Genomic DNA, 72089 nt, shown 5'->3' on the forward strand with positions numbered 1-72089 from the left:
AATCCTGCTGTCATCTTAACATGCACAGACGTAACGAAATCCTTCAAGGCAGTCAACCGCCTCTCGAAACGATGCTCCAAGGGTGATGGGTGGCGGGAAGAATTGAGTCCAAAGTGGACTCTAGGACCCGTACGCATAGGAGAAATGGTGCTAGAGCTGGATCTATTGAGATCACCAGAACGGGTGTCGGAAACATCCGAAGATGAATGTGCAGAAGGATTGTGCTGGACTGATATACTGATATCACCATAAACGGTGCCGGAAACATCCGGAGTTGAATGTGCAGAAGGTGTGTGCTGGACTGAGGGAGACTCCAGAGGGTGCTCGCTACATATGATTGTTTGACCTTGCCTCCAGAGCTCGAGTACCCGAGTGATAACCACATCGGGCGCATAATCAACAAAAAGCCCGGTCGTACTATACTATGAAACTAGCTCCTCAGGAGTAGGAGTCAAAAACCCAAGACAATCCTGCATATAATTAATAACATATCATATTAATTAAAATTAATGTCCGCAGTTATTATATCAAATCAATTCATATTACTTACATCTATATCACAATCACCAAAGGCTGCAGTGATATCAACAGCAGTTGGGGCACGGTTTGACGGCCACGTGTTAGTCACCCACTGAAACATCATGGGCAACATCAAACCGTCCACATCTCTTCTCATTGCAAACTTTTGTGCCACGCTCGGATAACATTCATAAATGAGGATCTGTAACATAAATTTCAAACAATGTTACTAGTAGAAATAAAGATAACAAATCCACTTTAACATTCAAAAAATAATATACCCGCAGAGACAGCACAAACTGTAAGGCCCGAGAATTTGATTACCGTAATCGGAAATGATTTGTGGTATATTTACCGTAATCTGAGATTATTCTGGGATGATTTCTTGATTAATTGAAGTAATTATAGACGGAACGGAGTGGACCGGGAAAGACGAGAACAGACGCGAAACACATGTGCGAGGGTGTGCCTTCGCGCACATGCGCGGCGTGTAAGCGCGAACATGCGCGGAATGTCCAGAACCTTGGGCGCATATGCGCCGAGATGGGTGCGCATATGCGCAAGTATTGAAACGCTGAGACAGTAGTTCTCGCGCATATGCGCGACTTGGGTGCGCGCATATGCGCGAGCAGTCCAGAAGCCAACGTTTTGGAACAGAAGCTTTGGCGCACTATGTGCCGGATTGAGGCGCGCATATGCGCCAGTAGTTGCGAAGCCTATGCGAGTAACTCCAGAGAGTCTCGCGCATATGCGCGAAGATGAGTCGCGCATATGCGCGAGGCGATGTGCAGGATATATGCGGAGACAGTAGGTCTCGCGCATATGCACGAGGTCAGTGCGCGCATATGCGCGAGTAGTCCAGGAGCCGGACAGTGCTTCCGGCGCATATGCGCGGATTTTTGGCGCGCATATGCGCGAGTCATGCAGAACCAGAACAAGCCATTTGGCCTCACCGAGCGACGTGTGTATATATATATATACATACAAACGTTAATTTCAGAAGGAATCGAGGGAGAAGCTCGAGGAAAGGGAAAAGGGTTCCAAATCGTAGAATTTCGAGTTTTACGAGATCCGCCCGTTTGATTTTGAATCCGACTTCAGTATTAAGTTCCTATCAACGCAGGCTACAACTGGACGTAAGTTTTGTTACGTTTTGACATGTTCTGAAATTATGATGTTGTTGGAATTGAATACACGTCATATATGATGTTCTTGACATGTTAGACATCATAGAATCGAAGTCAGATTAAGAAACGGACTGATTATGGAATTGTTATGATTTTTGGAATTGATTAACTGAGATTCGATATCAGATTTGAGTTGTTATTGAAATTATGGATTGCACCGATATTGATTATGAGTTCTGGTATTATATCTGTGGTGTTGGAATTGACGGGGTTATCGAGACTGTATTGTTATGCCGTCGAAACATCAATTGATTGATATTGATCAGATTCGGTATTGATTGAGATGGTATTGTGATATCATATGTCGATGGGCATTGATCAGATTATGTTTTGATTCGAGTATTAATCAGAACAGATTTTGAACTGAGTTATATACTGATATTGTATCTATTCGATTGTCATTATCAGATTTGGGTATGGACAGAGTTGACTTCAATACTTCGTCTTCGTCGGACCGAGAAGATAAAGGTATAAATTAATGTTGAGTTGGGATTGCACAACTCGAGTGAGGTTTGACTCGAGTTTCCCTAAATCACATACTTTACCTTATTGTATTGATTTGATTGATATACTTGTTCTCTTGATTGATAGATAGCAGGTATTAGACGAGTATCTTGGGACAGAAGTGCCTGATAGTAGTGGGATCGCCACGGACACATTGCACGATGTCACAAGATAGTGTATTGGCGATAGTGCCAAAGTTTGTCACCGGATGGTTGGCTATCGATGTGGATAGAAATGTGGCTTCTTCTATTACTGGTGATCGGTACTGTATCGATGTGGATAGAATGTAACTCTTCTATTACTGATGATCGATATTATATCGATGTGGATAGAATTGGAGTTTCTTCTATTACTGGTGATCGATACTATATCGATGTGGATAGAATCAGAGCTTCTTCTATTACTGGTGATCGATACCCTATCGACGTGGATAGAACTGGAGTCTTTTCTATTACTGTTGGTCGATATGAGAATGCTAACTTCTGGAAACCGGATCCCTAGACTAGGATTGAGTCTAGTCTTAAATGTGACGTCATGAGTCTAATTGACAGTTATATTGATTCATGTTGATTATGTTCCTGAATATGGTACATATTGATTTATGTTCCTGATGATGGTACATGTTTAGAATAGGATTTATTCTTGATATGGATTTATATTCTGATTTGCATACATGTTAGACATATCTGTTATATGCTTTTATATTGTTTTTATGATTGCATGTATACATGATTTATACTGAGAATGTAATTCTCACCGGAGTTATCCGGCTGTTGTCTTGTCTGTACGTGTGCATGGCAACAGGTGGGATAGGATCAGGGTCAAGAAGAGAAAGAGGCTGGACTAGATAGCGTGGAGATCCGGGCTTCGAAGCAACTTAGGATTCAGCACTGAGATATAGTTGAACCTAGTTGAATTCTTGTAGATAATACAAGATTTGTATATTTATGTTTAATATGTAATTTGAATTGAATTACATTACGTTTCCTCTTTGTATTTAAAAAAAAAAAATTAGACCCTGTTTATTATAATTGTTTGAATTATTCCTAAAGACGATTAAGGAATGAATTAGCGTCCGGGTCCCCACAACAGGTGGTATCAGAGCATTAGGTTCCAGAACCGTAGGTTCCAGAACTGTAGTTCTTGAGATTGAGATAGAAGAGAATGAGCGGGGTAGATTGAGTTTTCTTTCCTGCATGTGATGGCTAGCATGTGATTTACTTATAATGTGGAATTACATTGTGTATGCTAGCATGATATTATGATTACTGCTTTTAAATACATGTTACCTGAATAGCTGAGTTGATTTGGTAATGTGTTTGATTTGAAAATGAATCAGAACCAATTCTTGATCAGAGGTAAGCTGATCAGGATTGGGATTGAGACGGATTTGTCTCCTGTTACCTACTAACATCTGTGATTATCAGATATTCCTCCTAGAAGAGTGCGAGAACGAGGTAGTACTTCGACTGATCTGATGGATGTATCAGAAACTTTGATGGAAACACAGTTGATGAGATTTCAGTCATTTCAACCGCCGATTCTGAGGGGTATTGAGGCGCCAGGCGATTGTGAGAATTGGCTGGAGGATATAGAAATGTTATTTGAATTTCTGGGGTTCATAGATGATTGTAGAGTTAAACTGGATTGGGAATCAACTACGGGAAGCCGCTAGGAGTTGGTGGCTGGTAACTAGGGAAGCCATAGCACAGCGTGGTTCTATGATTACGTTGAAAATTTTCAGAGTCGAATTTTATCAAAGATTTGTACCTCTATCATACAGAGAGGATAAAGGTGCAGAGTTTACAAATTTAAGACAGGGTCAGTTGAATGTCGATAAGTATTTGGCCCAGTTTTTCACCTTATTACATTTTGCTCCTCAAGTGGCTAGAAATGATACAGCTGTATCTAATCAGTTTATCTAGGGATTGAATCCGGAGATACGCACATTGGTGAATGTGAAACTACCGAGTAATTTTGCTGATACTCTGAATCGAGCCAGAAGAGCAGAAACTGTTCTGATAAGACAAAAAGAAGTTTCATATGTTCTTCCCACATCGTACCACAACTACTGCCGTCCAGACTCGAGATTGGCAGCAGCAGTGGTGGAAAGCAGGAACAATTGAAAGCTCGAAAGAAACAGTTTAAGAAGTTAGGAAGCGGACCGAGTGGTTCATCTAGCTCCAATGGTTCTAGCCCGAGTTATACTGGAGTTTATTGCAGGACTTGCGGAGGGAGACATCCCATGGAGCAGTGCCAGAGAGTGACTGGTCGGTGCAATATCTGTAAACAGCAAGGACACTTTGCTAGAGTCTGTCCACAGAAAGGTTCCCGAAGATTTCAGGGAGCAGAATCATCTGGTGGTAGTGATCGAGGAACAGACCCAGGACACATGTGATGATATAGTGACAGGTAATAATCTGTTATGATTATATTGCATATGTATTGATATATACTAATGCATTCCCTACGATTATCTTTGACTGAGTTGTATTGATATATGTTGTACCTGCTGGGTCTGTATTACTGTAGTATTGATCCTTGTACCTTTTGGGGAAAGGAATTGATATCGGTGAATTCTGTGATATATTGTGTACTGCAGTAAAAAGAGAATGAGCTTGAATTAGATTGTATTGTACTTGTGTTATCTGATTCTGATTACATTATTGATATTGATATGCTAACAAGTACAGAACTATTATAGATTCTTGCCAGGAGATGGTAAGATTCGGACCTGAAATGGCCGATGAACGAATGATATACAGTAAGGATTCTCGATTTTGAATTCCTTGATATCCGTATTATGTATGATTCGATGATTATCGAAAAGAATGGAGTAATTCTTTATGTATTCAGTTGATTACTGAAGTTGAGCCTGTCTGGGAATGATTTGTCAGTAGCAGTAGAGTTGCTATAGTCGTTCCATATGAAATTCCGGATTTGTCTTATATCAGTGAGAGTGACTTCAGCCTTGATTTGATATCAGGTATGGATTTCATTTTAGACTTCTGTACAGAATGATATTGATTGAATTGAAAGAACTGAAATGTCAGTTAGAAGATTTACTGCCTGAGAGTTAGAGTTACATCTGATTATGTGTTTCTCTGGGAAATACTTCAGTTCTGTGTATAGGTTGATAAATCATGTGTTCTGAAGTGTCCTGATGATTTTATACTCGTTTTATCTCTGATATTGTGATATATTCGCAGCGTAGGATTGATTGAATCGAACAGTTGAAATTTGTATTGAATATTCTGGGAACTGAGATTGTTGTATACAGAATTATTCGGATATGAATCCAGATTGCAACAGATTGTATTCAGAGTCTGTGATATCTGAAGATAGTATACTGATTGATTGTAGCACAGTTGAGACAGTGATCAGATTGTTCAGAACTTGATTTCGATAGTCAGAACAGTGTGTTAATCAGAATACCAGGTAGGTAATGCTTTATTTTATATAATTAGCTGATTTGTTTGTGCCAGATATTTCGAATTTGAAATGACAGGTATTGTCAGAGGCACATAGTAGTAGATTCCGTATTATTCTAGTAACAAGAAATGCGTGATAATACGAACGGATAGTTTTGATGTAAATAACCGAGATCGGTTATGTCAGAGTTTGTATTGAAATGTCTAGTTTGATGACAGATGAAGACAAGAAGATAGAAACCAGAAGATTGGTTATACAGATTATCGATTCTTGAATAGAAATGGGGGTACATTTCTATGAATTTCGTGATGAAAATATCGAAAATCTTGTTATGACGGTGATATGATGTGATTACTATTGAACGATTGTTCAAATCTGCGATGTTATATTGTACCGGATGACGTACAGATATGACAAGACAACTGAGAGGTAAGTCAGAAAAGGGGTCAGATGGTATTGAATGCCAGAGTTAATTATATTATACCGTGATTTTTGGTTGATTTTAAACTTTTGGCAGAATGTATAGCGTGATGTTTTATCTATGGATTATAGATTGACGGATAGTTGGAGTGAACTATCTAAATACTGGAGGATATCCAGGAACTGTAGTGCTGGATTTTAGCACTAGTGACCTGAGATCTTGTCACTTTATGAATTATTGTACAATAATAGCTATTAGATGAGTATCGAGATAGCTCTAGTCGAGGTATTGTACAGTGAGTACTGTGGATTTTTTCTGAATGGGAATGATATTATGATGATATCTGAGATTGTATTTGATAACAGCTGATGATATTGATTTGGTATGAGCTGTTGATTGGTATATACGAGTGTTGTATAGCCAGTATTTGCAAGTAATTTTATCAGAATGGTTTGATAGAATGAACTTTCTGAAGTAACCTCTAGTATACATTTCTTCTTTATTTGATTTGATTGCCTGTGATTTCGAGGACGAAATCATATCTTAGAGGGGGAGAAATGTAAGGCCCGAGAATTTGATTACCGTAATCGAAAATGATTTGGGGTATATTTATCCGTAATCTGAGATTATTCTGGGATGATTTCTTGATTAATTGAAGTAATTATAGACAGAACGGAGTGGACCGGGAAAGACGAGAACAGACGCGAAACACATGTGCGAGGGTGTGCCTTCGCGCACATGCGCGGCGTGTAAGCGCGAACATGCGCTGGAATGTCCAGAACCTTGGGCGCATATGCGCCGAGATGGGTGCGCATATGCGCAAGTATTGAAACGCCGAGACAGTAGGTCTCGCGCATATGCGCGACTTGGGTGCGCGCATATGCGCGAGCAGTCCAGAAGCCAACGTTTTGGAACAGAAGCTTTGGCGCATATGCGCTGGATTGAGGCGCGCATATGCGCCAGTAGTTGCGAAGCCTATGCGAGTAACTCCAGAGAGTCTCGCGCATATGCGCGGAGATGAGTCGCGCATATGCGCGAGGCAATGTGCAGGATATATGCGGAGACAGTAGGTCTCGCGCATATGCGCGAGGTCAGTGCGCGCATATGCGCGAGTAGTCCAGGAGCCGGACAGTGCTTCCGGCGCATATGCGCGGATTTTTGGCTCGCATATGCGCGAGTCATGCAGAACCAGAACAAGCCATTTGGCCTCACCGAGCGACGTGTGTATATATATATATATACATACAAACGTTAATTTCAGAAGGAATCGAGGGAGAAGCTCGAGGAAAGGGAAAAAGGGTTCCAAATCGTAGAATTTCGATTTTTACGAGATCCGCCCGTCTGATTTTGAATCCGACTTCAGTATTAAGTTCCTATCAACGCAGGCTACAACTGGACGTAAGTTTTGTTACGTTTTGACATGTTCTGAAATTATGATGTTGTTGGAATTGAATACACGTCATATATGATGTTCTTGACATGTTAGACATCATAGAATCGAAGTCAGATTAAGAAACTGGACTGATTATGGAATTGTTATGATTTTTGGAATTGATTAACTGAGATTCGATATCAGATTGGTGTTGTATTGAAATTATGGATTGCACCGATATTGATTATGAGTTCTGGTATTATATCTGTGGTGTTGGAATTGACGGGGTTATCGAGACTGTATTGTTATGCCGTCGAAACATCAGTTGATTGATATTGATCAGATTCGGTATTGATTGAGATGGTATTGTGATATCATATGTCGATGGGCATTGATCAGATTATGTTTTGATTCGAGTATTAATCAGAACAGGTTTTGAACTGAGTTATATACTGATATTGTATCTATTCGATTGTCATTATCAGATTTGGGTATGGACAGAGTTGACTTCAATACTTCGTCTTCGTCGGACCGAGAAGATAAAGGTATAAATTAATGTTGAGTTGGGATTGCACAACTCGAGTGAGGTTTGACTCGAGTTTCCCTAAATCACATACTTTACCTTATTGTATTGATTTGATTAATATACTAGTTCTCTTGATTGATAGATAGCAGGTATTAGACGAGTATCTTGGGACAGAAGTGCCTGATAGTGGTGGGATCGCCACGGGCACATTGCACGATGTCACAAGATAGTGTATTGGCGATAGTGCCAAAGTTTGTCATCGGATGGTTGGCTATCGATGTGGATAGAAATGTGGCTTCTTCTATTACTGGGGTGATCCGTACTGTATCGATGTGGATAGAATGTAACTCTTCTATTACTGATGATCGATATTATATCGATGTGGATAGAATTGGAGTTTCTTCTATTACTGGTGATCGATACTATATCGATGTGGATAGAATCAGAGCTTCTTCTATTACTGGTGATCGATACCCTATCGACGTGGATAGAACTGGAGTCTTTTCTATTACTGTTGGTCGATATGGGAATGCTAACTTCTGGAAACCGGGATCCCTAGACTAGGATTGAGTCTAGTCTTAAATGTGACGTCATGAGTCTAATTGACAGTTATATTGATTCATGTTGATTATGTTCCTGAATATGGTACATATTGATTTATGTTCCTGATGATGGTACATGTTTAGAATATGATTTATTCTTGATATGGATTTATATTCTGATTTGCATACATGTTAGACATATCTGTTATATGCTTTTATATTGTTTTTATGCTTGCATGTATACATGATTTATACTGAGAATGTAATTCTCACCGGAGTTATCCGGCTGTTGTCTTGTCTGTATGTGTGCATGGCAACAGGTGGGATAGGATCAGGGTCAAGAAGAGAAAGAGGCTGGACTAGATAGCGTGGAGATCCGGGCTTCGAAGCAACTTAGAATTCAGCACTGAGATATAGTTGAACCTAGTTGAATTCTTGTAGATAATACAAGATTTGTATATTTATGTTTAATATGTAATTTGAATTGAAATACATTACGTTTCCGCTTTGTATTTTTTTAAAAAAAATTTAGACCCTGTTTATTATAATTGTTTGAATTATTCCTAAAGACGATTAAGGAATGAATTAGCGTCCGGGTCCCCACAACACCACCGACAAGGAAGCTGCCATCAACTTCTTTCCGACCATGTGCCTCGGTGAGGTAATTATATCGTCCTAAAAGGTCTTTCTTCAAACATCGGACCGCATCCCGATAGGTTACTCTACCCCATGGATAATTGTTGAACCTATCCAAATCATCTACAAGCCTCAAGTATTTAGGGTCGATCTTCATCGTCTTTTTCCTAATCGCCTCACCGGATACGGCACAACAGAAGTATAGACTAGTCATCTTTATCTTCTCAACGTCTATACCAGTCTCATTCTGCTCTTGGATATCTTTCCCTCAAACTCACTCAAAACAAACTCAGACTTACCGGCAAAGTGTGTGGTGCCAAATACACCTATATCTGGTAAATCTTCGTGCTCTATAGCGCAATCGAGACCGGTTATTAAACAATACTCTAACAAAGAAAATCTAACTGGCCTTTTGCGCATCACCATCCACAAATCATCACTACTAGTATCAAGTATCTGGTTACTCATTAAATACCACATAATTTGGCTGGAAATGTTAAAATCTCTATAATACCTAACTAAATTACCAAAAGGCGACTGCTCGAAAAAATGTGTTCTCTCCTCGTTGTTCAAATAACGATGAATCTTCTCAGCAATCTCTTTATATCTCGATTGAATTGGCAATTTGCATCGAAAAATTGCATCCCTGCCTAGTTTTCTCGGCAAATAGAACTGTGATAAAAAATAAATACGTTAGTAAAGTTAGGAAAATCAATGGAGAATTTCGAAGCTTGAGTTCATTAGACCAAAAAAGGTTGTCGACCAAAAAGATTGGTCGACGTCGACCAATCTTTTTGGTCGACCATAGCGACCATGCATGTGTCCACTAGGTCGACCATAACGTTGGTCGATCAAGCTTCTGTCGAATAGGTCGACAGAAGCTTCTTCCACATGACGCACACGACACAGCAAACATACATCGACAACACGCAGAGGCAACAAATCGAAATAAACGTGAAAATTACCACATTTTGCTTAGCTATTCCTTCGATTGAGTTTGCGTCGCCTCGAGGTGAAGGATATTTCCGAGAACGGAGGGTCTAGGGTGGGAGGGTTCTCTGTTGAAAATTTTGCAAAAGATTTAAGTTCTCTGTTGATTTAGTCGTGTGTTTAAAGAATTTAAACTTAAAACATAAGTACATTAAAATAAATTTACTTATGGATCATATTTTTTAAAAAAATCACATTATAGTCCTTGTTCCCTAGATTTCCCTAATTTTTCTGGTAAAATAAAATTAGTACAGCAAATCTTCAAGAATTATTCCATCCACAATTAGGCTTTCGGATCCGGATCCCCTACTATATACTTTCTTCACATTCCACAAATTGCTCAGAATCAACCCAAATGGGGGTTTCATCTTCTCAAACGAAACCCTTTGGTTGCTTTGTGTTCTTGTTCTCTCTATTTCTCTTCTTCTTGCAGGTAATTTGATTTTGTTGTTATTTACTCTTATTTCGCCTCGGTAATCATTTGGATTTTGATCTTTCAACCGACTGTTTGTGCCCGCGCAATGCGTAGGTGAATGGCAGGGATGAGGTATCTGCAGGGATCAAGGATCTGGGCCGACGTAGTAAAGTCGGTATTCCACTTCTTTCTAGTTTTACCCGCTAAATCAGATTTTGTAAAAATGTCTAAAAACTTTTGATTTTTAATTGATTTAATCATGTTATAGTGTGGCTGCAATTGTAGTAGTTTCTGAGGAGCTTAATTTCTCAGTACCTTGCTGCTTTTTATCGATATATTTGGTGCCATTGAACTTTTATTGGATGAACGTATTCTCGAACTTTTCAAAAATGTAGCTGGAAATGGAAGCTGTGCATTGGTGGTCATGTCCATACTTGCGTTATGTTTGCTTGGTGTATGTGCTGTAACCACTCATGAGCTTTGGTGGACAGATATTTGTGGACAAAATCAAGACCGGTATCGTAAGGGATGTCAAAGACCCCGATTTTGTTAGTCTTGGTGTTGCATTGGACTCTGGTCTTGGCCTATCCGATGCTTTCTTTGCTAGTTTATCTATGATCATTGTCAGCGAGGTCAGTATTCTGGGTATTCAGCTTTATATTTGTTCTCCGCTGCTCGAGCTTGAACTTGCCAGTATCATGCCATGTATAACTACTTTGATTTCTCATCCCATCAAAATTATTTGTTTTTTACCAACCTTTTGCCTAATGTTTGAGTTGTCATATGGATAAGCATCAAACTTTAATATTTGTTTTCAGGTATAATCCCAATAAAAATGTCACCTATTTACAATAATGGACATGGCGTCATCTTGTGCGACTGTTATTGTTGATTTACTTTTGTTGACCATGATTTTGACTTGTATTTTCAAATATTTGTTCTTTAATATAAAAGAGAAAAGGGACAGCTAAAATCTTACTTTTGTCATTGTTTTTCATGAATGATAGGTTTTTATTCATTCATTTTTTTGTTAAGATTGAATTTGTTAACCACTCACTTAGAACCAAAGAGAATACTACTAGATCTGTGAAAATTTTTTGGGATCTTTTCCTTACTTCCATCTAGTAAACCATGAAAAATAGTTTGTCTCTGTCTTCACGGTTAAGATAATATTGAAATGAAAATACCCAAGGGAAAAGCAAGAGAATGTCAACAGTTTTTGAAGCAGTGTTGTGTTGAAAATTTGATCTGTGTTTTATGGTTTTGACGCTCCAAGGTGTGTAGCCTTAGGTCTTTATCATAATTTTACAAGATTGTATTGTTTCAAGTTACACCACTAAAAAAATGACATTACAATTTTGAAAAGTTATGTTTGTTTTATACTTGTGAAATCAACGTTTTTAGGGGGTTGTTTTTAATTTTGATTAGACCCTTCATTTGGCGTCTATTATATTTATTGAACATCTTTACTGATGGCTTGCTACTAGATTGGAGATGAAACTTTTATAATAGCAGCTCTTATGGCAATGCGTCATCCCAAGTCAATTGTTCTATCAGGCGCCCTCAGTGCTCTATTTGTGATGACAGTAAGATGAATACTGTTTCTTTTGCTGAAATAGTCCTGTTTTGTTTGCTGAAAGAATGTTTTACGTTTTGCTGAAATAGTGCTCTATTTTTCTTCTTTTTAGGTTTCCCTCTCCATTAATGCCAAATATTTACATATTGTGGATCATATTGATGGTTTATTTCCCACAAATGCTACCAGGTACTATCAACTGGTCTTGGTAGGATTGTGCCTAATTTGATATCAAGGAAACATACTAACAGTGCAGCTACAGGTTATTGTTTCACTCTTCTTGCCATATCTATCAATAAAATGAATGACTTGAAGCTCGGTAATGTTTGTAGTGTTGTTAATGGATAATGTGCCAGTATCTTAAATGGTACCTATACCACTAAGCATACAAACAAAAATATAAGCTACATTCTCCTCGTGGAACATATTGGATATGCTCCAAGCTTGTTATAAAACTAATTAAACCTCTTCTCAGTGCGCAGCACATTTATGCAAACCAAGCAACCAACTTCTAATACGACTCACATATATGTACCACTTACGTCCATCCACACTAAACTCAATTATGATCAGTCTATCTAATGAACAGAACGTACTATCACCAGGATAGTTTCCTATGGACTTTGCTTAGTGCCATCCCTATTTTGATTGAGCTTGGTTCAGATTTGATTCATCGAATGATGGTTCAAACAAGCAAAATCTTGAATATTTTTGTTTAGGCTTTTCATGACACCAAGGTGAGCTTGAGAAAAACTTCAAGTCTGCTGGAGTTGGCTCGTTTACCACCAAGCTGAAAGCCATGTTGTGGGCGAACTACACCTGCATCCTTAGCGAGGATAAACTTGCTTCTATAATCTCAAGTTTCTACCTGTGCTAACTGGACTTTCAACTTGTTTAGATATCTGATATAATTTTCGATGGCAGTTCTTTATGCTTTTTTTGGACTTCGGCTACTTTACATTGCTTGGAGATCAGATTCAAAAGCTTCTCAGAAAAAGGATATGGAGGAAGTATGTTCCTATTTGGAAATTTGGTTTAATTGTGATTTTTATTTCTGAATTGATACTGTTTTCCTGTTTTTGTGTATTCTTTTCATTTTTTGAATTTGACTCTATAATTGACGCTCTGGATGCTAACCTGCGGTCTGTTTTATGCATCAACCTTTTCTGCAAGCTGATTATCATGTTGGTGCTATATTATGTTCATGATGCTGTTGTTTGGTGTTTTGTTATAGTAAAATATCGTTGTTAATACGTATTAGTCATTGATTTTTTGGTTGTTGCATGATTAGTTTGTTAACTTTTAGTTTATCCTTTTTTAACACGTTCTCTGTTCAAATCCTCACTTTCTCAATAAATTTAACACTAGAAAAGGGGGATTATATACCAAGTACCAGGACCATAATGCATTTACTCACCTTTCTGGTTTTAATGGGAAATATTTCTAGTTCCATAGAGCTGGGGTTGAAATTAAAGTTACTTCTAATCCTGACTTTATCCTAGCTTATATACCTTACTAAAGCATATACACTGCACTTGCTGTACCTATTCTTATCTTACCCCAGATTCACATATGTGTAACAGATTGTGGCATTTGGTTTTTCACCGTGAATATTTTCAGGTAGAAGAGAAACTTGAGGGTGGGCAAGGGAAAACACAATTCCGACGTTTCTTTTCTAGATTTTGTACACCAATCTATTTGGAGGTATTTTTTTACTTCTTGTCAAGCTTTATGTTCTACCTGTTTTACTCTTATCAAGTTTTATAATTCTAATAAAGTTCTCCCTATTCATTTAGTCAACTTTTTATGTGTGTTTTTTCCTCTGCTTTAACTCAAATGGATTGGAGATTTTAAAGTAACTGACTGCAATGTTCTTTTCGCAGTCATTTATATTGACATTTTTAGCCGAGTGGGGGGACCGTAGCCAGATTGCAACAATAGCTGTAAGATTTTCTTATTTACCTTCAACGTTCAAAATGGTCAACTTTCAAATTTGGTCTTAGTAAATATGAGAATGTATTTCGTCCAGTGAAGTCAAATACATTTCAGATATTGTATTTTGTAGAACTTGAGAATTGGTGGTTCACCACGAGACTAGGGCTAAGCATTTCAGCCATTTCTTCTAAGATATGTGGAAATGCTTTAAGATTCAGTCTCATTTAAGATAGAAACATCCGATTGTCTTGGTGTTTGAACAATTCCTAACACGGTTAATCACTAAACAAGGGATATTAAGAACTGTATTATAGTTTGTAGAGATTTACACACTTAGGGCATAGAAAACATGACCAAAGCTTTCCTCATGCTGTAGTCAATTTTGATGAAATTCATTATAGTCCAACATTTGTAATAGGATATTGCACATAGTATCTACTTGCTATCAACTTAACATATTCAATATGGTATGCGTCATGGCTAATGTAGTTTTATGAGGGAAATATATACGTGGAAGGAGGTGATAACTGATAATCTTTATTCCACTCATTCTCAATGAATACTGCCATACATATATATACTATACAAATGAAAGCTAGCAACCTAATCTATCCAAAGATTTGAATTACAAACTAAAGAATAAAAGTTTAAATATGAAAAACAGTTTAATAGAGTTGATCTTATCGGATCTTCAATACTTTCCCTCAAGTTGGGTTGTATATGTTGATCATGCCCAACATATAAAACCCCATTTGGATACCAAGTTTTCAAGCGTCGGTCAGAATAAGGCCTTAGTTAGGATGTCTGCAACTTGTGCGTGACTAGGGCCGTAACGGAGTTTCAAAGTCCCTTTCTCGAGTTTTTCACTGGAGAAATGACGATTGACTTCAACATGCTTAGTTCGATCATGATGGATTGAGTTCTTGGCTGTACTTATCGCACCTTGATTGTCACACATTAGTTCCGCTACGTGATACCCTTTTAATTTCAGTTCTGCCAACAACCTTTTTATCCATATAAGCCCAACTAGAATACGAAGTTTTCAAATGTCGGTCAGAATAGGGCCTTAGTTAGGATGCCTGCAACTTGTGCGTGACTAGGGCCGTAACGTTGTTTCAAATTCCCATTCTCGAGTTTTTCACTGGAGAAATGACAATCGACTTTTCGATCATGATGGATTGAGTTCTTGGCAATTATTATCGCACCTTGATTGTCACACTTTAGTTCCACTACCTTATACCCCTTTAATTTCAGTTCTGCCAACAACCTTTGTATCATTATAACTTCGAAAGTTCCATTGGCCAAGGATCGAAACTCGGCTTTTGCACTGCTTCTTGCTACCACATGTCGTTTCTTGTTTCGCCATGTTACAAGGTTACCCCATACAAATGAGCAATACCAGATCTGGATCATCTGTCAGTGGAACATTCTGCCCGATCAGCATCACTGTATAACTGTATGTTTCTTAGGACGGTCTTGTGGAACTATAGTCTGTTTTCAGTGGATACTTTGAGGTACTTCAATACACGAAAAACATCCATACGTTCTTCAGTTGGATTGTTCATAAACTTCTTTACAACACTTACAACAAATCCAATACCAGGTCTTGTGTGAGATAGGTATATCAGTTTGCTTAACCTCTGATATCTTTCTTTGTTGACTATTGTACTTTCCTCATTATTTCCAAGATTTATATTTGGATCCGTAGGAGTATCAATAGTCTTGCATCCTAACATCTCTCTATTTCAAAAGGTCCCGGAAATATTTTCTCTAAGAAATAAAAATTATATGCTTTGATATGGCCCATAATTGTCAATCGCGCGTAACGCCCCGTAGCGTTGAGGTTGCCTGTGGCTATAGCGCATAGCGAATCGCGTAGCGAGGGTTATTTAAAAGTAAAGCGTCACAAGCATATAAATATATAATATATAGCATATACTAACATCAATTCAATAGGTTTAATATACAACCTGGATAGTGAGAGAAATTTTTGAAAATGCTCTCTCCTTTTTTCAAAAATCAAGCTATCGGCGGCTTCTTCAACTGTTCTATCACCATCATCTTTTCCTGACTTATTTCGATCGCCCTTCCCTCGGCTACTGGCGCCGGCCGCCGGCCGTCGGCCGACATCACCTTCTCACCTTTTCTCGTATACCTAGCTGAAATTACAACAAAATGCCCTTTCCTTTGTGTATTCTCGATTCAACGGCCAACTTTCATCTTTCCAGCCTATTCCGTTCTAGTCGATATTAATCTTATTTGGTACCGACGTCGTCCACTGGTGGTTGGAAATTTTTGTCAGAGCTCTCGTCTTCACTTTTTCTTCTGGATTGCAATCGCCGGGGATTTTCTGGTGGGTGCTTATATTATCTGGCTACGTTGCTTCTTATTCTGGTGGTTTTTGTTTCAGAGAAGCGCTGGGTTGGTCGTTATGAACATCTCAAGCAGACGGAGCGTGGAGTCTGGGTTGCCAAGTAGGGATGAAGTAATTATATTGAACACAAAGTTTTTACATTGAGGTTGGGAAATGGGGGTAGCTCAGTTTGGTGGGCTGAAAGAACTAGGAGAACGAGCTACATGATGGATTTCGATAGGGAGGAGGCACAGTGGTTAGGTTTGAGATTCAGGGATTTCACAGATAACTCCGGGTCAGGCGCTGAGTTTTATCGTTATAGAGGAAGGAATGCGGTTTTCACGGTACAAAGATTCACTAACAAATGTGGAAGTTTTGTTGAGGTTAACAAATTCGGTTCGAGAGGCAGAAAACAGATCACAATTGTGCCGAGTGGATTCAAATCAGGGGGATGGAAACTATGGGTAAGCTACTGTCAGGGAACTACCGAAGAAGGGATATTCAGCATGACCCTCGTCATGATTACAATACGTTGAGAAGATCCACAGAGAATTACGAAGATAGATCAATGCAAAGGAACCATGTTCGAGGGTCAATGGCAGTTAAAGAGGACACTGACAGGGCTAGAAAGGATTTGAAGTGGAATGAAGCACTTATTGTTACAAAAAATAGGGTGAATATTTCGTGGGATTGCATTCGAACAGTCCTCCGGAATTCACCAAACAAAGTAGTCGAATTGTTTCCGTTTCAAGCTAATAAAGCGGTATGGTGGCCATCGAATTCAGAGGAATTTTCATATTTCTTTACTGCATAGAGGATTCTTCGACGGTGGGGTTTCCTTGATTTTTGAGGCATGGAGACAGGATATCAACTCAGCAGATGCGGTAGACAGATGTTGCAACAGCTGGCTTAGCATATCGGGGCTACCTTGGAACTTGTGGTCGAGAGATATCTTTACAATTATTGGGGATCAATGCGGAGGGTTGCTGGATATTAGCAAGGATACAGAGCAATTCCGTGATCTGGAGGCAGCCAAGATTAAGGTGAAGGGTACGGCTGAAGGATTTATTAATAACAAGATAATTATTCCAGTTGAGGAAGGGATTATAGAGGGCAGAATTCGGGTAGATTCGTTCGACTCCAAAGCTTACGAACACTACGAACGTCAAACTTATGCACAAGTACTAGTAAATGGCAAGAAAACATTGGCGGGCTGGGGCAACACAAATATGGAAAGAAATATGTCGCGGAAGGAGGTGCCCATGTGTTGGTCTACTGGAGGACAAGAAGATGCGAAGACACCTCTAATGCAAACTGTGGCCACGAAGGATAATAAGGCTACAATTGGGAATGATCACCATGGAATACCAATGCTTGGTGCGCAGGTGAATTTCTCTATGCAGGGGACAAATTCGGTGAGGAATCAGAAACAACGTGATGTTACAGAGAATCATCCAGCAGCTTCTAAGTTGGGGGGAAAAGTTTTCAAGATATTGCGGAATGTTGTTCCAAAAGAAGTCGAAAATTTCAGACATTTACCAATCCACTCTATGAGTAAAGATGTTGCCGTGGACCAAAATAACTCGGATGCCGCGAATAGCAGATACCATGGGTGCCTTCCTATGGGAAAGTGTACACCAGAAAAATTAAAGGAAAGGTGGGATTTGTCGAGGATGGGAACTGCGCTGAAGGAATCTTTATCAACAAAGATTGCTGGGAGCAGGGGGGTCACGAGTGCGATGATAGAGTAGACCCAGAATTCGATGATTCGCAAGATGATTCTTTCGAGAATGAGCTTGGTATTTCTAGGTTTTGATAGCCAGCACTCTTACAGATCAGAGGAGTCTTTTAAATCAGTTGAGGAAGATGCGGTAATGAAGGGGCTGTTCTCACCGTTGAAGGATTCTTCGCCTATTGTTGAACCAATTCCAACGGTTCCACCAGTTAATGACCAACCTAATGCGGGCAGGTACTAATAGGCATTCATTCATCATTTCTTAATCATTCTTTTACCCTCAATTGTCTTTTACCTTCGTCCTTCATAGTTGTGGGGATGTCTAGTGGTATATTAGGAGGGGGGGCAGTCAGGGGGGTTGAATCGCCGGGTTCCGAGGGAGAGATTTCCAACCGGGTTACCATGGAAAAAAACATGTGTGTTGATGTCAAGATTGGGGGAGGGAGTACAGAAAACGGATGTTGGGATGGGGTGAAGAAATCAACTGGGATCTTAAAAAGAGAACTAAACAGATTGAAGTGTGAAATTAACTATGAACGAGGTTCGACCTCGAAGGGATCAACCTTTGTGTTATGAAGATTTGTGCTTGGAATATAAGGGGAGAAGGCGCGGCACAAAGGAGAGAACTAGTTCGTACGGTGGTTCGCAAGGAGGCTCCGGATATAGTATTGGTTTTGGAAACTAAGCAACAATAGGTGGACAAACGTTTCGTTGCCAGTTTGTGGAAATCGAGATTTGTTGATTGGGTTTTTCTACCGTCGGTTGGAAGTGGGGGGGATACTAGTCATGTGGGATCCGAGAGTGGTGGTTGTGAGCAATAACTTGATAGGGGATTTCTCGGTGTCCATTGAGATAAGTGGGAGTGAAGATACAAAGTGGTGGTTTTCTGCCATATACGGTCCAGTGAAACCAAGAGAAAGAGAGCTTTTTTGGGACGAATTAGCAGGATTGAGCTCTATTTGTGGGGATAATTGGTGTATGGGTGGGGATTTTAATGTGGTTAGAAATACGGGAGAGAAATTGAATAGCACATCCAACACATCGAGCATGTTGTGCTTTGATAGATTGATAAAGGAGCTGGGATGACATGATCCTCCGCTTTTGAATGCTAAGTATACATGGTCAAACTTAAGGGCACATCCGATTTGTTGCCGTTTAGACAGATTTCTTTTCTCCGGGGGATGGAGGGCTTTATTTCCAAATTTCAGGCAAATGGTCTTACCACGAATTACCTCAGACCACTGCCCCGTGATACTTGATACTTCTAAGTTGTGGTGGGGACCTGCTCCGTTTAGATTTGAAAATGTTTGGCTGTCCCAACACAATTTCAAAGATTTGGTTAGAGCGTGGTGGAACAACCCCGTTTGCCGGGGATGGGAAGGGTATAAATTTATGAACCAACTTAAAGGAATCAAAGTGGAAGTTTTGAAATGGAGCAGAGAGGTTTTTGGGGCTGTTGGTGTTAGATACAAAGAGTTGGCAGGTAGGATTAAGTTAATGGATGAGCTCGAGGCCGAGGGAGGATGGTCGGAATCCTTGAATGAGGAGAGAAGGGAAGCAAAGTGTGGATTGGAAAGTTTGTCTTTTAAGAAAATTTCAAATAGAAAACCAAATAGCAAAAATTAATTGGCTAAAGGAAGGGGATCAGAATTCGAAATTCTTTCATTCCTTACTGACAAATAGAAGGAACAAGACAACAATAGATTAAATGGAATTGGATGACGGGGCATTGATTACGAACGAAAGACAAATCGAGGATCACATCATCAATTTTTACAGTAACTTGTACAGAAAATCGGAAGTGTTGTGTTGGGGATTAACCACCCGGAAGAGGCAGTTGATGCTTTGGCTCAGGCTATTGGATGTAAAAGAGATATCTGGCCGATCAGGTACTTAGGGGCTCCTTTGGGTGGTCAACCTACGAAATTGATCTTCTGGGAACCAGTTTTATCGAAAATGGCAAGGAAATTAGCCTCATGTAAAAAGGCATTTCTATCCAGGGGTGGTCGCTTGACATTGATACAGTCAGTGTTGAGCGCGATGCCATCATACTACATGTCATTATTTAGAGTTCCAAGACAAGTGGAGAAAAATATGAAAAAATAATAAGGGATTTTTTGTGGGATGGTGCAGATGGAGAGAATCATTGTCATGTTGTTGGGTGGGCACAGGTAAGCAGACCAAAGGACAGAGGAGGACTAGGACTGGGGAATATTTGTTTGAGAAATAGAGCATTATTGGGGAAATGGTGGTGGAGAGGGTCAGTGGAAAGGGAGTCGTTGTGGAAAAAGTTAATAACAAGCATATATGAGGTCCAAGATAATAGGTGGGATGCGGGGTTAGCAAGGAATTCGACTTTTAGAAGCCCCTGGAAATTCATCTCTCGGTCTTACCCGGCGTTTCAACAACTGGTGGGAGGGGTGCTAAAAGAGGGAAATATCATTCGATTTTGGGAAGATGTGTGGGGGAGGGGGGGTCTCAGTCGTTCCAAGAGCATTTTCCATCTATTTTTCAGATTTGTACCTCAACTAACAAACCAATCAATACCTTCTTGGAAGCGGAGTCTAGTGTTCCTTCACTTCAGTGGGATGTGCGATTTAGAAGAGATTTAAATGAGGTCGAATTGAGTGAGTTTGCTGATCTTTTAGGAATTCTAGGATCAGTTAGATTAGAAATGGGAGTGGGAGATTACAGAGTTTGGTTGGGGGATTCTACAGGTTTTTCTCTGTCAAATCTTTTTACAATTCTCTCTTTCCACCTTCATTTTTTCCATCTTTCGCCTACCGTGCAAACATCTGGAAAGTACCTGTCCCTAAAAAGGTTCAAATTTTCTCGTGGATTGTGGCATTGGAAAAATTACCAACTTGTGATTCAGTGCAGCGAAGGTGGCCGAGTTGTGTGTTTGAGTCTGCATTGGTGCACGTTGTGTCGAAATGAAGAAGAAAATCAGGATCATATGTTGCTCCATTGCTCTTTCTCAAAGGGTATTTGGACAAGAATTCAGCTTGAATTGGGTTTCAATTATGTTTTCCCACAAAGGGCAGCATGTTCGTTTGTTATCGAGCCGGGAGGGAATTGGAGCAGAAAAACGAGGACCTTCTGGTACTTGGTGGTACACTGTACGTTTTGGTCTATCTGGTTAGAGAGAAATAACAGAATTTTCAAAGACGAGTACGAGAACGGTGACCAAGTTTGGGAGAAGATCAAGTTCAGGATGGCTACTTGGACAGCTAATGTTAAAGATTTCAATCATTTGTCTGTCTCAGATTTGATTAGGGATTGAAAATTTGTTTTGGCATGACATTATTAGTGTAGTGTTTTCTTTTGGTTGGTAATCGATTGTTCGGATTACTCATCCGCTTATTATGTAATAATATCCTATCAATAAAAAATAGTTTCTTAGTTCCTTCTTAAATAACAAATATATAAATTCAAATCATATAAAGCCTCAATTCTAGAACTAGAAAAATATAATTTAAAATTCATCTTTATCTTCTTCATCAAGATCGAGACCATCTTCTTCATTTGAAATTGCACAACGTTCGGCGTCATTCTCTTTTTCACTTTCTTCATCAAAGTCAAATTCATCATCATCTATAAAATTAAGTGTAATAGATGTTTCTATTGGCCATTTCCCTCTAGACTTAGATGTGGCCGCCTTCGAGCTTCTTGTAGGTGAAGATGTAGCCGCCTTCGAGGCCTACGAAGATGTAGGGGTCACCTTCGAGGCCCCTTTGGATTTCCTCAATGTATAAGGAGCTTCATCTACTCCAACAATATCTGCAACATCTTGCCAAGTTAAATCATCACCATCATGAACAAAGTCAGGCTCTTCATCCTCCAGTCTCCCTAGCAGCCATTCATTGCCATCATCCACTTCAGTCAATATGATAGGATCAATGGTATCATGACTATCGTATCTACGTCTCAGAGCTCTGTTGTATTTGATGAACACCAAATCATGCAGGGCGTTTTTGCTCCAATCTATTCCTTTTCTTGGAATGAAGCTGCATTTATTTATATATGTTTATCAAGGCACGTGGCACGAGAACAAATTATTATAACTTCACAGTAATAGAAAAAAAATTGTAATATTATAAAAGCTTACATGTTCAAACACACTTCAATTGCGCTCGCAACCAGAGGAGCTACAAGTGAGACTAAGTATCTTTTGGGCAAGTTTTTGCAACTTTGGTGTCGAAGTTCCATGTGAGTACCACCATGCATGTGAGACACCCTTCTTCTATACTTGACAAGATTAATGATACTTATCTCATAATCAAAATAGGGTTTGAATGATATACCTATAATATGACGCAATTCAAACAAGGGGTATTAATTTGACGGTGTATAAAAATTTTGGCATGATATCTCTACGTTTTGTAATAACCAAGAACTCAAGCAACATTTATACATACGTATAATCATCATATACAAACATATACCGTATCATTATACATATAGTCATAAACATTGTGAAACTTGTTTCAAACCCTGACATAAATCCACTATAATACATATGTGGAAGCTATACAATAAGACGTCTAGGTTCTTGTCAAGGTAAGGCACGTCACAAGCATCCATTGGCGAACCGGCATCCTATGGATCTTCACTACCTGATCCTGTAATACATGAGCTACATGAGTTTATAAAACTCAATAAGTTGGCCCTTATACGTATCAATATGCATCGAAGAATTATACATATCAAGACGTGATCAACAATGAATCTTTAAATCATGTCATACCATAGCATATATTCATGTTCATTTCAGTACTTGAGCCTCGTTAGTTGACCTCTACTACCGTGCTTGCTTTATTATATAGCTACTACTGTGTTGGACGTCAGGGTGCCCTGTGACAACCCCACGCCCCATGAACATATATTGGCCAATAGGTTTGGTGGACTTAAAACCACCCATGATGTCAATAAGCTCATATATCATATAAAAATCAGTCATTTTCATTTTCTTTCATGTTCATGTTCATGTTAATGACATAGCACCTATCTTCAATATTCATGAATTTCTTTCATATCTAATACATAACAATGGATATGGTGCTATGTTTTCATCAATAAACATACTAACAATGTACGTATAGCAATAATCAATGGAAATCATTTGAAATTCATAATATTACTCATTATTACTTCAAGAACATGCCAACCTACCAGTCCAAGCGTACGAATACTGGTTTGAGACGATGTTTCTCGCTCCTATGCTGTCAAATATATCAATAATCCAATCACTATGTTTATACTAGGTGAAAGTCACCCCTACATATATAACAATAAAAAGAGATGAAAACTTACACCCCTAGGATGTTCTTGTGATGGATAACTAAATTCTAACTTCAAAATGATGAAGAATAGGAAGAACATATCACTTGGGGGAAAAGTTTTTGGTTTTCTTTCGAGCTTATGCAGTGAAGAGAAGTTGTGGAATGATGGAGATGCTTAGAAAATTCGAAACTTATCTTTTCATATACAAAGCGGCGCTCGGGCGGTAAGATCTTACCGCTCGAGCGAGCGCGGAACATTATGCCAAAGTACTGAATTTCTGGTGTAGGGTCGCGCGGGCGGTAAGATCTTACCGCTCGGGCGCGGAACCTTCTGTCCCTCTGCACACAGTTTCATCAAAGATTGCTCCAGAAACGTCTCTTCATGTCATAATCTGAAAAAAGTGGTAAAATGAAAGTTGTAGCCCCATGTCATGGTTTGCATCTCCAATTGGTTTCATGTCATTTGGAGGTCTGAGTAAAAGGTTATGCTCAATTTACCAAAATGTGTCATTGTAGGAATGACGATACACACACGACACACTTCGGTGCGCTTTAGGCTTGTCTTCCACAATGATTTGGACAAAACCCAAAACATGAAAGTTGTAACTTTATATCTTAGTTTTCTAATGGTTGTGGCCTCACACAATTTGGATCAATATCCAAATCATTATTCTAAAACCCATAAGAACTGTCATATTTTTCATCTCATTTCCTGCATTTCCATACCAACTTCCATTACACTACTTTATCTACACATCTTACTATCACTATTTAGACATATATTCATTCTCAATACACCATGGACAATATATAAATCATATTCAATTTCAATATCGATACCTCAATCAACAATTGAAACATAATGAGTCAAATAACCACATAATAAATAACATAAACGCATTATTAATCATTTGTACGAGTAACCGGGTATTACAATTCTCTCATCTTTCAAAGAATTTCGTCCTCTAAATTTGACGTACCATATATCTCAGGATATCTCTGTTGAATTTCGTCTTCTCGCTCCCACATTACTTCTTCGATTGAATGATTGCGCCATAATAGTTTCACTAAGGGTATTTCCTTGCCTCGTACCACTTTTGATTTCCTATCGAGGATTTAGACCGGCCATTCTTCATACGAGAGATTTGATGCAAGATCCAATGGTTCGTAATGAAGAATGTGAGATGGATTGGCCAAATACTTCCGTAGCAAGGAAACGTGAAAAACATTATGAACATTTGAAATATTCGGTGGTAATGTAACTCGGTATGCACTGTCTTCTATTCTGTCCAAGATTTCAAACAGACCGATATATCTTGGACTTAATTTTCTCTTCTTACCAAAACGCAAAATGCCCTTCAATGATGATATTTTTACAAATACATGGTCACCGACATGAAATTCCAATTGACGATGTCGCACATCAGCATAACTTTTCTGTCGACTCTGGGCAGTGTGCATTCTATCTCTAATCTTGGTTATCAATTCTGCTGTCTGTTGTACCAATTCAGGGCCTAATAACTTTTTTTCTCCTATTTCATCCCAATGTACTTGAGATCGACATTTTCTACCATATAATGCAGTATAGGGTGCCATTCCAATAGTTGACTGACAACTATCGTCACCGTAAACTCGGCCAACGGTAGTTTACTGTGCCAACTGCCTGGAAAGTCAATAGCACAAGCCCTCCACATATCTTCTAAGATTTGATTCACTCGTTCGGATTGTCCATCAGTTTGAGGGTGGAATGCTGTACCAAATGCTAATCGAGTTTCCATAGCATGATGTTAATTTTTCCAAAATGCAGACGTAAATTTGGTTATCTATCAGATACAATGGACACTGGGATACCATGAAACCTCACTATCTCTTTGATGTATTCTTCATCATATTGATTCATCGTGTAGGTGGTTTTCACCGGAAGAAAGTGAGCTGATTTTGTAAGTTGATCGAAAATAGCCCATATAGCATTGAATCCTCTGTGTTCTTGCCAAACCAATGATGAAATCCATTGTAATTTGTTCCCATTTCCATTCAGGAATGGGTAATGGTTTCAGGAGTCCTACTGGTCTTTGATGTTCAGTCTTGACCTGTTGACAAGTTAGACATTGTGCAACAAATTGAGCAATGTCTTTTTTCATACCTGGCCACCAAAATAATGGTTTTAGATCTTTGTACATTTTCGCGTCCTCTTGGATGAATAGAATAGGTGTAGCATGAGCATCTATAAGAATGTCAGTTCTTATCGTTCCTTATTTTGGCGCACACAATCTATCTCGATATGTCCACATTCCTTGCCCATTCAGTTCAAATTTCCTTTTTCCTCATCTCGCTGTCTCACTTGTTGTAATTCATTATCTGCACTTTGTTCGGCCTTGATCTTTTCTGCAAGGGTTGGTCGAACCATAAGGGATGATAACCGGATTGCAGCTCCCTTTGGAATAACCTCAATCTGAAGTTCTGTAAATCCCATAAAATTTGTTCTTGTACTTGCATTGCGGCAATAGAACTGGATTTTCGACTTAATGCATCTGCAACAACATTGGCTTTACCTGGATTATAATTAATAACACAATCATAATCCTTCACTAATTCCAACCAACGTCTTGTCGCCTATTCAGTTATTTATGCGTGAAAAAATATTTCAAACTCTTGTGGTCAGTGTATATTTCACACCGCTCACCATACAGATAATGGCGCCATATTTTCAACGCAAATACCACTGTTGCCAGTTCTAAATCATGTGTGAGATAGTTCTTTTCATATTCCTTCAATTGTTTTGATGCAAAGCAATCACCTTCCCGTGTTGCATTAAGACTGCTCCTAAACCTTGTTTTGAAGCATCACTATATACCACAATTTCCTGGTCCATATGGAATAGCAAGGACCAGTGCTGATGTCAATTTTGTCTTTAACTCTTGGAAACTACGATCACATGCTTCATTACATACAAATTTCACATTCTTTCGTGTTAAAGCAGTCAAAGGCAATGCTAACCTAGAAAATCGCGCTATAAAACGACGGTAATAACCAGCTAACCCTAGAAAACTATGTACCTCGGTAACAGTAGTTGGTCTTAGCCAGTTATTAACAACTTCAATCTTTGCTTGGATCCATATATATGCCTTCTTTTGAGATGATATGGCTCAAAAATGATACTTGTTCAAGCCAAAATTCACATTTCTTCCATTTGACATATAAATGTTTATCCTTCAAAGTTTGCAAAACTAGTTTCAGATGTTCTCGATGCTCCTCTACAGTTCGTGAGTAGATGAGAATATCATCTATAAATACAATCACGAACTTGTCTAAAAATGGCTTGAAAATTCTGTTAATCAAATTCATAAAAGCAGCTGGTGCATTCGTTAGTCCAAATGGCATTACAAGAAATTCATAATGCCCATACCTGGTTTGGAAGACAGTCTTTGAGATATCATCTGACTTTACTTTTAGTTGATGATAGCCTGATCGTAAATCAATCTTCGAAAAGATAGCAGGTCACTGTAATTGATCAAACAAATCATCAATTCTAGGGAGTGGATATCAATTTTTGATTGTCATTTTGTTCAACTCCCTATAATCAATACATAGACGAAAGGTACCGACTTTCTTCTTCACAAATAAAACAGGTGTACCCCACGCTGAAAAGCTCGGTCTAATAAACCCTTTATCAAGTAACTCCTGTAACTGTTCTTTCAATTCTTTCATTTCTGTTGAATCTATTCGATTAGGAGCTTTTGAGATCGGATGAGTTCCTGCCGCAACATCAATCACAAATTCGATCTCTCTATTTGGGGTAAGCCTGTTATATCATCGGGAAATACTTCTGGGAATTCACAAACATCATCTGTATCTTTTAACTCATGAACAGGTGGGTCAATAATTAAAACAGATGCTAAATACCCTTGACACCCCTTCTGTAGTAATTTACATGCCTTCATGCAAGGGATTATCGGAAGAGGTAAGGATATACATTCACTTGTTACATGCAAGGGATCTTTATTTTTCGCATGTCTCTGTCTGACAATTTCTTTTACATCTTTCGCAAAATAAAGATCAATAGGCCTGCTTGTTTACACTTTTTACCCTGCACCGTAGGGCTGGACATTGGTCGTTTCCCTTTCATTTTAGTTTGAATATCATCCTCATCTTCTTACAAATCAACAATATCATCTAAATGAGGAATATCATCCATTTGATTCTTCAAAATACTCTTTTTTTTGCATGAACTCTTTAATTTCTTCTTTAACATGCTCCGGACACTTCGGACAAGCTTTCACATTTATATTGCCCCCAACTAAATGTAGCTTGTGCCGATAAATCCCACCATTTGTTATTTTGGCACATAAACATCATACAATATTTGGATTTTTAGGATCCGAAAGTGTTGCATAATTCCATGCAATATCCTTTCGATTTGATGGAATCGTTGTGTTTGACATGATTAAATACTAAAATATAAATATAAATCACATATTAAATTATTAAAAATAAAAACACAATTTAAAGTTTTTTACAAAAATTCCTAAACTTAGGGTTAGCAATTTTTGAATAGCAAAAGAAAAGGGAACACCAAGGTGGCGGCGGCAGAGAAGAGATGCAGCGTAAAATAGATGCAGACCACTGGAGACTGGACTTGGGCAGAGGCAGAGAATATACGCATGGCTGTTCTTATTTCTTAGAGAATTTAATTTTACAATTGGGCTGGGCTTAAATTTGGATTTTGGACCTGGGCTGTCTTAAAAAATATAAAAGCCTGCAGCTTCTTTGAAGCGCACAAGCGCTCGCCCAACAAACAAAATTGAAGCACAGTGAGGCGTGGGCTTTCTCAACCTGATGCGCTTCAGATTCTCTTGAAGCGCATTTACAGCGAGCGAGGCGAGCGCTTTTTACAACTATGGTCATACCATATCATATATTCATGTTCATTTCAGTACTTGAGCCTCTTTAGTTGACCTCTACTACCGTGCTTGCTTTATTATATAGCTACTACTGTGTTGGACGTCAGGGTGCCCTGTGACAACCCCACGCCCCATGAACATATATTGGCCAATAGGTTTAGTGGACTTAAAACCACCCATGATGTCAATAAGCTCATATATCATATAAAAATCAGTCATTTTCATTTTCTTTCATGTTTATGTTCATGTTAATGACATAGCACCTATCTTCAATATTCATGAATTTCTTTCATATCTAATACATAACAATGGATATGGTGCTATGTTTTCATCAATAAACATACTAACAATGTACGTATAGCAATAATCAATGGAAATCATTTGAAATTCATAATATTACTCATGTATTACTTCAAAAACATACCAACTTACAGTCCAAACGTACGAATAGTGGTTTGAGACGATGTTTCTCTCTCCTATGCTGTAAATATATCAATAATCCAATCACTATGTTTATACTAGGTGAAAGTCACCCCTACATATATAACAATAAAAAGAGATGAAAACTTACACCCCTAGGATGTTCTTGTGATGGAGAACTAAATTCTAATTTCAAAATGATGAAGAAGAGGAAGAAAAGATCACTTGGAGGAAGATTTTTTGGTTTTCTTTCGAGCTTATGCTGTGGAGAGAAGTTGTGGAATGGTGGAAATGCTTAGAAAATTCGAAACTTATCTTTTCATATATAAAGCGGCGCTTGGGCGGTAAGATCTTACCGCTCGAGCGAGCGCGGAACATTATGCCAAAGTACTGAATTTCTGGTGTTGGGGCGCTCGGGCACCTAACCTTCTGTGCCTGCACGTAGTTTCATCAAAGATTGCTCCAGAAACGTCTCTTCATTTCATAATCTGAAAAAGTGGTAAAAGGAAAGTTGTAGCCCTATGTCATGGTTTGAATCTTCAATTAGTTTCATGCCATTTGGAGGTCTGAGTAAAAGGTTATGCTCAATCTACCAAAATGTGTCATTGTAGGAATGCCGATACACACGACACACTTCGGGACGCTTTTGGCTTGTCTTCTTCAATGATTTGGACAAAATCCAAAACATGAAAGTTGTAACTTTATATCTTAGTTTTCTAATGGTTGTGACCTCACACAATTTGGATCAATATCCAAATCATTATGCTAAAACCCATAAGAACTGTCATATTTTTCATCTCATTTCCTGCATTTCCATACCAACTTCCATTACACTACTTTATCTACACATCTTACTATCACTATTTAGACATATATTCATTCTCAATACACCATGGACAATATATAAATCATATTCAATCTCACTATCGATACCTCAATCAACTTGTGTAACCTAATGAGTCAAATAACCACCTAATAAATAACATAAACACACCAACAAAAGTACCTCCAATAATGGGCCACCAACTTTCATAGCATAAATGATAGAATTGCAAAATGAAGGCATCAAAATAATTTTATGTGCTTGCTTACCAGTCTGTTCCTTCGCAAATTTGCTTTTACTCCAATTTTCTGAAGTAAACATCTTTCTCAAATGTTGCTTATGCTGTTGAAAGCTTCTCATAGTCAAGAAAGCGGTGGCAAAACGAGTTTTAAGCTGGCCTGATAATGTCTCTTTGGCCGGTGAACTATCTCATCATGTTCAACAACATAGTTTGGTTGTAAATATATCCGTTAACATTAATTGCCCGCTCAAGTATCCTCTTCAAATCTGGTATTTTGAATATGTTCTCAAATATCAAATCCAAACAATGTGCTGCACACGAGGCCCAATACAAGTTTGGATATTTATCCATCAACTTCTTTCCTGTAAAGAACAAGAGAATAAAAGGATATTTAATGAAACTAATAAACGAAAGTTAAAAGACGTCGTAACTTAGTTTATTTGATTTTCTAACCCGTATAAACATTATTTGATGCACTGTCGGTGACTACTTGAACAATATTATTCACCCCAACTTTTTGCACAAACTTGTCAAGCAACTCAAACATTCTCTCACCAGTGTGATAGTAGCTATATGCATCAACTGATTCAATAAACATGCTGCCTTTTGGAGTATTCACCAAGAAATTGATAAGTGATCTACCATTTCTATCTCTCGACCCATCATCCATCAAAGTACAACCATTATTTGCCATCTCCTCTTCATTTTGTTTCAAAATCAGCTTTGTATGGTTGATTTCCTCCTTTAAAACTAGTTCTCTCACCTCATGGTAACTAGGTGGTTTCATCCCAGGACCATACTGTCCAATTGCTTCGATCATTGGCTTCAAGCTGTCATATTTGACCGCATTGAATGCGATCCCTGCATCATACATCCATCTTGGAAATTTTTTAACTGCATTAGACCTCAACTTTTTCTGAACATTCATTAAATTGGGCTGGTATACCACCTTGATTCTTTGCGTCTAGCTTAAAGAAAGCATTTATAGGACCCAATGACCGAGGTTTTTTGGGCATTAATACTGACGAGTTGACCGAGGAAGAAATAGATGTTGACCGCTTTCCACGAGAAGATGGATCCCCGTGTGTATCAATATCATCTCCTTGCTCTTCTATGTCAAAAACATCATCAAAGTGAGGTATGAAATCCATGAGTTTTTTGGGCTAACTTTTCTTCAAAGTGATCTTTAATTTCTTGCTTAACACATGCTGGGGCTTTTGGACAAGGTTTTGTATTTTTAAATTCTCCAGCAAGATATTGTTTGAACCTTGTTATCCCACCCTTTGTAACTTTTTTGGCAAAAGTTGCATAATATTCCATCAGAAATCTTGTCTGGATTAACCATCCTCCCATAGTTCCATCCAATATTTCTTTTCTTATATCTTCTTGTAGGTTTTCCATCTTATAAACTCTGAAAATAAGAAAAAAAATTGATTATGCATTGAGGAAATCTAATAAGCAAATGGCAGTAACTAATATTCCAGAAATAGAATCAATCTGTTATATTCCAGAAATTGATTTCCTAAGCAAATGGCAGTTAGTCAGTAACTAATATTCCAATAAGCAAATGACAGTAACTAATATTATAGAATCAACCTATAAGAAAATAGAATTAATATGTTATAGAGATTGTTTCACTGCAGAAAATAATTTTAGGGCTGTGCTGATTGGGCCTAAATATCTGAGCAAAATGGGCTTAAAATTGGGCAGTATAAAATGGGCCGAAAATTGGGCAATATTTGGAAAAATTGTCCTGGGCTTTTCTTCAACGTAGAGCGCCATTGCCTTGCTATAGCCATACCGAAATAGCGCCGAAAGCGACGATAGCGCTTGTTATATGGAAGTGTCTTGCGCGTAGCCCCCTGTAGCGATGGGTCATCGCTACGCGTCGCTATACGCTATAGCGAGCGCTACAAGCGTTATTGACAACTATGATCTGGCCACTTCAATTCCTAAGAAATATTTCAGCTGCCCTAGTTCCTTCATCTTGAATTCTTTTGAGAGTAGTTACTTGATCTGCATGATATATTCTTCATGGTTCCCAGTAATAATAACGTAGTCCACTTGTACAATAACAAAAATCCTGTCTTGGTAGGAATGCTTGACATATATTCTGTGATCTGATTGGCACTGTGTGTATCCACTTTGTACGATGTGAACAGTTGCCCTTGACTGGACATATGGTCTGACGCCTCAGAATCGACTATCCAATAACTCGATAAATCATTCTGTGAGATAAGAGCAAGGGGAATACCACTTGGAATTACAGTGCTGCCCATTCCAATGACAGGATTGGAAGAAGGAGAAGCGTGCTGGCCAAAAAGCTTCTGGAGAATGTCTAGTTGTTCGACATTCCTTTGTAAAAGGTACTGATGCAGAAGAAGACCGATAAGAGATAGCAGCGTGTGCGCGGCGTTTTCTCTCTGGTTTCCAATCCACATGGTTTACCATATATCTTCCAGCAACTATCAATATTATGAGTGGGTTTTTTGCAAAAATCGCACCAAGGACGTCCCAGAATCCTTTTTCCTTTATTATTGTTTGAAGATTGTCCTTGGCGAATTCCTTGAGGGGGCATGACCATTAAAATGAGATGAAGTAATTTGACGTTGAAGGACGAGAGCAGAGCTATCGGATGACTGTTGCAATGAGCCTAGCATCATCTTGCGTCAACTTTCCTCTTGACGTACCTCCGAGAAAGCCGCTCGAAGGCTAGGCAAAGGCTTCGTGTTCTGTCGGCCCATGAGGAACTTGAGGGTCCGTCTGTTTTCGATAATGGATCTGTACAGCTTCTCGTCTTTGGAGCACTTCAAATCATGCGTGTCAGTCAAATCAAATTAATTGCCAATTGCGAGTGAAGGTAGAGAAATACCCAGTCACGGTGGAATCATCTTCTCAGAGATCGTGTATATGGCCGATTCAGTTGCAAAGAGCTCAGCTGTATTGTCGCTGCATGAACAAGATTCACGAGCAGCGTCTCAAATATCCGAGGCAGAAGGATAAAGAAGAAGAGTCTCCTCAATCTCAGGGAGCATTGAATTAATCAACCACGACATGACCTGGTTGTTTTTAGCCTTCCACGTCTTGAATTTTGGATCAGTGGTTTCGGGCGTGTCGCGGAACCCATAAGAAAGTTCTCCTTCCCTCGACCGCAGATGTACATTAATATGGACTGCCACCAAGGCAGAAAGTTCTTGCCATTAAGTTTATGGCATGTGATTGAAAGAGGCGATGCGTCGCCCAAAGTCTATGGTGTGGGCGCCTGAGGCGGGGAGTCAGAAGTGGAGGCCAATCCGTATTTTGTCATTGATCGGTCCCTTGATCTGATACCATGTAGTTTTATGAGGGAAATATATATGTGGAAGAAGGAGGTTATAAATCTTTATTCCACTCATTCTCAATGGATGCAGCCCTACATATATATACTACACAAATGAAAGCTAGCAACCTAATCTATCCAAAGATTTAAATTACAAACTATTAAATATGAAAAACAACTTATCCAAGTTGATCTTATCAGATCTTCAACAACTAATGATGAAGCAAGGGATATAGAACTGTCATTTGCTTTGGTTTGATCATGGATTTTGTCGGAAATCTTTGTCTGGTAATAGAGGATTGTATACGATTATGTTCAAAATTTGTTTTGGTGATACTTTTATTCTTTATAATCTCATTATATTCCATGACATGCGCAACATTTTAAGATTGCAAATGGTTTTGTTTGACTAGAAAATGTAAGGTTTTTCTTTATTTTTGTTTCATATTTCTACAAGATGTATAAACCTAACTCATAGGATGTGAACTTAAGTGTGAGTTTAATTCAGTTCAAATCCACTTCATGATTTACTCTAGGCACTTATTTATTCTATAATTTGAAGTTGTCGAAACTAGATTGTTAGGATCGGTTAAAGATGGTGATGTGTTTAGAAGGGAGGTTGAATAAACACTTCGTTTTGTAAAATTTTTCGGATATAAATCAGTTCTTTAAAGAACTGATTCAGAAATCTTGTGTGTGATATCAATTAGTTAACTAATCATTGTAGTGCGGAAATAAACTGGAATAGATTGAATAAGTTTGGATAAAGTATTAAAAACAGAACGAATAAAATGATAAACACAAAGAATTTTATGGATGTTTTGATTCTTAAAATTCTCCTACGTCACCTACGTCACCTCTTCTATCTCAAGGGTAAGATTTCAATAATAGATTTTGATTGATTACAACGTTTTGTAATAACCTACTTCAGGGCGACTTATACAATGCCAAACTAAATTCTTACCTTAACTTCTTTTCTTATCAGTTTGATAACTGAATAGTTCTAGTAAGTAGCCTGAATGCTACGAATACAACAATGAAGTAAGAGCTAAAATATGCTATTTGTAAACTGAATAATCTTGAGAGTAAATCACAAATAACTGATGGTTTCATTTTGTTTCGTAACGTTTCTTCAACTGAACCTATTAGCTATAAATAGTCTTCGATTCCAACTGTCACACTGAATACATTTAAAGGTTCATATCTGTCGAATCGTCTTCTAGTTCATGTAGACGACTTTATTCTGACATAAGTACGACGTATCGGATTGTTCTGTTTCATCTATTCTGCTTTGGTACGGACTGTCAGTTTGTCTGCTGAGTATTTCAAAATACAGCTGATGACGTGGCCAACTGATCAGGAGTCAAACTAGTCGACTGATCAGTTCAGCTGGACTGCATCAGTTCTAACTGATGACTTCTTAGTTTAAGTACTTCAGTTGAGATAGGTCTTTCAGTTTAATTTTGCGAAGTCTTCAGTTCTGATCTTTAATCCATTTACTGAGTTTGAGACTAATTTATTCTTATAAGAACTTTAACTTATTAACTTAAGTTCTTAATCCATTTAAATCTAGTAAGTCTCCTTTCAGTTACGATATCTCAGTTACGCCAATTCAATTTTGTTCTTTAGTTTTTTTACGAAATTGTTTGTCAAACTCTGAAACTTATAAATTTTAACAATTTCCTCCTTTTCGGTGTTTGACAAAACTAAGATTTCTGAACTATTATGCTGAGTTATCTGATATTTTTGATATAGAACTAATAAACTGAAATTGATTGTAGATAAAATAATGTACAGATTCGTACAGTGTAAGAACCAACTCTTCATTGAGTTGAAAGAGGTAGTACAGATTTGTACAAACATTTCAAACTGAAAATTATATATACAGGCGCTCTTCGAACTAAGTAACTGATGTTGGAGACATGATAATTTCTTTGCTTTCTTTTCAGCTGGTCCTTTATCAGTTGGTTTGTCTGGATCACTGCGCTTCTTACTGGTCTCTGCTGGTGCTGGCTTCTTTGGTTCTTCCCCATTTTTGTCAACATGAGCCAAGATCTGTGAGATGCGACAAAATGCTATTCAGCATTACATCAGTTCCTAGTGGTAGTTCATGGGAGAGTTCTTCAGTTGGAAACTTTTCTTTTCCTTTTCCCTTCTGACTGAATTCCACTACTGCTAACTGGCCTGGAGCAGCATCTTGGTCAATATCGTAGGCCAATTCTTTGATTGTCTTTTTTTGAACTGACAGATTCTGAGGCCGATCCTGATGATGAGTTGCTAAACACTTGGTGCCTCAGCTGTCTTCTCGGAAGAGATCAGTTTGTGGGAAGCTTCTGATATGAAGAAAGTCTCAGGAACCATCAAGCTGGTTGATATCAGTTCTGGTAGAACTGATGGTTCATGGATTGTTGGTATAGTTGAATCATCAACTGGCTGTTCAGTTCCCGACTGAACTGCTTCAGTTGTTGGGCTCTTTCTACTTTTACCACTGGCACAACCACTTCTTCAGCAGCTTGGTCATCTTTGTATGCCTGCTGAATATCCTCAGCAACTCATTTACATTGGCTAAAGATAGCTCTTTTTCAGTGTAGTAGAAGGATAAACGGTTGGTTCAGCAGTTGGCAAAACAATTAATGCAGTAGAGGAGGAGGGTTGAGCTCATGAGGAGGATGGTAGAGGAAACTCTAGAAACTGTTCGGCAGTTTGAATCAATGCTGAATCTATCTCAGCTAGAATAGTTATCAGCTCCGCAGCAGCTTCAGTTTGTGTCAGCTCCTCAAGTGGTGTAGAGCTGCTGATCTCCACTGGAACATGTAACATCTGTCTCATCTCCCAATTTTTGACTTTCATCTGGAGAGTGATAGGATCAGAATCCAGTTGTTGGAAACTGCTCTATCTGCATAAAAAGTTGGACCTGTTGGATCATAGTTGGTCTTCAGTTAAGCTGTTACCTTAGTTAGCCTCTTGATTATCATCAAATCAAAGAAGTAAGCCCTTTTTTCTATTGCTTGGGCGATCGAAGTAGCATTCACAGCCTTCATCACTGTTGACTCAAGTGAGATGAAGCGCTTAAGAACTGACCTCTTTTTGAACTGCTTGGCAAGGGTGACAATTTTGAACTGCATCCACTGATTGTAATGTTCCATTTTCAATTCAGCATACTCATTGATCTCGTTCATGATAAGGTCGATCCGAGTCTGGATAGAATTGTTAGGCCTTGGTTCCTCAGTCATCTTGGCCTTGCCCTTTGGATTAGTTAGGGCATGTGGAAGATCCAGTCCTGAACCTGTGGTGTCCACCACTTCTCTAATTATCACACCCTTCGGCCATGCCTGAGACAGGATGGTTGGGCGGACAACTGTTGTGAGAGCTGGAATCCTAGTCAGCTTCAACTTCTCTCCGGATTCAGTCACTATCATTGGAGTATAGTCAGTTTTGGTTCTTGTCCGGAGCTCTGTTGCTGGTTGGACTGATTGAATAGGAATTGTAGGTAGTGGTACCTCATCTTCAGATGCCAGTAACCTGAGCTCAGGTAGAGCTCCTGGAGTGACAGCCTGCTTAGTCTTCTGAGACCTCGGCTTCTTGTTCAGTTGGGGGGAGGGAGTTTTCTCTGAATCACTGGTTGTGAGAACCAGTTTCCTCTTGGACTTTGGGGCAACAACTTTAGGTTTTACAACCTTATTTGATTTAACAGTCCCTTTCCTCGACCCCACTCTTTTTGGATTGAGTGTTCTGAGCAGTGTAGATTTTGAACTTGGTGGTTGAAGAAGATGATTCTAGAGGAACCCCTGAATCCTCTATCTTGACTGCTTGGTAGTCTGAAACATGTTTTTCGAAATGGTAAACAGGATTGATGACCAGTTGACCTTGATTCCTTTCAAAATGGCGGTCATCATCCTGAAACTTTTCCAATGTTAAGGCGGCAAAGGAACGGGCCTTTGTTAAGATGCCCTTTGCAGCAATATCTACTAGCAGCTGATATTCTGACTTCAGTTCTCGTTTGGAATAGGATACTTTGATTGGTTTCCCACTAGCAGAAAGGAGTAGTTGCATATTTTCAATATCAGCAGTAGCCACTTTAGAGAAGCTTGAAATTCCGTCAGCTAGCAGTTGAAAGAGGTTGCTGAAATAAGCTTCATCAATAATCATTGAGTGATAATTGACTGTCATCTGAATATTTCCCTCAGTGGTGGGAAGAATAAAGTTCCTGAGTAGCCAGCCAAAGAAGTGATTAAGCCCAGATGCTTCAATCTTCTCAAAAATGTTACGAATTGATTCATCAGAGGATGACAAAATCGATTGCAACTGCGTTCAACAAGAAAGCGAGAGTTTGTGCTGCCATTTTGATATTGAATTTGCTCTGTAAAGAGAGAGAGAATGCAAGTAGCTTGCTTAGGGAAAATTCGAGAGTTAGGAAAATATGAAAACTGTGAAGTGAAATATGAGAAATGCAGTTTCTAAATATATCTCGTGACATTTCAAATTTCGGAACGTGTCGGTCCGTGAGTTGTTTGACCGTTAATATAGGTTAGTCAACCGTTGGCATTTATTTTTAGAAACTGAAATCGTGCAGTTAAAAAAATAACAGTATTTTGGATTTTCAGAATTTGAATAATTTAATTTAACATTTGAATCCATTTAAATTTGAATAAATTTAAAATAACAGTTTTAAGCAGTCATGATTGTTATTGTATAACTAAAATTAATTTTCAGTTAGTCAACCTATTTGATAAGATAAGTTGAATCAAGTACACTAACTGATCAGTTAAAAACTGACTCGGTTCAGTTCGTGACCGACCAACTTCTGTCTTATCAGTTAACTTACTAAAATTCAACGTTCTCCCTAAATTAAAGATTAAGTCAAGTCAATAAGCTATAAAATATTTCTAAAGTAATAAAACTTAGTCTCGGATAGCGGTTTTTTTGTGAAGATGTCTGCTGCTTGTTGTTCAGTTGAAATATATTCCAGTCGAATGTTTTTTAGAGCATGATCTCTGATGAAGTGATATCTAACATCGATATGCTTGGTCCTGGAATGAAGAACTTGATTGTATGTAATCGCAATAGAGCTGGTGTTATCACAGAAGTAACTCCATAATTCTTCAGTTATTGCTAAATTCAGAGCAGTTGAGAACAACTTCCAACAGCTAAATATTCAGCTTCAATTGTGGAGGTGGCAATGGATGTTTGCTTTTTGCTAAACCAAGAAATTAGTCTGTCTCCTAGAAACTGACATGATTCACTTGTATTTTTGCGATCAAGCTTACATCCTGCATAATCTGCATCTGAATATCCAACTAAATTGAAAGAAAAATCCTTAGCATACCATAAGCTTACATTTTGTGTGCCTTTTAGATATTTCAAAATATGCGTTTAGCGTCTAGGAAATGCGGTTGTTTAGGATTATCTTGGAATCTAGCACATAAACATACAACAAAAGTAATATCAGGGCGGCTAGCAGTTAGGTGCAATTAGGTACAATAATGAACCTATTAAACCTCTGTTGAGTGCCATTTCAACTGATATTTCCTCTTCATCTTTATTTAGCTTAATTGATGAACTCATGAGAGCGGATGATGCTGAACATGTTTTCATGTCAAATTTCTTGATCAATTCCTTTGTATATTTAGTCTGACTGATATAGATATCAGTTTCCAGTTGCTTCACTTGTAGACCGAGAAAGAATGTCAGTTCACCCATCACACCCATCTCAAATTTGTCTTGCATCCATTTAGCAAACTTTTCGCATAATTTGGGGTTAGTTGACCCAAAAATAATGTCATCGACATAAATTTGAACGATAGGCTGTGATCTTATTTCTGGAATTTGAACAGTTTCACAGTGAAATCATGATCAGATAGAAATTTTGATAAGGTCTCATACCAGGCTCTGGGAGCTTGTTTATGATCATATAAAGTTTTATTAAGATGATAAACATGATCAAGAAATAGTTGATTTACAAAACCTGGTAGTTGCTCTAGGTAAACCTCTTCTTGTGACTGGCTGTTTAAGAACGCGTTTTTCACATCCATTTTATATACTTTGAAGTTCTTGAAGGATGCGTTCGCAAAAAGAATATTCTGATTACTTCCAGTCGAGCTATTGGAGCATATGTTTCATTATAATGAATTATTTCTTCTTGCCTATAGCCTCCTGCGACTAGCCTCGCTTTGTTGCGCACAACTGAACTATCTTCGTTCAGTTTGTTTGATATACTCATTTTGTACCTATAATAAATTTTGAAAGTGGTCTTGGAACTAAAGTCCATACATTGTTATGGGTAAACTGATTTAGCTCTTCTTGCATAGCAATTACCCAGCTCAGATCGGCTAGAGTTTCATCAGTTTTCTTTGGTTCTAACTGCGATAAATGCAGAGTGTATGAACAAATTAAGCATTTGATTTCTAGTTTTTACCGGATCAGATTAGTTACCTATGACCAAATCATGAGGATGATTTTTGCTTTATCTGTAGTTTGGATCCGTCAAACTTTTTTGCGTAACTGGTTCAGCTTGTACTTGATCACTTTCTTCTGCATCAGTTGAAATGACTTCAGTATGTGTTTGAATATGTTCTTGATGTATACCAAACTGGTCATTCGGAACTGTCTTGTTCAACTGGTTGTTCTACCACCTCTGGTTTTGGTGTTTGATGGGAATTTCTGACTGCATGATCTTCATCTTCATTGTCATCCTCCAAATTAATATCTGTTAAACGATTTGTTAGCTCAACTAGATCAGTTGGCACAGTTTCATCAAATTTAATATGTATTGATTCTTCAACATTAAGAGTACGTTTTTTAAATATCTTATAAGCTTACTTACTGATGAATAACCAAAAAATAATCTTTCATCTGACTGCTATCAAAAGCTGTTAGATGATTTTTACCATTACTGTGAATGAAACACTTACACCCGAATATCTTGAAGTATGAAACTACACTTTTTTTACCGTGCCAAATCTCATAGGTTGTTTTCGACTGATTCTTATTAACTGCTTCTGCCCAAAACCTTTGAGAAATCCGAGAATCAGAGATCATAGTTCTAGCTGCCTCCTTAAGATTCCGATGTCTTCATTCAGTTGCACCATTTTGTTGAGGTGTTCTTGCAGCTGGGAACTCATGTCTGATTTCCAAATTTTCAAGAAACTGAGATAAAGTTTGATTGACAAATTCAGTTCCGCGATTGGATCTTATTCTGTCCACCCCAACCGATTTCTCATTTAAAGTCTTTTGAAAAGTTTTATCAGTTGTGAAGCTGTTTGATTTTTGATTTGCGAAAGATTACCCAATGTAAATATTGAGAAATCATCAACAATCACTAAAGTGCATTTCATTTCCCCTAAGCTCATGATTGGTATTGGTCCAAACAAGTCATATGCATCAGTTCTAAGCATCGGGTAGAAGATTTACATCCTTTTTTTGAAAGATGATCTCACTTGCTTCTCAAGCTGACATGCTGAACAAATTTTATCTTTTGAAAACTCTATTTTTGGCAGACCAATTACCTGTTCTTGTTTGCTCAGTTGTGCAATGACTTTGAAATTTAGGTGGTTCAACCTTTTATACCATAACCAGTTTTTGGATTGATTTGAAGCGACAAAGCAAATTGGTTCATTGGGTTGATTGCTCCAACTCACCTTATGTTACCAAATCTGTTTACTATTATTATGATATTATCAGTTGCATTTTTGACAGTGCATGTATGTCTATTGAATTCATCTGAATAGTTATGTTCACATAACTGACTAATGCTAATCAAATTATATTTTAAATTATCAACAAGTAAAACATCATTTATAATAAACTATGGATAAGCTTACCTTCTACCGTGCTCGAAGTGTTTTTTGCCCTTTTCAACTGATCTCTTGCTGTCCTTTTTCAGTTTTGGGCAATCAGCAATGAAATGACAAGTTTTTCTGCAGTTAAAGCACGCTCTTGGTTTCTCTTTTGATTCATTCCTGTGATAGTTTCTTTGGAAGGAATCTTGATTCTTTCTCATGAATTTTTCCGAATTTCTTTACAAACAATGACATTGCGTCATCGCTCAGTTGTTTAGCTGACTTCTCAACTGAAACTGTTGGCTATAGCTTCAGTGCGCTTAGAGCAGTTGTAATTGATGGGACTATTGTTTCGCCTTCCCTGGTTTGCATATCGAATTCATAGGCTTTTAAATCTGCAAACAAGTCATGTAGTTCTATCTTGTTCAGGTATTTCATTCTCTCATGGCCATAGTTTTGACATCCATTATTTGGGAAGGCCATGCATCACTTTTAAAGCAATCTCTTTGTTTGAGTGCACTCTGCCTAGTGCATTCAGTTCGTTTACGATGCAGCTCACTCTTTTAACGAATTCATTCATTGATTCTCCAGCTTTCATCTTGATATTAACGAACTTCTCAGCAACTGAAAGTTTGTTTTCCTTGTCTGCTCATTTTCTTAACACAATTTAATTAGCTTCTCCCAAATTTCTTGAGCTGCATTTACACATTTTGATCTTGCTGAAAGTATTTTTATCTAGCGTCTTGTATAGAATGTCCTTGACAACATTGTCCAAGTTTGCTTTTCCTTTATTTTCTGTGGTCCAATTATCGCGTGGTTTTTCGATACGATGAGGTGCTCCGTCAGTTAGAGCAACAGTTGTGTTTGCTTTCATAATCTTCAAGGGTCCGTCAGTTATGACGTACCACACATCATCGTCCTGTACAGTTAAATGAGCCTGCATTCTGATTTTCTAATCATCAAGCTCCTCTCTGTAGAACATAGGGATTTTGTTGAATGAAGACATGAATATCAGTTCTTTAAGGAGCTGATTCAGAAATTTTGTGTATCAATATCAATCAGTTAACTAATTATTGTAGTATGGAAAAAAACTGAAAGATAGATTGAATAAGTTTGGATAAAGTATGGAAAACAGAACGAATAGAATGATGAACACAAAGAATTTTATGGATGTTCGGAGTCTTCAATTGCTTCTACGTCACCCCTTCTATCTCAAGGTTAAGATTTCAATAATAGACTTTGATTGATTACAACGTTTTGTAATAACCCACTCCAGGTTGACTTAGACAATGCCAAACTGAAACTCTTAACTTAACTTCTTTTCTTATCAGTTTGATAACTGAAACAATGAAGTAAGTGCTAAAATATGTGATTTGTAAACTGAATAATCTTGAGAGTAAATTGCACTTTCGTTTCGTTTCGTAACCTTTCTTCAACTGAACTTGTCGGCTATAAATAGTTTTCGATTCTAACGGTCATATTGAATGCATGTAATGGTTAATATTTGTCGAATAGTCTTCTAGTCCATGTAGGCGACTTTATTCTCACAGAGTACGATGTATTAGACTGTTCTGTTTCATATGTTCTGCTTTGGTACGGACTGTCAGTTTGTCTAGCGAGTATTTCAAAATACACAGTTTGTCTGGCGAGTATTTCAAAATATAGCTGATGACGTGTTCAACTAATCAGGAGTCAAACTGGTCGACTGATCAGTTCAGCTGGACTATGTCAGTTCTAACTGATGACTTCTTAGTTTGAGTACTTCATTTGAGATAGGTTTTTCAATTCAGTTTTGCGAAATCTTCAGTTCTGATCTTTATTCTGTTTACTGAGCTTAGAGACTATGTATTCTTATATGAACTTTAGTTCATTAACTTCAGTTCTTAAACCATTTAAGTCCAGTAAGTCTCCTTTTAGTTACCACCTCTCAGTTCTGTCAGTTCAGTTGTCTTTAGTTTTTTTATGTATTTGTTTGGCAAATTCTGAAACTTATAAATTCCAACATAGATCACTATGTTGCATAAGTTGTCCCAGGTCCATCTTGGATTGAGACTTGTTTGGAGTGAAAGCAAAATAAAAGGAGTTAGGCTTTCTTTGCTACTGTATTGACGTAGATTGCTAGAGGACAATTTGTTACATTGAAAACTTTTATATGGCATGGTCTTCCGATGTGGATGTTGTGGTGCCATATTTGTGGTTGTGAACATCTTGTACTCTGGAATTGTCGTTGTCGGTAATAATCTCTTTAGTCATCTTACAGTTTACATTTTGAGCTGAACTATGAGAGGGAATGTAAACATGTTTCCGAGCTAAAAAAATCCAAAACTAAGTCTACTCGAGTAAAAAAACTTTTTATTTTTCTCCTTTTACAGCTAGCTACACATAAAAATGCTGTTGGAGTTGCTGTAGGGGCCATTATAGGACATACAATCTGTACATCAGTGGCAGTGATCGGTGGAAGTATGCTGGCATCAAAAATTTCACAGCGTACCGTTGCAACAATTGGAGGCCTCCTCTTCCTTGGCTTCTCCTTGTCTTCATACTTTTATCCTCCTCTATGATATCCATCACTTGGTACATTTAACTTGATTAGATGTGGTGATATCCCTCGATAGTGTTAAGTTTCTACATAACACTGTCATAAATGCCAGGATAAGTTTAATATGATGGGTGTTCGATGTTATTGTTCTCCCTATTTTTTGTACTCAATATTCTCTACAACGTATTAAATTCTCTAAACGTGTTTATTTCAGTACGAAGAACCATTTTTTGTTAAAAATCAGTACTGTTGTTCCGGCCTCTGCAAATACTGCATTATTTGAGCTTGGCCAGCAGATCATTTTTTGCACTGAAATTAGGATTTGTACAAGATTTAGCTTGTGTTAGTGATAGGTGTCAATTTTGTATGTTTTAATTTATCATTTTAAGTTCATTGTTGCATGATTTATTTATATTGAGTCCGCATTTCATTCATTTAGTTCATTATTTATGCATATAAATCACTCAGTTGTGTTGGTTGCTTTGTAGAAAAAAATGAAGAGAGGGTGAAAAGTTAAGGTTGGAACATTACGAGTCACGCGGGTGGCATTTTTCGACCGTCCTCAGCATGGAATGATGAAAATTTGAGAACAGAAATCGCATTGCATTGAATGCATTATTAATGGTGTCCGTTGAGTCATCGTTTTGTCCATGTAGACATCCTTATGTTAATAGTACGATGTATAAGACTGTTAGGCGCTGACTGTTATGCTCAGGTACTGAATGTCTGTTTGTCTACTGAGATTCAAACTGCAACTGATGACGTGATTAACTGTTTAGGAATCAAATGTCTTAAACTTGGTAATAAGTTCTATCTAATGTCTTTTCAGTTCGAACTTTTTGTTGGCTTCATTTTGAGTATTTCATTTATGCTTATATCAATTTTTGGCTTCGGTTGGAGTATTTCAGTTATGCTTATTTCAGTTTTGCGAATAACTCATTCAATTCCGATCTTCAATTCTAATATCGAATAGTTTATCAATATTCGAATCATCATTTTTGAGACTTATTAATTTTTTTGAAAACTTTAGTGTTTTAAGATTAGTTTTACTTAGTTTATTTCAGTCCAATAAGTCTTTTCATTTCTGAGATCAGTTCTGTGCTGTAACGTACCGTACTTTTAAACATACTTACAATTTGTGGAAAATAATTTTTTTCCTTAAATAAATAATAAGCTCTCGAAAATGAAATACAAATAACATGCTTGTTTAAATATTTAAAATATAAAAGAGTCTAAACTATTTTCGTGACATCAAGTCACAACCAACTAGATTGCAAAAGTACTTGTTTAAATGACGATATAAAGTGGTTCATAAAAATCAGAGTAAATGAGTTCAACATCCATAGGAAAAGATTCTTGAAGCTTAAGCGGTCTTCGGGTTAGTCTTCCTCACAGTTCGAGCCAACTCACTGGTCCCTGCCTCTCGCCTCCTCATACTCGTCCTCACCTGCATTGATAAAGTGTAGTGAGTTTAAAGACTCAACATGTATAAACTGAAAATAGCAAGTAGTACATAATAAAGCAATATGCGTTTTAAAGTAGTGCATACATAATTAAACTTTGAACATACTTACATAAACATAGACGTGCCATCAATTCATAAACATTTTCATAAACGTACTTGCATCGTACATACTTAAACATGCATAATCATCATCATTTTGAGTAGAGATATGTTTCCAAGCAAGTGACCCATATATATTGCGCCAGATCATACTAAACCACAGTACTGAGCTTGCAGGGATGTCCACTGCCACATACTAAGATCACCTGTTATGCTTTATAGGGTGGATTGGTCTTTGGTCATACTTTACCGCTTCCCAATCCTGATCATAACCCGGTTATGTTTTACCGGGGTGGAAAGGTCCCCAGACACGTTCTCTGGCTTCTAAACCCATTCATAATTGGTCATAAGACATTTTGCATACCTCAAAAACTTAAAACATTTTCTTTGCACGTCGAACATACTAATACATTTTGCATGCCTGCCCAAGGCAAAAATTAAAATTTTTTTTTGGGAAAGCTTGGCGCTCGGGCTAATTTCTTACCGCTCGAGAGCGCTTGTCTAGAAGGCCTGGCATTCGAGCGGCTAATTCTCGCGCTCGAGCGTCGCCCTGCGCGAAATTTTTGAAAACCGACACAGTTGAGTAGTCACACGAGAATGATCATAACTCACTCATTTCTTGTCCAAAGATTACGAATTTGCTGTCAAATCGAAGATATCGAAAAATAATACGTTTTTTATGTTGAAAGTTTTTCCAGAAAACTGGTCGAAAATTCGCAGTATTCGAAATGACACCAGATTTGGTTTTTGAGATGTAAAAATCGTTCGAACCTCATTTCAAACATTTTTACTCAAATTTTGCATGACATAAATAGATTTTTACATACAATATACATCAAAATATTTACTATGACAAGATCGATGCGAAAAATGAAAGAATATACACGCATTTGCGTCTAAACGCTCGAAGATAACGAATACCAACGCCGTGGATTACGGGTGATGACCGAGAGACGCTTGCTACAGGATTATTGCTCGAAAAAGGACGTGAATCTACAAGAATTTTGCAATGAAGAGGTGGCTGCTGAAAGAACACTCAAGAACCCTAGGTTTTCTTCAAATTTTTGCAACGTGCGTGTGTGTGTGTGCGTGTGTGGTTTAATTAGATAAAACTTTCTGCTTAATTAACTAATTAGAGGCTAAAGACAAGCTTAATTAAATAATTACTGATAAAATAATACTAATCTAATTATTTAACATCATTAAAAGAGTTAATAAATAATTTACAATGTTTAAAATCCTCACTACTCAAGTTATTTTTGAATAGCTAAAACTCTTAAAATAACCTAATAAATTAAATTATGCTTTAAAATGCTTAAAATTTCATAAATTATTTAAAATTTAAATTTTCTTGACTTGAAATAAAATACCATATTTTCATAATTCGTCTAAAACGTCGCTAGTCTCCTTTCTCGATCTGGTATTGAATATTTGCCTGAAACATAAAAATTAAGAAGATATTTAACGTGCTTCAAATAAACGTGTAATAATTTAACATAATGCAAATCATAAATCACGCATCTTTAGAAATAATTTTAAAAAATTAAATAATTAATTTAAAAAATTTAATAAATGCATGTGTTTACGTGTATTGATTTTGGGCTCTACATGTGCTATCAGTTTGGTTTCTATTCAGTTCGGTTACTGATTGGTTTGTCGAGCTCCAAAACTTATTATTTCTCAACAATTTCTCCTTTTTAGGTGTTTGACAAAACATTGAATTATGAACTTGTTTATCTGAATTAGCTGAAACTTAGATTTTCTGATTTCTGAACTGATGTGTAGATAAAATAAGTCTTCTGAAATTTACAAATTCGTACATAAGTAAGAATGAACTTTTTCATAAATTTTGAAAAAAGTAAGTACAGATACGTAAACTTTTCAAAAGAAAAAGAAATAATACAATATTAACCTCCCTCAGACCGAAAATTGATATCGGGCTCTGTTTACTTCTAAGCTTTCTTGTAAGGCACAATGCGATAACGTAACCTAACTGCATGTGAATCTTGGGAAAATGAAAAATAACTAATAAAATGGTTTTAATTGCATGAATTAAATATGTTATGCTTGTTTAAAATGTACATTTCTACATGAATCCATGAAAACAATGTTTTAAATGGTATTCGAGATGCGAGCGAGGAACGAAGACCAGAGACCATATAAGAAAAAATATTTTTATTTAATAATTAATTTTAATTTTTTAATTTGTGGTGTATTTTCAATAAAATTTTTGAAAATGATGTGTTTTGAGGTGTTTTTATATGTCGAGTCGTATTTTTAAACGGTATTAGATTTTCGATGAAAATAAGAACTTTTCGAGAACTCGGCTAAATTTTCACAAACTTTCCTAAACAAAATATTTTAAATATTAACTAATGGTCTTAATGGACCTATTATACTAGGTTAATAGGCTCAAGCTTGCACCATAAGTTTTAATTAAAGTAAAAAGCCAAAACCCTCTCCAAAACACACACAAAACTTTCGCACACCACACAAAACAAACAAGGACTCTCCTAGAAGCCTACAAGCACACACACCACACGCAACTTGGGAGAGAAAGTCACGTTTTGAGGAGAAATCTTCCTAGGGTTTTCTACATCACCATTCTTCGAATCTCAACTTGTTTTTCGTGCGTAAAATACGCAAATTCACACCTCAGTTTTCCTTTTTCTCATCTATCACACCATATTACATGTTTGAATTACGTTGCATGAGAAGCATGTTTGTTTTGTATTTATTTTCGTTTGTATGTCAAACTATGCTTAGAACATGTGTTTTTTAAACCTAAAACTCTTCCTAATGATGCAAAGGGGGGCTGCCATGGTAGGATCCTTAAGAGGGATGAATTTTAGATGGACTAAGGGCCTAGATAATATGGCATGAGGGCTACATAAGCAGAGGCGCAGACTTGGACATAAATCGAACTCATGTGGGCTAGGGTTGTGGCTTTTGAAGGATAAAGGGAAGGGGGCTGCGTGGGGCTCTTTCAGGGTGAAGGGCTAGACTCATGAGGGTCCTAGCCATGATCCAGGAAGGTTCACGCAAGGCTAGAAGGGGAGGAAGAGAGGATGCGCACGGCTAGGATTCATCCTAGCCGCGGTCGAGAACTTAGGGAGGAACCATGCACAGTTTACGTGCTTGGGCCATGTGGGCTGATGTTAGGGCATCCTAGGGGGTTCGGTCTAGGTCCTAGGAGGGTCTTTCAGGGACTGGTCCAAGCGGATAAGGGCTAGGCTCGAAACCTCATAGGATGACATGAGTTAGGGCTCAAACCATGTAGGGCAGAAATTTCCATGAGCAAAACTAGGCTGATCGAGGGCCTTAATTGGGTTGTTTTTGGTATTATAAGATATAATTAGGTGTTATTAAGCTTTGATCCAAGTTTGGTAAGTTTTGGTTAAGATTCGAATCAATACGATTCAAAACCGGGATGTACGTCTAAATTTAAAAATGAATCGAGTAAATTATCGAGAAGCTAAATTTTAAGTCTAATGAATATTTAAGGGAGTGTTTTAAGGTAATTGGTTAAGTTGGAATAATTTGGGACGTCTTTATGAGGTCTAGGGATAATGATGGAAAATTACAAGTCTAGGGATAAAACAGTCATTTTACACAAAAAATTGTTAGACGTCCTGGTTGTGCCCTGAATGCTGTAATTAATTTTAATATGTTTATTTTAAATGTTTATGAAAGTATATGATGAAAAGTTAATGCTAAAAGACATGTTGCATGCTTGGTTTAATTTTTTTTTTCATATGTGCATGAATTATTATAAGTGATGAAAATATGAAAAGTTGAGGGAGGTAAAGTGATTGTGACTAATACGATGATACCATGATTATGATGATACAATGATATGTAAGGCTCAATGCTTAGTTGATGGGTGATAGTGTCGCTGATGTCCCCGCCGCCTAGTACTGTTGTTACACATAAATGTATCCATCGACCTTCAGCTGATACTGAAAGTCATAATTAACGATCCGAATTCAATAAAAAGAAAAATGTTTACGTATATGATGAAAGAAAATATCATATGATATGATTAAAGGAAACATGATATGATATGATGAAAGGAAAAATGTCTAAGTTTATGAATGTTCATGAACACTATTTTAAGTAAAATTATTTTCAGTATTGCATGTGATTGTATACGTATTACTTGTTACCATGGTTAAGGTTTGCTAAGTCAATAGACCCACTAGGTGTGATCGATGCAGGTGAGCATGATATTGATGTTAATGGAGGATTTGATGGTTGAACTAGGTGGACTGAAGATGTAAATAACCCAAGGACCTTCACTAGTTTTCCGCACTTATGCTTATGACTTATGGTAATGATTTAAGTTACTTTTAAGATTTTATTACTTATGATGCTTTTGAGAGGTTTTTGAGAGGATGTTAGAGTTAAGTTTATTTTTGTGACAATGCTAGGTTAGATTGGTCAACGTTTTACAATCTATGTTTTGAATTACGTTTTTTTGGATTTTCAAATAACAGTTGGTTGATTTATTTTTAAATGGTGCAAAAGTAATTTTTTAAAAAAATACATATGCATGTATTGGGCTTTTCGGCCGAATATAGAAAAGAAAAAAAAATTTCTAGTTTTTTTTAAGAAAAAAGAGTATTGAACGTTTCAGTTGGTATCAGAGCCATGTTCCTGCGAAGGGTTGTGCCATCATCAGTCCGAAAAGCTCAGTCGTCAAGCCTCAGATTTCGAAGTTTAAATGTTTTATATGATTTATTGTTAGCACCTGCATGATCGCATGATCTATATGTTTAAGTTGCATGCTCATTGAGATGTAATGATATTCATGTTTAAGTCGAACGATAAATGAAATTTACATGTTGCATGATTAGAAACATTTAAATGCATGTTGGTTAAGTTTAGAATTTGGAAAACATTCAGATACAATGCCTTCAGACGCGCAGCTAGTACTGATAGGCAAGCTGAGAATACTGAGGATCGTCAATGGAATGCACCCCCACCTCCTAATGGAGATACTGCTATTCGTGCACTGGAAGGCATTGCACGCTCTTTTGAGCAGCAGTTTCAGAAGGCTCCGAGGCCACAACACGACGTTTAGGATCAATTCTAGAGGCTAGGTCCGAAGGAATTTTCTGACACCACCGGCCCATTGCTGCTGAGGGTTGGATTCAATTCACTTGAGGTGCACTTTCATTATCTGAATATGGGAGACACTGACCGAGTTAGGTGTGCTACTTATATGCTTAGAGATGATGCTTCCCTTTGGTGGGAAGGGGCGAAACATGGGATTGATTTTGCTACACTTACCTGGATACGATTCAAGGAAATATTCTATGAGAAATATTTCACTGCCAACATTCGAGGGCGCCTTAAGAGGGAGTTCATGAGTCTCCGCTAGGGGGACACGACTGTGGCTGAGTTTGTGAGGAAGTTTGATAAGGGTTGTCACTTTCTGACCCTCATTGCTAGAGACGCTGCTGAAAAATTAAGGCATTTTATGGATGGTATTCGACCTACTATACGCCGTGATGTTGTGAAAGGATCGGTTGGAAGGATGAAAAGTGTTTAGAAGGGGGGGTTGAATAAACACTTCACGAATTTTAAATTCTCTTCGAGATTTGGATTCAGTTTGGTTACAAACTGACTCTAGGTATCACGTCGGTCAATGACAATCAGTTAAACTGAAGAAAAATAGTTGCGGAATATGAACTGACTGAAAGATAGAATATCTAACTGAAATATAATAACTGAAGTAAAAGAACACAATTGTTTCTGGATGTTCGGAGACTTGAATAACTCCTACGTCACCCCTTCTATCACAAAGATAGGATATCCATTAAAAGACTTTAATCAAATACAAAACTTGTACTGACCCACTTCAGTTTGGACTTATCAATGCCAAAACTGAAACTCTTAGCTACAAACGCTTTTATAGTCCTTGACTGAACTTAGCACGACTTAAAGAGTTTGCAGATATTACAAAGTGCTATTAAGCTCAAATGTATAGCCTGAATACTACTGATATATCAAGTGAGTGAGAGCTTTCGATATTTGAATGCTATAAAAGAATTTTGCAGCGTAACAGCAAGCTTGGAAATTCGTTGTAGGTTCGTTGGTTTCTCAGCTGCTCTCTTCAACTATTTATAAGCTTCCATTTCAACGGTAACATTAACTGCTATTTGAATATTATATCCGTTGATATGCCACGTCGTTATTCTTCTGACAACTGTACTCTGTGACCTCTGAAATGTGGCGTTCCACTAATAGTTGCAGACTGTAGTGGTACTATTTGTCGGTTGTTAATGACGCGTTCAGCTGAATTAATCAGCTGCTGGGCAATAAACTGGTGAGGAGAATAACTGAGTTGTGTTTCAGTTGCGTAGATCAGTTTACTATATTCAGTTGCTGAGTTCAGTTTACTAGATTCAGTTGGTTCGCATAATCAGTTGGCAATTTGTCAAACGCCATAATTTTGTTTCCAACAATTTCCTCCTTTAAGGTGTTTGACAAAACTAAGCACAAAATAACTGAACAACTGAATTCATCGTAGATAACATAAAAGTTTAGAATTGAGTAACATACAAATTGAGTAACATACAATGACTCAAAGTCTGCTCTTCTTTTGATGATCTTGCAGCTCTTTAATCTCTTCCCCCTTTTTGTCAAATAAACACATCTGAAGAGATAATTTCCTGAACATCGATTGATAAGAGATTGACAGAAGATCATATGTTAGAGACGGTAGAGAGCATTGTGGTTTGCAACGAGTCTATTTTGCTTGTTACAAGCATCTCCAGATTTTCAACTCGTTTGCTGATAACGTCTTGAGTGATGGAGAGACTCTGAGCCAAACCTTTGTTCTTTTGAATTGCGTCCACTGACTGAGAAAGAGAGATTAAGGCTTCTTGAATTGCTTTCAGTTTCTCTGAGTTGAATTCTTCAGCATCTTCTAGCTTCAGAGAATGTGCTAGTTGAGTATGCTGAATTTTGTACAAATCATTAATCACTCTCTGTATATTATGCTGAATGTCCTTAATCTCTTCAAGAGCAAAATCGAGATCTTTGGCAGAGTGAGGATTTGGCTGATCCGACGCTCCAGTTTCCTGAGAGAGTCGATCAAAAACCACCATGGTTCTTTCAGATATCATTGTTGCAGCAATAGTTGATGCTGGAATATCTGTTTCAGTTACTTCCGCTTGGACCAGAGGAGGTGAAGACTGAAGTCGATTAGCATTTGAGCTTTCCTGCTGAATGTGAGAGTTTGCAGGGTCTTCAACTAGAGGGTCATGAACTGATGCTTCTGCCTGATGATCATCTGAGATTCGAGCTGACACAACAGTTAGAGGATTTTCAGAAGTAGTCAATAGATCCTCCAGATTCTCAGTAATGTGGTGATCTGGTGATTGAACAGACATTATTTTTTGAACATTTGGTTCAAAAATGACAGTTTCAACTGGCTCGTTAGTTAAGATGAGATTCTCTTCAACTGCTTGATCAGCGGAGTGATCAACTGACAAGGGTTCATTGGTGGAAGTTTCTTGAATCACTGATTGAATGATTTCATCAATATGAGCTAGTGTCAAATCAGCTTCAGAATACATCTTAGGATCATCAATAGGAGAAGGTGACACAAATGAAGACGGAGCAATTGAAGATGAGGAGACATCTGCTTTCTGAGAAAGGATAGCAATATTGTCCTTGTCAGACTTTCCAGCTGATTGTTCAGCTAGATCTTCAGTCACAATTTCTTGAGAAAATTCTGGTATGATCAGTTCTTGATCCATTTCCCACTATTTAATTTCTGCTTGTAGTCCAATTAAATCTGTCTCCAGTTGAGCATAAACTGCTTTATCATTGAATGCAGTTGGACTTGTGGGATTGAAATTTTGCCGAAGCTCAGTAACAATCTGCTTCAGCACTGCTCTTTCTAGATCAATGTGAGTCTGAATGAATTGAAGAAGATTTGACAAACTTCAATTGAAGAAGATTTGACAAACTTCAATTGAAGAACAAGCTCAATAACAATCTGCTTCAGCACTGCTCTTTCTAGATCAGTTCTTCCTCTGCAAAGCTTGATAAATTGAAGAAGATTTTACAAACTTCAGCACTGCTCTTTCTAGAGCAATAAATCTTTTCAGCTTAGACTTTTTGTTGAGGTCCTTGGCAAAAACATAGACTCTGAAATTTACCCATTCTTCAAAAACTTGGAGCTTCTCTTCAGCAAATTTATTGACCTCTTGCCAAATTAGATCAATGTGAGTTTGAATGGCATTCGAAGGTCTGGGCTCTTCTTGTATTTTACTTTTGCCCTTGGAGTCAGTCAAAATATGAGGAATGGTTAATCCAGACGTAGTTGCATCAATCTTTTCTCTGAACACAACCCCTAGTTGGTCTGGCAAATGGTAAAGGGGAGTAAGGAGAAATACTAATAAGTGGAGCTTTTACTCCAGCAAGTCTGGTTTTATCACTAGATTTAGTGATTATACTCTTTGGCGGAATGGTGAACAAGGGTAACTGATACTCAGTTGAGGACTCAGTTGGAATTGCCTTCAATGGAACAGCCTGGATTGGCTGTTGAGCTCCTGATTTCATCAACTTATCGGTTGGTATGACTTCAAGTGTACCTCGTGATTTCTGGGCAATTGGAGGAGACGGGGTCTTCTCTACATCAGAATCACAGATAAGCAGTTTGCGCTTTGAAGTCTTCTTCTGTGGTAGAGCCTGGGCAATCTTAAATGATTTGGGAACAGCCTGCTGCGTCCCAATCTCTGTTTTGATCTTAACAAATTTTCCAGGAGTGATGTCCAACTTAGTTTTTGGAGGCAAGATATTCTTGGCATTGAACACTTTGAATTTAGATAATCTCTCTGAATCATCAGTTACTAACCCTTTGACTTTCATCAAATAGCTCATTTGAATTGCAAAACCTTTGGACTGCTTGGTGGAAGAGAACATATTCTTCAAGATGTTGAAAAGAAGGTGCTTCCAATTGAGTCTCCGTCCAGCCATGATGACAGTAATGGCTTGAAATTTTTCCAAGGTTAAAGCAGCAAAGGATCCTCCCTTTGCCAATAGCCCCTTGGCTACAATGTCGGCCAGTAACTGAACCTCATGCTTCAGCTCCTTCTTTGGATCGGAAACTTTGATTTTCCGTCCATCAGCAGAAAGTAAGGTTTGCATTTCTTCGATATCAGATGCTTTGGCAACAGCAAGTTGTGCCAACCCATCAGAAGGCAGTAAAAATAATTCTCCAAAAGAATCCTCAGAAATGGTCAACAGTTGATTGTTGACAGTGGAGATGAAGTTACCTTCAGAGTTGATAAATCCATTTGAGTAGAAATCTTGAAGTTCCTTTGGATAGATTTCTTGAGAGAATTGCCCTAAGAAAGTTTTCAACCCTGCTGATTCAAGCTTCAGAAAAACATTTTTCACATCGGCTTCTCCGATTGATAGGGATGACTCAAAATTGATAGCCATAGCGTTCAATAAATGTGCCGGAATTTGATTTGCCATTGCTGAGATTAAGAAAACCTGAAATTTCACAAGACACAAGCTCGGAGTGTATAAGTTTTCTCTTGAAAGTTGATGTACGCGTAAGAATAAACTGAAGTTAAGCGGGGAAAGGTACTTATGTATGTGACTGTTCAAATTCTGGACTACGTGTTAGTCCATTGAAAATTTGAGTGAAAACATGTGTATGTGTGCTGTAAGCGTGTGTAGAAATTAAACGGTTAATATGCGTCCACGTTTTAAGATAGGATAAAATTCATCATGAGATAGCAGACAGTCACGTCACTTGATTTGGAATATAATATAGTTAATTAGATAGCTTATATGAGAAAATTAGTGAAATACCCAACTGAACGATCAGTTGTAAGACTGAGTCCTTTCAGTTGAGAGTTGACTAACATTTGTCTTCTCAGCTAACCTCTTAAAACCGAATATTCCCCCTTAATAGATGCATATAAAAATTATAAGAAATATTAATTAAAATTATCCTGATGCTTAGTAGTGTAAGCGTCTGCTGTAACGACATTGTCCTTTCATCTTCCTTGTCCTGGTCTATAAATAAGAGTAGAACAGTTAGTTGCAAATATATCAGCAAAAAGAAATTCAACAGCTAAAATGGCAGGATGCACGTGGTTCAAAAGCTCCGAATATGGCTGAAGAATTTATGCGAGCTGCACTAGAGAAAAGGAAGGAGACAATAGAAGAAGAAGTCTTCCATCAAATCCTTCGCTATTGGGAGGATTTACAAGAACTCCAGTTACTTTGGGAGAATGAGATGGCTACCACTCCCGTCCTGGTGGAGAAACTGGAGAAATACCGAAAGCGCCTGCACGTGGCACACACGGTGAATATATTCGAGTATGACAGAGATTATCAGCTAGTGCTCTATAAGGAGAAGAGAATCCTAGAGCTTATGACTGAATCTGACAGTTTCCATAAGACTTCCACTAGAGATTTATCTCAATGGATGAGCAAGTGGAGAGCTTTTGTTCAGGAAGAATTGAACACTGTAATCCATGATGATTTCTTCAGATGAATAAAATGTCATTCCAGTTTATCTCTGTCTTTATTTTCCTGTATTTGTTTTCTATTTTATCAGCTGACAAATAGCTCATAAGCAAGATTACTGATAAAGATTAACTGATAAAAATTAAGATAAATCAATTAAGCCAAGTATATTGCGAAAATGAGAAAACTTAGTCTCAGCCAATGGTGAAGATATCAGCTGCTTGCTGATCAGTTGAAACATATTCCAGTCTGATGTCCTTCTTCAAGGCATGATCTCTGATGAAGTGATGCCTGACATCTATGTGCTTGATCCTGGAGTGAAGAACTGGATTGTAGGTAATACCAATCGTGCTTGTATTGTCACAAAATATGGGTGATTCTTTTGCGTCAATTCCATAATCTCTCAGTTGTTGCTGAACCCAGAGCAGTTGAGCACAACAGCTTCCAGCAGCAAGGTATTCTGCCTCAGTTGTGGAAGTTGCTATGGATGTTTGCTTCTTGCTGAACCAAGAGATCAGTCTGTCTCCTGGAAACTGACATGATCCACTTGTACTTTTACGATCAAGCTTACATCCTGCATAATCTGCATATGAATATCCAACTAAATTGAAAGATGAATCCTTAGAATACCATAACCCAACATTTTGTGTGCCTTTTAGATATTTTAGAATATGCTTGGCAGCTGTGAAATGTGATTGCATAGGATTTGCCTGAAATCTAACACACATGCAAACAACAAATACAATATCTGGACGACTAGTAGTTAGGTACAATAATGAACCTATTAAACCTCTGTAAAGCGTCGTCTCAACTGATATTCCCCCTTGATCTGTGTCCAGTTTTAATGATGAACTCATGGGAGTATTTGCAGCTGAACACTATTCCATGCCAAACTTCTTCAGTAATTCCTTTGTGTATTTAATTTGACTAATGAAAGTACCCGACTCCAGTTGCTTCACTTGTAATCCAAGAAAGAATGTCAGTTCACCCATCATGCTCATTTTAAATTTCTCCTGCATCAACTTAGCAAATTTCTCGCATAATTTGGGGTTAGTTGACCCAAAGATGATGTCATCAACATAAATTTGAACGAGTAGAATATGATCATTCTTGGAAAATTTGAAAAAAGTCTTGTCAACTGATCTAACAGAAAAATCGTGATCAGTTAGAAATTTTGAAAGAGTGTCATACCAAGCTCGTGGAGCTTGCTTAAGACCATATAAGGCTTTGTTCAAATGGTAGACATGATCAGGAAGGTGATGATTGATAAAACCTGGAGGTTGTTCAACTGTAGACTTCTTCCTGCAACTGGCCATCTAGAAATGCACTCTTTACGTCCATTTGGTAGACTTTGAAGTTTTTGAATGAAGCATAGGCAAGAAAAATTCTGATTGCCTCCAGTCTTGCAACTGGTGCATATGTCTCATCGTAGTCAATTCCTTCTTCTTGCCTATAACCTTGTGCTACTAGCCTTGCTTTGTTGCGCACAACTGAACCATCTTCGTTCAGTTTGTTCCTGTAAACTCATTTTGTACCTATAACAGTTTTTGAAACTGGTCTTGGAACTAGGTTCCAGACATTGTTATGGATAAAGTGATTTAGCTCTTCTTGCATTGCAATTTTTCAGTTTGGATCAGCAAGAGCTTCATCAACTTTCTTTGGTTCCAGTTGTGATACAAAAGCTGAGTGAATAAATAGATTGAGCATCTGATTTCTTGTTCTCACTGGATCAGATGGAATTACCTATCACCAATTCTGGAGGATGTGATTTCTTCCATCTGAGTTCAGCGTTTATTGCTTCTGATTCAGCAACTGCTTCTGTGGGAAACTGAATGTTTTCAGTTTCAGTTGGAGCGATTTAGTTGGTAACTGAATATCATTTGTTTGCTCTATCAACTGATAGTTAGGAACAGCTTCTGGTTCAGCTGGTTGATCTAATACTTCTGGTTCAGGTGTTTGGAGGTTGTTTTGATTGATATGATTGTCTTCTTCATCATCATCCTCCAAACTGATATCTGTAAATCTATCAACTAGCTCAACTAGATCAGTTGGCTTATCAGTTAGTACAGTTTCTTCAAAAACAACATGGATAGATTCTTCAACATTCAGAGAATTTTTATTAAAAACTCTATAGGCTTTGCTCACCGAAGAATATCCAAGAAATATTCCCTCTGCAGATTTTGCATCAAAAATTTTTAAATAATTTTTGCCATTGTCAAGAATGAAGCATCTGCAGCTGAATATTTTAAAATAAGAAACCACACTTTTTCTTCCATGCCAGATCTCATAAGGTGTTTTCATATGATTCTTATTAATCATTGATCTGTTCTGAGTACAACACGCAGTGTTTACTGCCTCTGCCCAAAATCTTTGAGAAATACCCGAATCAGCAAGCATTGTTCTAGCAGCTTCTTTAAGGGTCCGACTTCTCCTTTCAGCTACACCATTTTGCTGAGGAGTTCTAGCTGCTGAGAGCTCATGCTTAATTCCAGTATTTTCTAAAAATTTTGAAAGAATTTGATTGATGAATTCAGTTCCTCGATCGGATCTGATTCTATCAATACCAACTTATTTTTCATTTAATAATATTTTGAAAAGCTTGATCAGTTGTGCAGCAGTTTAGTCTTTTGTCTTGAGAAAAATAACCCAAGTAAATCTTGAAAAATCGTCTACAACTACCAAGGTGTATTTCATTCCCCTAAGCTCACGACCGGTATTGGACCAAATAGATCCATGTGCAACAGCTCTAAGCATCGGGAGGAGGATTTACGGCCCTTGTTTTTAAAATAAGATTTTACTTGTTTACCAAACTGACATGCTGGACAAATTTTGTCTTTGATAAAATCCATTTTGGGCAAACCAGTGACAAGATCGTGGTTACTCAGATATGTAATAGATTTGAAATTCAGGTGGTTTAATCTCTTATGCCACAACCAGTTTTGAGAAAATTTTGAAGCAACTAAACATACTGGTGCATAAGGTTGATCATTCCAACTAACTTTGTATGTATTTCCACACCGTTTGCCAGTTAGGATGATCTCATTATTTGAGCATTTGACTGAACAAGAATGTTTGTCAAACTGAACTGAGAATCCATTATCGCATAATTGACTGATGCTAATCAGATTATACTTGAGATTCTCAACTAATAAAACATCATTAATGATAAAGTTACCATGGATAAGCTTACCCTTACCCACAGTTTTATCTTTGGAATTATCTCCAAAACTGATGTTTGGTCCAGTGTACTTAACCAGTTGAGATAACAAGTTTGACTCTCCTGTCATGTGTCGTGAAAATCCGCTATCCAAATACCATATTGATTCAATGCTTGTACCTGTTACCTGAAATCACACACAAGATAAGATTCTGGTACCCTTTTCTATTTGGGTCCGAAATTGATTAGTCCTTTAGGAATCCAGACTTGGATCAGTCTAACTGACCGTCCAGTTGCTGTATTCCAGATGGTCTTTCCCGATCTGTGTGTGCTTGGTGTATGGTGTGCAGAAGATACAACATGTGATTTTCCCTTTTTCAACTGATTGTTCAGCCAGTATCTTTTCTGAACCGGCTTCCTGTTATAGTAATTGGAGTAGCCATTTGATTAATTTTTGCTAAAGCTTTTTGGTGACTGACTGCGTGAATCAGTTACCTCTTTTGGGCTATAACCAATACCACATCTTTTGCCCTTGTTCATACTTTCAGTTGGCTGTTCAACCAGTTTACTTAGTTCCGGTTTTTCTTGTTCCATAACTGATTTGACAAAGTGAATATATTTTCCTTTGCCCATAATCAGTTTTGGTCGAGTATCTTTGGGAGACATTTCATCTTGGTTACTGAACCCTAAACCAGTTTTATCAGTAACTGATTTTTGTGAGTTTTGTATATCAGTCAATGCAACAGATGATTTGTTCCAAGCCTGAATAAGCTCAGTTTGCTTCTGATTTTTCAAGCATTAACTTTTGAATCATTAATTGATCCTTGCTTCTTTCAGTATTGAGTTCAGCAATCTCCTTTTTCAGACTCAACATATCAATTGATTCATCAGTTTTAGTCTTATTGTCTATAGGGATCAGTTTGCTTTACTCTAGCCTTTTCAAATGATAAGGCAAGCTTATGATACTCACTAACCATATCATGCAAAGTTGAAATAAGTTCTTCTCTGGTAAAATCAGTTGAGCTAAAGTCAAATACCTGTTGGCTGCTGGACCCCAGTTCTATATCACCAGCCATCAAGCATTTCACTTCCTCTTCATTGTCACTAGAACTGCATGAAGTTTCTGGTTCTGACCTCTCGCTGTCAGTTTCTGCCCATTTTGATTTGCTCTCTTCAGCCAAGAGCACTTCATGCTTCTTCCTAGAGAACTTCTTATCATCCTTAGATCTCTTTTTGTGCTCATATGTTTTCTTTCTTCTTTCAGTTGAGCCTTGACTGTCTTTCTTTGGTTTGGTACAGTCAGCAATAAAGTGACCTGGTTTGCCACAGTTGTAGCAAGCGTTTTATTCTTCCTTGGAATTGCTCCTTTGTTATTTATTATGAAAATTTCCCTGATTTTTCCTCATAAATCTTCCGAAATTTTTAATGAACAATGACATGGCATCATTGCTAAGTTGATCAGCAGCTTTTTCAACTGAGCCAGTTGACTATGTTCTAACAGCAGCTAAAGCAGTCGTGGCTGCTGGAGTAGAAGATTCTCCTTCTCGAGTTTGCAGCTCAAACTCGTAAGCTTTCAAATCAACAAATAGATCATGAAGCTCAACTTTTCTCAGATCCTTGGATTCCCTCATTGCCATGGTCTTTACATCCCACTTCTTGGGAAGACCTCTGATTACCTTCAATGCAACTTCTTTGTTTGTATACACTTTTCCAAGTGCATTTAATTCATTGATGATGCAGCTGGTTCTTTCATCATATTCATGCATCGTTTCACCAACACTCATTTTGATATTGTCAAACTTCTGAACAGCAACAAAATGTTTGTTTTCTTTGGTTTGTTCGTTCCCTTCGCAAAGCTGAATTAGCTTCTCCCAAATCTCTTTGGCTGTCTTGCACATTTTGATTTTGCTGAAGGTTACTTTATCCAACGTCTTGTATAATATGTCCTTTGCCACATTATCCAAATTGGCTTTTCTTTTATCCTCTGTCGTCCATTCTTCTCTGGGCTTTTCTATATGATGAGGTGCCCCATCAGTGATGGGAACAGCTGTGTTGGCTTTAAAAATCTTCATGGGTCCGTCAGTTATAACGTACCACATATCATCATCTTGTGCAGCTAAGTGAGCCTGAACGTACCACATATCATCATCTTGTGCAGCTAAGTGAGCCTGCATTCTTATTTTCCAGTCATCAAAGTCCTCTCTGGAAAACATTGGAATCTTGTTAAAAGAAGACATACTGAACAGTTTGAGTAAGATATTCTGAGATGAAATACAACTGCTCTGATACCACTTGAAAGGATCGGTTGGAAGGATGAAAAGTGTTTAGAAGGGGGGTTGAATAAACACTTCACAAATTTTAAATTCTCTTCGAGATTTGGATTCAGTTTGGTTACAAACTGACTCTGTGTATCACGTCAGTCAATGACAATCAGTTAAACTGAAGAAAAATAGTTGCGGAATATGAGCTGACTGAAAGATAGAATATCTAACTGAAATATAATAACTGAAGTAAAAGAACACAATTGTTTCTGGATGTTCGGAGACTTGAATAACTCCTACGTCACCCCTTCTATCACGAAGATAGGATATCCACTAAAAGACTTTGATAAAATACAAGACTTGTACTGACCCACTTCAGTTTGGACTTATCAATGCCAAAACTGAAACTCTTAGCTACAAACGCTTTTATAGTCCTTGACTGAACTTAGCACGACTTAAAGAGTTTGCAGATATTACAAAGTGCTATTAAGCTCAAATGTATAGCCTGAATGCTACTGATATATCAAGTGAGTGAGAGCTTTCGATATTTGAATGCAATAAAAGAATTTTGCAGCGTAACAGAAAGCTTGGAAATTCGTTGTAGGTTCGTTGGTTTCTCAGCTGCTCTCTTCAACATTTTTTAAGCTTCCATTTCAACGGTAACATTAATTGCTGTTTGAATATTATATCCGTTGATATGCCACGTCGTTATTCTTCTGACAACAGTACTCTGTGACCTCTGAAATGTGGCGTTCCACTAATAGTTGCAGACTGTAGTGGTACTATTTGTCGGTTGTTAATGACGCGTTCAGCTGAATTAATCAGCTGCTGGGCAATAAACTGGTGATGAGAATAACTGAGTTGCGTTTCAGTTGCGTAGATCAGTTTACTATATTCAGTTGCTGAGTTCAGTTTACTAGATTCATTTGGTTCGCATAATCAGTTGACAATTTGTCAAACGCCATAATTTTGTTTCCAACATGTTGTGATGCGATTGGCGGACTATGCAGCTGCCATTGTTTGTGCTTTCCAAGCTGAGCAAGCCCTATAGGACATTGATTTTGAGATGCAGCGAAAGAGGCAGCAGCACCAGCAGAACTCCAAGTCAAATAAGAAGCAGTTCACGGACCTCCTAGAGCTCAAGGGCAGCAAAAGACCCAAGGGCAAGTGAAGAAGCCGGGGCGGCCAAAGCCACCACAACCTGGAGCACCAAAACTTGTAGAGAGACCACTGTTCAAAGAGTGCAATCTCTTACACTTTGACATGTGAATGTGAGGGACATACAAGTGCTTCATATGCAAAGAAGAAGGACATAAAGTTGCTGATTGTCCGAAGAAGAAAGGACCTACTATGGGTAGAGCTTATGTGATGTACGCTGAGGAAGCTGAGGAGCCAGACACGACTATAATCACTGGTAACCTAGTTATTTAATGTTCTTATATTGCTTTTATTGCATGAAATATTAAATTGATTATGAGAATAGATTTGGGACCAAGAAGAACCTAGATGAAAATTGGTTGCATGCTCAACCATAGTTGAAATTAAGAGATGACAATATAAACCATAGAAATTGAACATGAATTATGAGCCTTAATTATGCAAAAGGGATAATTAAATCAAAATAAGAGTTTTACGACTTAAAATTGAAATAAATCAGAATTTGGGCATTAGGGTTTTTAGGTGAATTTCACGTTCGAACGAGGAACGGAGACCGGAGAATTATCAGGAAAATTATTTTTATTACATGATTAATTTTTATTAATTAATATAAGATGTTTTAAAGGTATTTTTCAAGAATTGGGCTTTTTTGGGTATTTTTACCCACAAGAGCATATTTTTCAGCGGTACATAAATTTTATCGAAACGAAGGACTTTTGAAGGTTCGGCTAATATTTTCAATAATGTACCTAAACGAAATATTTTTCGAGATTGTGTTTGGACTAAATGGGCCTAATTTTAAGCTTATTGGGATTAAAATTCTTTTTAAAATTTTAATTGGCAATTTAGGGCCCATTATCTACTAAATTACTATTTAATTAACACCTTAATCTCATTAACCTAAACCTAAACTCTCCCCAACCAGCCGACACCCTCCCCCTATCAGTTTTCTCAGTTTTCAGCAAGCCTTCAACAAGAAAGCTTCGGCCATAGCTTGTTCTTGCATCAAAAATTTTTCGGCGCTTCCCCGTTGCTCATCTCTTCGACGTTCTTGTGTAGGAATCATCAAACTTACGCATGTATTCTCTTTTATGTATCATCACGCCATATTATGTTAATTGTGTGATAAATCATGTAAGAACTTTCGATCCAGCCTTACACATGAGGAATTTTTTATTTTGATATATGTTCTTGCATCTTCTTGATCACAACTCACTATTTCTTTGATATTGTTGCAAGGAGGCTGTCATGTGACGTACTTAAGGGTCCCTTTGGTCGAGATTATGCTGTCATTATGTTGGGATCGAGCTGTATGGGCTGTACGTTAGGAGCAAGGAGTTTGGTTCGGGTTGGGGTAGATCGCGTGCAAAGGGTGGGGGCTGGCTGTGCAAGGGTCGATCCAAGGCTTAGACCAAACCATGTTGGGTCTGAGTCATGGCTGAGGAGGGCTCGAATGTTGCTGGAGTCACCCTCGAATCCGATCTATCGTGAGTTAGGAGATAAGGCCGTGAGTTGGGTTCTCTAGGGTGTTATCAATCGGGGTCGGCTGCGGCTTGAATGGGAGTGTAGTGGTGAGTTCCTTGGGTCCAGAGGTGTCCTAGGGTGGTCTAGGGAAGGTTGTGTCATTGCTTGTCCATTTGGTTTTGGGATAGGGACGTAAATATGGAAAGGGTGCACCTAGGGTTCGATTGGGTTCTTTTGGTAAAATGTCCAGCAGCCTATAGGTTATGAACGAGATGTTTAGGGCCTTAGTCTTGATGGGTTTAGGACCTTTTTGGTAAAATGTCCAGCAGCCTATAAGTTTCGGATCGATTCGGGTTGAAACCGGGGCCCTGGTCCAAGTTTTAAAACGAATCGGTCAAGTTTGGTATTGGGCTCGAGTTTACATCTAAGAATGATTTTCTAATATGTTTTCGGATTTTTTAAGGAGTTTGGTAAGTTTCGGGTCAACTTTAGAGGTCCAGGGGAAAAGCGGTAAACTTTGGGTTTCAGGGGCAAAATGATCATTTTGCACCAGGGGTGAGATTTTGGTCCAGGCAGTGCCCTGCGCACAAAATTATATTATTTTAAACAATTATGCATCATGTTTATGAGTTTTATGAAATTATGATAAATACGGTGCATGCTTGATTTTACGGAAAAAATTACATATATGCACGTTTTTATTAAGTGGTGAATATGATGATGTTTTTTAAAGGATGAGAATTGGTTGTGACCGACGATATATATGTATACGATGACATGAGATATGATGAGCTGAGGCCAAGGCTCAGTGGACGGGTAATACTGTCGCTGGTGTCCCTGCCGTCCGGTACCGTGGTTATACGTAGATGGATCCATCGATAGAGTTGATACGATAGAGCTGATACGAAAGTCACAACTAATAAACTGAATTCAATTAAATGAAAATGCATACGTATATGATGACATGAGATGACACACGTTTATGTTATGCTTTTAAGTTCATGAAAGATATGTTGAGTATGGTATTTTTTACTGCTTTGTACCATGTATATGTACTTGTTATTCTTGGTACAGGTGTGTTGAGTCTTTCTTTAGACTCACCAGGCGTGTGTGATGCAGGTAATCCTGACGATGAGAAGACTTGAGGTGCCGAAATTTGAGTAGGTAGACCTGGTGCGATGGCACGACTCGAGGACCACATGTTTTCCGCATTATGATTCATGAGTTTTGAGAGGAGTTAAATATTTTCATACATTGATGATTTTACGATTTTTACTCGTTTATGTTTACGTTTGATCTTGGATGATTTTGGTTACTTTAAACTGCGCCATTTTTATTGTCAAATAATTACGGTTATTTTAAATGTTATTTTGAAAATGTGAGCTTTAAAAAAAAATATTTTCGCACTTTTAAAATGAGTAGACGCTACAAATTGTCCTTGGATCCTTGTTAGAAGTTTGTTACAAAGCTGAGTCAGTTGGAAATGGTTTAGTTGAAGTCTGAGCAACAACTTCAACTTGTGTGAACTCCTCAACTTGTATTGGGTTGCTGGTTTCCATTGGAATATGCAGATTCTGTCACATCTCCAAATTCTTTACTTTCAGCTACAGAGTGATGAAATCATAGTCCAGTTGTTGGAAGACTGCCCTGTCGGCATAAGCAGTAGGACCAGGTGGATCATAGTTCATCTTCAGCTCAGTAGTGGCTTTAGTCAGCCTCTTGATTCTCATGGGATCGAAGAAATAGGCTCTTCTCTTCATGGCTTGAGCGACTACAGTGGCCTTAACTGCCTTTAGAACTGCTGACTCTAGTGAGATAAACTTTTAAAGAACATATTTCTTCTTCAGCTGCTTGGCGTGGGTTAGAGTCAGAAACTGTACCCATTCACCGTAATGTTCCATCTTCAGCTTTGCATACTCATTTTTTTCATCCATTATGAGATCGATCTGAGTCTGAATGGAGTTTATCGGCCTTGGCTCCTCTATAAGCTTGGACTTGCATTTGGATCAGTCAAGGCATGAGGTAAGTCTAATCCTGAGCTAGTTGTGTCCACCACTTCTCTGATGAGCACAATTTTTGGCCGTGCCAGTGGAAGAATTGTCGGGCGGACAACTGTAGTGAGAGGCGCTGAGATTCCATTCAGTCTGGAAGTCTCTCAAGATTCGGTTACTATTTTTTGAGGATAGTCTTATTTCTTCTTGGATTTGAACTCTGTAACTGGTTGGACTGATTGGATGCGAACTGCTGACAATGGGGAGCTCCAGTTTGAAGTAGTCTAAGCTCAGATAGGGCACCTGGAGCTGCTGTAGGCTGGGTCTTCTGAGACCTTGGCTTCTTAATCAGCGGGGGAGAAGGAATCTTCTCCGAATCACTAGTCTGGATGACCAGTTTCCTCTTGGGCTTATGAGGAGCAGCAGATTTAGATTTAACAATCTTCTTCATCTTGACAACTAACTTCTCTTCTCCAACTTTCTTGAACTAAACGTTCTGAGCATTGTAGATCTTGTATTTTGTAACTATCGAAGCTAATTCCAGAGATAGTCTGGAATTTTCGATTAGTTTGCTCAGCTGTAGCACAAACCCTTTCGATTGCTTGGTCGAATGCACCATGTTCTTCATGGTATTGGATAGAATGGATGACTAGTTCATCTTTGTCCCCTTGATGATGGCTGTCATCACCTGATATTTCTTGAGAGTCAAGGCCACAAAAGAAACAACCTTGGACAAGATACCCTTGGTAGCAATATCTGCAAGCAACTGAAATTCCGGCTTCAGTTCCCACTTGGATTCTGATACTTTAATCAGCTTTCCATTGGCTGATAACAGAGTCTGCATCTCTTGAATATTTGAAGCGGTTATCTCTGAGAAGGTTGAGACCTTTAAATTGGAAATTGGAACAAATTCCTGAAGAATTCTTCAACAACAACTGTAGAGTGTTTGTTGACCTTTCATGATAATTTTCCTAACATCAGTTAACGAGCTAGACTCGTAGATTGACAGAAGTTCTTGAGAATAAATCGCTTGCGTAGCCAATTCTTGAAATTTGCGAAGAAAAGAAGATTCAATCTTCTTATACAATCCTCTGGCTGCGCATCGTTGATGGAGAGAATTGAAACAAAATCGACTGCAACAACGTTCAAAATAAATGCGGGAGTTTGGGATACTATTTGTAGTAAATTTTCTGTAAGAGAGAAAAATGCAAGTGATTTGCTTCTGAAGATTTGAGAGTTAGACTTTGAGAATTCGTAAACTACAATTGAGTAGAGCGGTTACTCATACATATTCGTGAATTTCAAATTTCGGACACGTATCAGTCCGTGAGTAGTTTGACAATAAAGTCAGATCTTTCAATCGTTTTACTTATTTCAGAAACTGAATCTAAGCAGTTAAATAGTAATAAGAATAAGTTGAAATTAACTATTTTTGAAATAACATAGTTTAATTAGTCACGAATATCATTGTTGAACTTAACTGAATTAAAATTAGTTAACTTAATTGATAAGATCAAATGGTTCGAGTACTGAAGGATCAGTTTGAAACTAAATCAATTCAGTTTAGGAGCAACTGACGTATGTCTTATCAGTAAACTAACTAAAGATCGTCATTCTCCCTAAATTAAGCATTGAACAAATCAATAAGCCCTAAAATATTTCAAAATTAAGAAAACTTAATCTCTAGTAGAGGCTTAGTGAAGATGTGAAACATCCGCTATTCGTTTTTTAAAAAGTACTAGAATTTTTTTTTCTCCCTCCATGATTCGGCCGAAATTGTAACGTACCGTAATTTTTGAACTACTCGAAATTTGCGGAAAAATAAAAATTTTCTTAAATACCAATAAACTTTAAAATTGTGATCATAAACAAACTGTCAACCCAAAAGTATTTGCAAATAAAGAGATCACCAATAAAGTTTGCTAACAAAAGTACTTGTTTAAACAACGTAAACCAAACGTGAAATCAAATTATTTTGAACATTTCATAAAACTTAAAATAAGGCGGTCCTCGGGTTTAGCTTCTCGCTCAGTCCAAGCCAGCACACTGATCCTCATCCTTCGTCTCTTCAAATTCATCCTCACCTGCATCGATCAAATCTAGTGAGTCTAAAGACTCAACACTTATAAACTGAGAATAACGAGTAATACGTAATAAAATCACATGTAGCTTTAAAATAAAATGTACATACTGGAACTTGAACTTTAAATTAAACTTGAACATACATACATAACGTAGATGTGCCATCAACATAAAACTTTACTTAAACATGCTTGCATACTTGTACTCACGAACGTGGCGTGATTTTCTTTGAAGAAAACTCAACAAAATCTTTCCAAAAAATCATAGGGAGGGGGCGGCTGCTCTATGGTAGAGGGAACCCTAGTTTTTGCTCTCTAATTCTGAAAATAAAATGTGTAGGTGTGTGTTGTGTGTTTTGGTGTGTGTAAAAACGTGTAAGTGTGTGTGTGAGTGTGTAACGTGGGTGTGTGTTTAATTAGGAGAAATTATTGCTAAATTAACTAATTAAAATGCTAATAAAAAAGGTTAACTCACACTAATTTTAAACAACTCTTTAATTAAAATAAATACACACTAATTTTATAAAATTCTCCTTTTTAACAACATAAAATGCACAAAGCTAACTTTAAAAGTTTCAAAATTCTAAACTCACTAAATACATAATTTAGGCTTTAAAATGTTGAAACTTATTAAATTAATTAATATGTCCCAACTTTAACTTAAAAATAAAATACCATATAAAAAATGCCAAAATCGTCACCGGTCTCTTTTCGTCGATCCCACATCGAATAATCTCCTGAAACATGAAACTCGTAAAATATTTTAACGTGCATCACATAAGCATAAATAATTTAAAATAATGCAATTTAATAAATCATGCATCACTAAAAATCATTTTAAATTTAAATAAATGATTTAACAATTAAATAAATGCATGAGTTTTACGTGTACTGATTTTGGGCTCTACAGTTCCTCCCCCACTTATATAAATTTCGTCCTCGAAATTAAATCTTACCGAACAACTCTGGGTAGCGATTCCTCATATCTGCTTCGGTCTCCCATGTGGTCTCTTCCACTGATTGGTTCAACCACTGAACCTTGACCAACTTGGTCACCTTGTTTCGATGTGTACGTTCCTGTCTGTCTAAATTTGAATAGGTCTTTACTCATACGACAGATATGGAGCAAGCTGCAATTAGCTAGGTACTTCCTTAGCATCGAGACGTGGAATACATTGTGTACACCGGCCCAATTCAGCGGTAAGGCTACACGACAAGCTAGGGTCCCAACTCTGTCGAGAATCTCAAATGGTCCAATAAACCTCGGACTAAGCTTGCCTCTCTTCCCAAATCTCATAACACCATTCATGGGTGCAATCTTTACAAAAACGTGATCGCCTACGGAAAACTCTAGATCCCTTCTTCTCTTGTCGGCATAACTCTTTTGACAACTCTGGGCGGTCTTCATCCTGTCTCGGATCTTGACCACCACATCTGTAGTCTGCTGAACAATATATAATCCAAGTTCTGATCTCTCACCGACTTCGTTGCACTTCCTCCCATACAATGCCTCATAGGGGGCCATATCAATAGATGCTTGGAAACTGTTTCTGTAGGTAAACTCCACTAGAGGTAGCTTAGATTCCCAAGTCCCATGGAAATCGATCACACAGGCTCGCAATAAATCCTCCAAAATCTGAATCACTCGCTCAGACTGGCCATCTGTCTGCGGGTGAAAAGCTGTACTGAATAGCAACTTCATCCCCATGGTTGCATGCAAACTCTTCCAAAAGGACGATGTAAACCTCGGGTCCTTGTCGGACACAATAGAAACTGGGATTCCGTGCAATCGGACTATCTCCCTGATATAAAGCTCCGCATACTGCGTCATGGAGAAAGTCGTCTTTACTGGCAAGAAATGTGCCGACTTAGTAAGTCGATCCACTATAACCCAAATAGCATTGGTTCCCCTGACTGACCTCGGCAATCCAACAATGAAATCCATGGTGATATTCTCTCATTTCCACTCGGGGATAGGGAGTGGCTTAAGCATTGCTGCTGGCCTCTGATACTCTGCCTTCACCTGCTGACAAGTTAGACATTCAGACACAAATCGACGGATATCTCGCTTCATACCTGGCCACCAATACAGAATCTGTAAATCCTTGTACATCTTGGTACCTCCTGGATGAATGGAATATGGAGATGCATGTGCCTCTGTTAGAATATCCTCTCTGATCGAGTCAACACTAGGCACCCACATTCTATCTCTGAATCTCACAATACCCTCAGACACTGAGTAGAGTACACTGCCCTTGGCGTTATCCTTAAGTCTCCATTTCTGTAACTGTTCATCTTAATATTTACCTGCACGGATTCGGTCTAGCAAGGAAGACTGGACTGTCAAATTAGACAGTTTAGGAGCTCTGCCTTTATGATAAACCTCTAACCCTAATCTCTGAATCTTTGATTGAAGAGATCTCTGCACTGACAACTGTGCTACGACTGCAACCTTTCGGCTCAAGGCATTTGCCACAATATTAGCTTTCCCTGGATTGTAGCTAATTTCGCAATCATAGTCTTTTACTAACTCAAACCACCGTCTTTGTCTCATATTTAATTCTTTCTGCGTGAAGAAATACTTGAGACTCTTGTGATCAGTGAATATCTGGCATTTCTCGCCGTACAAGTAATGTTTCCATATCTTCAACGCAAAGACAACGACAGCTAACTCAAGATCATGATTCGGATAAATCTTCTCATGCACCTTCAACAGCCTGGACGCATAAGCTATCACCCGACCATACTGCATCAACACTGCGCCTAACCCGAGCTTAGATGCATCGGTGTATAGCACAAAATCTCCTTGCCCTGATGGCATGGCTAACACTGGCGCTGAAATAACAGCTTGCTTCAAAGTATCAAAGCTCTTCTGACATTCATCACTCCACACGAATTTAACATTCTTCTTCGTCAGTGAAGTGAGTGGCACTGCTATCGAAGAAAGCCCTTGAATAAATTTCCTGTAGTAGCCTGCTAGGCCTAGAAAACTGCGAATCTCTGACGCATTCTTCGATTCAACCCAATCTTTGACTGCTGCTACCTTAGCTGGATCCACCTCAATACCACTGCTAGATATTATGTGACCCAAAAATGCTACCTTCTCCAACCAGAATTCTAAACCCGCAAAACTGTACTCAGATGCTGACTCTGCTCTTCATGGCTCTTCGAGTATATAAGAATGTCGTCGATGAACACTATGACGAACTGATCTAGGTTGGGCTGGAATACTCGATTCATCAAGTCCATAAAAATTGCTGGAGCATTCGTCAGTCCAAACGGCATCACTAAAAACTCGTAATGCCCGTATCTGGTTCTGAAAGCTGTCTTTTGAACATCTGCATCCTTCACTTTCAGCAGGTGATACCCCGATCGAAGGTATATTTTAGAGAACACTGTAGCTCTCTGCAACTGATTGAACAAGTTACCTTGTTCAGTTCTCGGTAATCGATACACAGCCTCATGCTCCCGTCTTTCTTCTTCACAAAGAGCACTGGTGCGCCCCATGGTGAGAAACTAGGGTGTATGAATTCTTTGTCTAGGAGCTTCTGAATCTGCTGTTTGAGCTCTAACATCTCAGCTGGAGCTAACCGGTACGGTGCCTTAGAGATTGGCATAGTGTCTGGCACAAGGACAATTGAAAACTCCACCTTTCTCTCTGGTGAAAGGCCTGTGACGTCATCTGGAAAGACGTCAGGAAAATCTCTGACTACTGGTACATCAGTTATAGACGGAGGGGGTACGTAAGGTGCAGAAATGATGCTGGCAAGGAAAGCCTGACAACCCTTGTGAACAAGTCTCCGCGCCTGCATGCAAGAGATCATGCGAGGGAAACTCCTCCATATTTCTGGCTCAAAGAGGAACTGCTCCATGCACAAAGATCTTACTAACACTGACCTTTTCTGGAAATCGATAAGAACTCTGTTCTTCGTCAGCTAGTCCATTCCCAAAATGATGTCAAATTCTGGCATCGGCAAAACGATCAAATCGACATACACTAGGTGGCCCTACAATTCTAGATTGATGTTTCTGACCACACTAGTAGCTGACAATTCTTCCCTTGAAGGGACTGCCACTGAATAACTCACGTCGAGTCCAAAAGACTTGACGTCCAGGTGACTAGCGAATGTCTCTGAAATAAAAGAGTGGGTGGCTCCTGAGTCTATCAGGGCCTTCGCGGCTACTCTCTTTATGAAAATGTTTCCTGAGAGACGTTAGCACACACAAACTTATATCCCAAATTCTAACCGTCAACCTCAAGCATAGAAGAAATTTATATCCCAGTCCAAAAATATTAACTAACACACTAAAATCCCAAATACAATTCAAAACATGCATGGCCGAATAATACGGTGCTTAACTAAATGAGTTTACGAGTCAATAGCGTCGTGTCTGGGTTCGCCTCCTGAGCATGCATGGCGAACACTCTCCCCTAGGTTGGCTGCCTCCACTGTGGGCACTCCT

At 38.0% G+C, this 72089-nt stretch overlaps 1 protein-coding gene across 3 annotated transcripts; it reads left to right on the plus strand.

The window, feature by feature from the left end:
• The first annotated feature begins 10383 nt into the window (after positions 1-10383).
• On the plus strand, positions 10384-44276 carry LOC142549176 (GDT1-like protein 4). 3 transcript variants are annotated; one of them, XM_075657998.1, is made up of 9 exons: positions 10384-10562; positions 10659-10715; positions 11036-11176; positions 12032-12130; positions 12310-12382; positions 13045-13130; positions 13741-13824; positions 14004-14063; positions 43935-44276. In XM_075657998.1, exons 1-9 carry the CDS (start codon positions 10485-10487, stop codon positions 43953-43955), a joined length of 699 nt encoding a protein of 232 aa, XP_075514113.1. In that variant the 5' UTR covers positions 10384-10484; the 3' UTR covers positions 43956-44276. The 3 variants fall into 3 exon arrangements, with proteins under 3 accessions (XP_075514113.1, XP_075514111.1, XP_075514112.1); XM_075657996.1 differs by lacking the exon at positions 43935-44276 and adding an exon at positions 43280-43481 and having other exon boundaries at positions 10386-10562; XM_075657997.1 differs by lacking the exon at positions 43935-44276 and adding an exon at positions 43280-43481 and having other exon boundaries at positions 10414-10562; positions 10659-10719.
• Positions 44277-72089: the final 27813 nt, after the last annotated feature.

Source organism: Primulina tabacum, chromosome 6 (assembly GCF_025594145.1).
Source record: "Primulina tabacum isolate GXHZ01 chromosome 6, ASM2559414v2, whole genome shotgun sequence".
Taxonomy (NCBI): Eukaryota; Viridiplantae; Streptophyta; class Magnoliopsida; order Lamiales; family Gesneriaceae; genus Primulina; species Primulina tabacum.

Coding starts and splice junctions, on each gene's coding strand:
- LOC142549176 (XM_075657996.1), top strand. CDS start 10,485: ATGGGGGTTTCATCTTCTCAAACGAAACCCTTTGGTTGCTTTGTGTTC. Junction 10,716..11,035: donor ATCTGGGCCGACGTAGTAAA/GTCGGTATTCCA, acceptor TTTGGTGGACAG/ATATTTGTGGACAAAATCAA. Junction 12,131..12,309: donor GTGCTCTATTTGTGATGACA/GTAAGATGAATA, acceptor AAATGCTACCAG/GTACTATCAACTGGTCTTGG.